This window comes from Carcharhinus amblyrhynchos, chromosome 5 (genome assembly GCF_965287045.1).
Source record: "Carcharhinus amblyrhynchos chromosome 5, sCarAmb.v2.hapA, whole genome shotgun sequence".
NCBI lineage: Eukaryota > Metazoa > Chordata > Chondrichthyes > Carcharhiniformes > Carcharhinidae > Carcharhinus > Carcharhinus amblyrhynchos.
Window position 1 is genome coordinate 25,762,692 of NC_137328.1, and position 72,089 is coordinate 25,834,780.

Consider the following 72,089-nt stretch of genomic DNA (forward strand, 5'->3'; position numbering starts at 1 on the left):
TGTCCTTGAAAGTCCAATTGCTGAAAGTAAGCATGAAGGCCAGGCAGGCAGTAAAAAGGGCAAATGGTATGTTGGCCTTCATAACAAGAAGATTCGATTATAAGAGCAAGGATGTCTTTCTGCAGTTGCACAGGACTTTGGTGAGACCACACCTGTAATATTGTGTGCAGTTTTTGTCTTTTTATCCGGCAGGACTGATGTATGAGGAGAGATTGAGTCAGCTGGGATTATATTTGCTGGAGTTTAGAAGGATGAGGGGCAATCTCATAGAATGCTATTATGTTCCAACAGGACAAGACAGGGTAGAAGCAGAAAGCATGTTCTAAATGGTGGAGGAGTCCAGACCCAAAGTCAAAGTCTGAGCATACAAAGTAAAACAGTTGGGACTGAGATGGGGACAAATACCTTCATCCAGACAGTGGTGAGCCTGTGGAATTCTCTACCACAGAAAACAGTTGAGCCCAAAAGAGAAAATTAAATATAGCTTTTGGGCTAAAGCTTTCAAAGGACATGAGGCAAAGCAGGAACAGTTGGATTATCAGCCATGATCATGGTGAATAGTGAAGCAGGCTCAAAGGGCTGAATGGCCTACTCCTGCCCCCATTTTCTATCTTTTTACGTTTCTATGAAATCATGACATTCTGATTCAAAGTTAGAATGCGCCATAACCAATATTTTCATATCAAAAAGTTTCCTCAACATTGCTTTGTGTGAAAATGTATGTTCTTTCCCATAAACCTGTTGATAGACATGCTTCAGTATTTATACTTTTAGATGGTCACAGCGTTTTATACAGGCATCAGAAAGTGGCACAGGATTTTTCAGTGCCTTAGAGGGCAGCTTTGGTCTCAACTTAATATCTCAAGAAGACAGCTTGCTGACAGCGCAGCATTAGCCCAGTAAAATGGAATGCTAGCCAAGATTACATGTTCCAGTACAATGATGGTGTGCTACACGCTCCACAATATTACAGCCAAGGGTGGCTTAGCACTTGGAAAACTAATGAGTTTAAGCTGTCAGGAGATGAGCAGAGCAAGACGGGGTCTCAATATCCCGATTGATGAGGACAAAGCTTTGTTACCAACCAGCTAACCGCAACAGTAAATAAATGTGACATTTTCAGCTGAGCGTTAGTACTGTCACTGCTTCTCTATTTGTCTGTCAGAAAGCTACAGGAACACCTTGAGAAACAGGACCATGCATTTGGAGAGAGCATCATATTAATGGAATTAAATCTTAAACATCTGGCAGTTTGCACCCTCTCACTCAACACTGCCCCCCCCCCCCCCCCCCCACAACCTTGCCACTCCAGCTCTTGGCCCCTACTCACCCTCTCAACAATCAATTAGGGTATATTCTGATTCAGATCTGGTTGCAGTTGATAGCTGGCAATGTTTCCTCACAAATAAAAAATCCTTGTGAATAGTTCTGGTTTTCTGGTACCTGGGCTAATCTTCTAACAGACTATCTATACTGCTGTGAGAACTAACACGTGTGTCTACATCTCAACCATGAAATCAGTGTGCAATGTTTACATGTGCTGACACCAGATCAGCGATAAAACCTGTCATGTATTTGCAGAAGTAGACAGCAACAAATATTTAAAGTGCAGCAACACAAATGACTGAAGTTCTCTTCTCGCATTACTTTCTAACACAGAGGGTACTGCAAACACTGGCATATTGCTACAGCCGAGATGAGGGAGGCCCTATTGCTTCAAAGTGCAAACAATGCACTCCACAATGAACTGCACAATGTACATGACCTTTGATTTGATTTATTATTGTCAGATGTATTTGTATATTGTCAAAAATATTGTTTCTTGCGTGCTGTACAATAAAAAGCATACCATTCATAGAGAAGAAAAGGAGAGAGTGAAGAATGTAGTATTACTGTCATATCTAGAGTGTAGAGAAATATTAACTTAATATGAGTTAGGTCCGTTCAAAGTCTGATGGCAGCAGGGAAGAAGCTGTTTTTAAGTCTGTTTGTATATGTCCTCAGGATTTTGTATCTTCTTCCCAGTGGAAGAAGGTATAAGACAATATGTCCTGGTGTGTGGCATCATTGGTTATGCTGGTTGCTTTTCTGAGGCAGTGGGAAGTGTAGACAGAGTCGATGGATGGGAGGCTGGTCTGCGTGATGGATGGGGCTTTGTTCCACAATGTACCGCACAATGTACTCGCCCCATGTACTGCACAATTTCAAAGGCTGGCAGAGAAACTTGTTGCTCCTCTGTGTATGAATTTGAAGCTTTGTAATCCAGCTGGTTGCTCACACATTAAGGGTGATTTTCAGCCCGCAGTCTCCGTTTGCAGGAATGGTGGCGTGCACTTAAAATCCTGAAAGCACTACCCCTGGATTCCCACCAGTGCCTTCACCATGCAGTCAAAGCCCTGTGCCATGGTGCAGATATCTCCTGCCATAGAGTGGACCAAGATTTTCACTGTGAAAGCAATCCTTGCAGTGTTGGCCTTGGTGCGCTGCAGGGATGGCGCCCTGTTCTCAGATAGAAAGCAATAGGACACCTCCAATCAGCTGTGTGCTCTGAGGGGGGCTGCCGTCATCCCTTCCTGATACTTGCAACTCTGTCTTTGCAACTTCAGCGGCTGTCAGATGACTGGGCCCTGGGGCACATCATCGGCAAGGGGTTCAGCAGAGTCCTGGGCTCCAACATCCCTTCAAGTGCTGGTTCCCTGGGACATCCATGCTTCTGCCTGCTCTGGATCTTCAGCTGTGAGGTGCGCACCAGTGAGTGATCCAGAGTGTCTCCTTAATGATGCCACCAAAGTCTGCGCTGATATTGGGTGCGGGTGACTGCTGTGATGGTTGGAGAAGACCCCCTCTGAGTTGTTGGAGTCTGATGAGTACAGGTTCCAACAACTCAGAGTGAAGGGCAAGGCTGGCAGAAGTAGGGAACCCTGGATGACTTGGGATATAGATGCCCTGGTCAAGAAGGAGAAAGAGGCACATGACATGCATTGGGAGCTGGGATCAAGTGAATCCCTTGAAGAGTATAGTGCGTATAGGAGTAGAGTTAAGAAAGAAATCAGTAGGGCAAAACGGGGACATGGGATTGTTTTGGCAGACAAGGCAAAGGAGGATCCAAAGAGCTTCTACAAATAAATAAAGGGCAAAAGACTAACAAGGGAGAGAGTAAGGCCTCTTGAGGATCAAAAAGGTCATCCATGTGCAGATCCACAACATAAGAACATAACAACATAAGAAATAGGAGCAGGAGTAGGCCATCTAGTGTGATCCTAAATGAATATTTCTCATCAGTATTTCCTGTTGAAAAAAGCATGCATGTTAGGGAACTTGGGAAAATAATTAGTGATGTCTCGAGGAATGTACATATTACAGAGGAGATGGTGCTGGAAGTCTTAAAGTGCATCAAGGTCGATAACTTCCTGGGATCTGACGAAGTGTATCCCAGGACATTGTGGGAGGCTGGGGAGGAAATTGCGGGTCCCCTGGTTAAAATATTTGAATCATCGATAGCCATGGGTGAGGTGCCTGAAGATTGGAGGGTGGCAAATGTTGTGCCTGTGTTTAAAAAGGGCTGCAGGGAAAAGCCTGGGAACTACAGGCCAGTGAGCCTCACATCTGTGGTGGGTAAATTGTTGGAAGGTATTTTGAGAGACAGGATCTATAGGCATTTAGAGACACAAATACTGATTAGAGACAGTCAGCATGGCTTTGTGAGTGGAAAATCATGTCTCACAAATTTGATTGAGTTTTTGAAGGGGTAATCAAGAAGGTAGATGAGGGCAGTGCAGTTGATGTTATCTACATGGACTTTAGCAAGGCCTTTGACAAGGTACCACATGGTAGGTGGTTGCATAATGTTAAATCTCACGGGATCCAGGGTGAGGTATCTAAATGGATACAAAATTGGTTTCTTGACAGAAGCCAGAGGGTGGTTGTAGGGAATTGTTTTTCAAACTGGAGGCCTGTGACCAGCAGTGTGCCTCAGGGATCAGTGCTGGGTCCACTGTTATTTGTCATTTATATTAATGATTTGAATGCGAATATAGGAGGCCTGGTTAATAAGTTTGCAGATGACACCAAGATTGGTGACATAGTGGACAGTGAAGAAAGTTATCTCCAATTGCAACGGGATCTTGATCAATTGGGCCAGTGGGCTGATGAATGGTAGATGGAGTTTAATTTAGACAAATACGAGGTGATGCATTTTAGTAGATTGAACCAGGGCAGGACTTACTCAGTTAATGGTAGGGCGTTGGAGGAAGATACAGAGCAAAGAAATCTCGGGGTATATGTTCATAGCTCCTTGAAAGTGGAGTCACAGGTAGACAGAGTGGTGAAGAAGGCATTTGGCATGCTTAGTTTCATCGGTCAGAACATTGAATATAGGAGTTGGAATGGCTTACTGAAGTTGTACAAGACATTGGTAAGACCGCACTTGAAATACTGTGCGCAATCCTGGTCACCCTATAATAGAAAGGATGTTATTAAACTAGAAAGAGTGCAGAAAAGATTTACTAGGATGCTACCAGGACTTGCTGGATTGAGTTATAAAGTAAGGGTGGATAGACTGGGACCTTTTTCTCTGAGAGGTGAGAGGTGATCTTATAGAGGTCTATAAAATAATGAGGGGCATAGGTCAGATAGATAGTCATTATCTTTTCTCAAAGGTAGGGGAGTCAAAAACTAGAGGGCGTAGATTTAAGGTGAGAGGGGAGAGATACAAAAGTGTCCAGAGGGGCAATTTTTTCACACAGAGGATGACAAGTGTCTGGAACAAACTGCCAAAGGAAGTAGTAGAGACGGGTACAATTTTATCTTTTAAAAAGCATTTATGTAGTTACATAGGTACGATGGGTATAGAGGGATATGGGCCAAATGCGGGCAATTGGGATTAGCTTAGGGGTTTTAAAAAAAAGGGCAGCATGGGCAAGTTGGGCCAAAGAGCTTGTTTCCATGTTGTAAATCTCTATGACTCTATGAATCTAGGATGTGAGGATGATCGTTCTGCTCCACTGACCTGCAAGTTGGGAGTTGGAATCAGTGCATTACAGGGGATACGGAAGGGACATTGATTACTCATTTGAGATTGAGGAATGACAGCAAATATGTTGAGGATTCTCACATTTCTCTGCTGCCCCTACTTCACTACCAGTGCAGCATGCTCTTCCTCCTCTGCGGCCAGGTTGAGGGCTCACTTTTCAAACTGTGTGAGGGCTCAGAGCTTGTGCTTGATGCCAGCTAACTGCAACTGCTGACACTTGTGTTCTAGTTTGTCCTGTACTGATATAGAGAGGAAGAATGTAGGTAAGAGTGTTGACATTTAAGGTGGTGATGCAGTGTGGCAGGCATGGGGCTTAATGCGAATTGGAGTATAGGGGGCATAGCAGCTATTGGGGATTGTGGGAGGGAGAGGGGAGTCTGGTGCTTGGTGTTGGCAAAGGCCAAAGTGGCTGAGTGAGAGAAAGGTTTAAGAGGGTAAGAGGTCTGAGGGGTGTCCACTGAGAGACTGGAGGTGGCTCAACAAAGAAGATCATTAATCTTTTTCCAAAACTGCTGCTCCATCTTTATCTGGAGTGTGTTTGCACTGACCAGGGCTGCCATTGCCCGGGCAGGGTTGGTGACCCTGCTGGAAGGCCTTCTCCTGGAGAAGAGTAGAGAATGCTCTGCCTCTGCTCCACTCCATCCAGCATCCTTATGAGGGGGCCCCAAAGTAATCCTTCTGGTCATAAAAATTATTTCTGAAGAGGCATAAGTTTTGGCCTAAAAGCACATCGGTGCCATCAGCAGGAATCACTCCATTTTTTGCACTGGACACAAGGCTCGTTTTGTGTTAAGAATTTTCCCATTGAGCCACAAAAGCCATGTCAGTCATGACATTCCATGCATGGACATTGCTCTGCACCCTATGATATAGAAGCTTATAGTTAACTTGGTTGACTTGGTGTTGAAGTGTTCTCATCTGAGGTACTATCTTCCCCAATTGTTTCCTGTATTGTCAAGTTCTAAGGAAAATGCAGGTCTTCACTTGACACAGCTTTATCTCCCTTTGTCAGAATGTGTGCAATTTTAAAGGATAGACTTGCAGACCGCAAGGATAGAACAAACAAACACTTTATTGGAAAGGTGTTTACTCTACAAGCTGTTAGGAAAGACTGCCAGTTTGCTCATGCACATGCCTGATAATGTCATTAATATGTCTCATAGTTGGAGATTAAATTGACCTTGTTTTAATTAGGAATGAACATGAATACAACACTTTCCTCCCCCTTTACGTCAAAGCTTCCTGCAATGAAACACAATATTACATTAATCAAAATTCACAATATGAACAGTTAATAAACTCAACAGTCAATAAGTTAGACATTTCGGGAGGCGTAAGTTTCTGAACGGTTGTTGGCAAATCTCAAGCATCTGCTTTTTCATGTTGACTGCAACCTCTGATGTTTTTGGTTTAGTTTGGACGTTGTCAGTAGTTCAGTTGTCTTTACCTGAATCAATGTAATGTTCAGAGGTTGACTTGGTGTTGAAATGTTCTCAACTGAGGTACTATCTTCCTCAGTTGTGTTCTGTATTGTCAAGTTCTAAGGAAAATGCAGGTCACTTGACACAGCTTGCTGTGGACTATCAGTTGACTCCATCTCTGTCAACCTCATCTTAGTTGGTAAAAGTTAATCAGCATGCCCTCTCCACATTTTGTTTCCCTGAGTTTGATTGGTGTAGGAGGCTGGTCCTCTTTATGCTATGACAATTGCTGGTACCCATTTCTCATTGGTGATGTAGTTACTTGACAATATTTCCTGATCTTTCTGAAAAACATGACATTTCATCTTGTTCTCACATCATAACACCTGTCTTTGCTATTTTAGAACATAGAGAAACTGCAGCACAAACAGGCCTTTCGGCCCACAAGTTGCGCCGATGATATCCATACCTACTAGGCTTACCTATAACCCTCAATTCTATTAAATTCCATTTACTCATACATAAGTCTCTTGAAAGACCCCATCGAATTTTCTCTTAACAATTTTTCTTGTCTTAAGCTGCAAATCAAACACCATGTGTATCATGTGTGATGCTAGAGAAGTTTGGGTTGTTGACTGTGCTGTTTCTGTGTATGTCATCAGGAATTTCTCAATCGCTTAGACAATTAACCTTGTTTAAGTGTTGCCTTCAGTGAATTCTTCGCTGTCTGAACAAACCTTTCAGTCAGCCTGTTTGTGACAGGAAGCTAAGGAGCAGATCAGATGTGTTAGATTCCATCCTCAGGTTTCAAACTGTTGCATCAGCTGAACACAGATGTGTCTTCCCCTCAATTTCTCTATCAAGACCCGGCCACCAAAAATAGTTTCTGGCTATCTCTTTCATCCTTACTCTACCACATTGACATTTGTGCAGTTAGTTTAACAAAAATGGAATGATGAGAATGCCAGCATGTACTATTAGTTTGAGTCTTCCGGTAACTTATAGCTTCAATTCCAAGTTTGTTCCTTCAGTCTTGCCATGAAGTACCACATCCATAGCTTCTGACAATAGTGGATCATTCCTGGTATACTTCTTGTCCTGCAGTTACAGAGTGTTATCGACTTCTTCAAAATAGGAAATATTACCACTCGTAGATGCAATGGCACACTTATTAATAATTTGATTGGGACAGGACATCTGGAGAGTCCATCAACATTCCCATGGAAATTTGATGGACAATATTTTACTGTGATGCATGTGTTGACAAGTGGAATGACCATCTCTACATCCGGCTCACTGCGAGAGATGGAATACCAGAATGTGGCCCAAGTGTTGTTGTCAATGTTTGATGATCCATTATTAGAGGAAATTTCCTTCCATGTAGGTATTGGTAAAAATGTTTGATTTCAAAGATGATATCTAGAGCTTCCTTTTCTATCTGTGCATAATTAATGTCTACTTTATTGAAGAACCTTGATGCAAACGCTATTGGCTTCTCTTCACCATTGGGCATTATGTAAGAAATCACTACTCCCACCTTATAAGGTGACACATCACAAGCCAATTGCAAGTGTTACTACAGATCAAGGTGTGTCAGTACTTCTGAATTTAATAATGCCTCCTTAGCCTGTGCAAGGGCCTTCTTGCACTGATCCACCCATTTCCATTTCTTGTTTTAACACAGTAGGTGATGTAAAGGCTTGAATATCTTTGCTAGATCAGGGACAAACCTTTTGTAATAGGTTAATAAGCCCAAAAGTGATCAAAATTGATTTACATTTTGAGGCGCAGGTGCCTCAGAAATGGCTTTTAATTTTGAAGATGATTTTTACAGCCCTTTTGCATCTATGATATACTCCAGATATTCAATAGAAGATTTGGAGAATTCACGTTTATTCTTCTATAGTCATAGTCTGTAATCTGCTAGTCTGGAGTGTAGCATCTAAATTGTGAAAATGTTCTTCATTCTTTTTTTTCCAGTCTAAAGTAGCGCTGAAACCCTTCTCGTCTGCTAAGAATTTCATCAATGGCATGTTAGAATAATGCAATGCAACGTGAGCTTAATTATTGGGCTTCCTTAGCTGCTAATTCCATAGAAACCATGACTTCTAAACCCTGCCTTAGATTTAAGTTGCTTTCTGCTAACAGCCTTTTCTGGATAGCTTTGCTTCTTAACCACACTAGACTGTCTCTAATGGTGTCATTCAAGACATCACTGGGTATTTTGCTAATTTCGTTAAAGTAGATACAAACTATGTGACTGATTCACAATCTTGTTGGTTATATTTATGGAGTCTGAACCTCTCGGTGATGACCAAAGGTTTAGATGAGAATTGTCCCTGCGATATTTCCACAATCTCATCATAAGTTTTTGAGCTAGGTTTTTCTGGCTGCATCGGACTTTGAATGAGGTTCGATGATTCCCCACCCATCCTCCTTGCTCTTATGATGCTTGGGGAAGTTGGAATCACTATATCCACTGCAATTTTGTTTGCTTAAACAAATTATTCAAATCTTTCAGTGCATGAGCTGTATTGCTCAGTATTCTCATCATATGATCCCACAATGCCAAAATCTCCCACCATTTTTACGTTGGGAAGGGCTTGTGTAAACACAGTTTGTTGTAACACTTCTAGAACTACTTTTTGGTAATGACATTATATTTCTAGGGGCTTTGTGTAGGGTAGGCTAGTACTTATGAACTTGTTAGCCACTGTTAAAATGGATAATGGAATTTCTGTTGGACAATTAACAGCCAAGGAAATAGGAAAGCAGATGTTTGTGAAGAAACAAACTTGTTTTATTGATTTATATGGAGCTCATTTGTGTTGAACTAAAGGTGTCTTAATGCCCAAAGAATGGAACATGGGCTTTACTGTCTGGCCAGCATTTATTGCCCATCAATAATTGCCCTTGAACTGAGTGGCTTTCCATTTTGGAGGGCAGTTGAGAATCACTGTCATGGGTCTGGAATCACGTGTAAGCCAGACCAGGCAAGTACAGCAGATTTCCTCCTCCTTAACTAAGTTTGAAGGAATGGTGAAAAGAGTGTGAAGTTTGGCTGACACTTATTAAATAAATCATGCACGTTTTACTTGATTTGTACCAGAAGGCTTGAGTTAGGGTATGTTGACAAGAGAATGTGACTTTATTTATGACTGTTCAGTATTGAGAGGAAACATGCCACTTGCCTGTCATGGAATGTTTTCTACTGGGTTCTGAGGAAGAATTGAAGGGATAGCAAAAGTGAGGTGACATGAGATGATTTCTATCCTATGGCCAATAGAAGGATTAAATTTGGACCATTCCCAAAAAAGGGATTGCAGGACAATTGCAGGAGTTGTGGGGACAAATGCAGAAGAATTAGTGCACTTGTTGGCAGTTTTACCATTGTTTCAATGATATATTTCTTCTGAGACATAGTTCACTATGCTTCAGAGACAGAACAAAACAGTCTTGGACCTATGCTGTCAGCATTCAAGGAATCCTGTGTCCTTGTGGATAGAGTATCCAGGCTGTCTTCCCTGCTTTTTGTTAAGTATATTTATATTTTATTTAATACATTCTATTTGATTCACAAATATTAATTATTCATATTTTGTATGTCAAACACAACTGAAGACTGTATTAGAATTTGCACCTTAAAGTTTGTTTAAATTGGAAGGGTGTAATACTTCACATCACTGCACCTTACACTACCTCAGATAAAAGCCAATGATGTGGAATCTAAAACAATGCTCTGATGAAGAATTATCCAGACAAGAAACATTAGCTCTATTCTCTCTCCACAGAGACTATCAGACCCTCTGAGATTTCCCAGTATTTTCTGTTTTTGTTTCTTATACAGAAATTTGCTTCTTTTTCCTTCAAATGCATCACAGTGGCACAGTGTTAGCACTGCTGCCTCACAGCACCAAGGACTTGGGTTTGATTCCTGGCTTGACTGCGTGGAGTCTGCATATTCTCCGTGTCTGTGTAGTTTTTCCCCATGTGCTCCTACCACAGTCCGGAAAATGTGCTGGCTAAGCGCATTGGCCATGCTAAATTATCCCTCGGTGCACCCGAACAGGCACTGGAGTGTGATGACACGGAAATTTTCACGGTAACTTCATTACAGTGTTAATGTAGGCCTATTTATAACTAACAAATAAACGTTTCTAACTTATTCAGGAACTCTCTGCTCAGTCTGTTTCCTTCTGAGTTTTACAAGATCCCTTGCTCTAAATTATTGTCGCAGGGTATTTTTTTTTCACTTTCAATGTTCCCTGTACTATTCCAGATCTTTATGGGCAGAGCACGTGAAAGGCTTCTTTTCGATGTCATTTATCGAAAATCCTCATTTCCGTTTTGTTTCCTTTGATGGCTGCTATCGATATTTGGCACCTTTCCCTCGTCAGCTTTGGTGCGGTGATGTTTCTTTCTTCTTAATCCTTTTCGGATGTCTGCAGCACGGATTGATGATTTTTATATTTTTTTAATTTCTCGAGGAGTCTGCCAATACGGTTCCAACCCCCTCATCGCCAGGTTTCTTTGTGGTATTTTTAGCAGATGACCTCATCAATATATCACATGATCAGACTCTCTATGCGGCTTGTTTCAGCCGGGAGCAACTTTGAATACACATGAGAATGGATGTGCCATAAGAACATAAGAAATAGGAGCAGGAATAGGCCATCTGGCCCCTTGAGCCTGCTCTGCCATTCAATAAGATCATGGCTGATCTTTTTGTGGACTCAGCTCCACTTACCCACCCACTCACCATAACCCTTAATTCCTTTACTGTTCAAAAATGTATCTATCCTTGCTTTAAAAACATTCAGTGTGGTAGCCTCAATTGCTTCACTGGGAAGGGAATTCCACAGATTCACAACCCTTTGTGTGACGATGTTCGTTCTCAACTCAGTCCTAAATTTGCTTCCCCTTATTTTGAGGCTATGCCCCCTCGTTTTAATTTCACCTGACCATGGAAACAACTTCTCTGCGTCTATCCTATCTATTCCCTTCATACTCCTATATGTTTCTATAAGATCTCCCCTCATTCTTCTGAATTCCAATGAGTAGAGCCCTCGTCTACTCAGTCTGTCCTCACAAGCCAACCCTCTCAACTCTGGAATCAACCCAGTGAATCTTCTCTGCATCCCCTCCAGTGCCAGTGTATCCTTTCTCAAGTAAGTAGACCAAAACTGTACACAGTACTCCAGGTGTGGCCCCACCAACACCTTATACAGCTGCAACATAACCTCAATTTTTTTTATCTCCATCCCTCTGGCAATGAAGGACCAAAATTCCATTTGCCTTCTTAATTACTTGCTGCACCTGCAAACCAACTCCTTGAGGTTCCTGCAAAAGGACAACCAGGTCCCTCCGCACAGCAGCACGCTGCAATTTTTTACCATTTAAATAATAATCCATTTTGCTGTTATTCCTACCAAAATGGATGACCTCACATTTATCAACATTGTACTCCATCTGCCAGACCCTTGCCCATTTACTTAGAATATCTATATCCTTTTGCAAACTTTCAGCGTCCTCTGCGCACTCTGCTCTGCCACCCATCTTAGTGTCATCTGCGAATTTTGATACACTACACTTGATCCACAACTCCAAATCATCTATGTAAATTGTAAACAATTGCTGTCCAACACTGATCCCTGAGGAACACCACTAGTCACTGTTCGCCAACCAGAAAAATGCCCGTTTACTCCCGCTCTTTGTTTTTTGTTAGTTAATCAATCCTCTATCCATGCTAATACATTACCCATAACAATTTTTTCTTATGCAGCAGTCTTTGGTGCGGCACCTTGTCAAATACCTCTGGAAATCCAGATACACCACATCTACAGGTTCCCCATTGTCCATCGCACATGTAACGTTCTCAAAGAATTCCACCAAATTAGTCAACCAATTTGTCAACCCATTCCTCTTCCCTGACTGCTTGTGATGTCCAAAGACAGGATCACAATTGATTTGTCCTGGTAAAGATCAACTGCCAAGCACATAATTCAGAAAGTCAGATTCCAGATCTGGAAATGCTTCCACTTTTCTGGTCAGCTGGTAAAATTCCCCAATGGTCTTTCCATTTAAGGTTCTGCCTACTCATCTGGTGTTAGAACCATAAAGTTTCTTAGTAAATTTGTCTGCACCACACTTCACTACACCATTGTATTTTTCTGTCCAGTTATTTGTACTTCCAGACTCTCATCACATATGTACAAGCTGAACAATTCTCAGTATTCTCAAATTAATACCCTTTTCTGCTGTTCTAGTGCATAATTAAAGTGGTTGGCCTCCTCTGCCACTTTACTTTGTCTAGTTTTCAATTCTCTTGTGTCTCCTTTGATGATTAACATCAGATGTGTATTTTTTATTCTTTTGAACACCAACGCATGCTGAAACTTTCAAACCTTGCTTTGCAACAATGGCCCACTTGTACTGCATCATGTAGAAAGAACAGTTATCATCAAAATTGAGGCTTATGACCTTTCTTGCTGGGTATCTTTGACTCTTCTGTCTGGAGAGTAAAACAAGATTTGCTTTCCTCAGCCATCCGAGTCTACATGCTTGGTTGGCTGAGGGAATATGCCTGCACGTATGAAACATTCTCCAGTTATGGTCTTTTAAGATATTTAAGATGTGTGCACAGGATTCCTTCTATCATTATTTTAAGGCATCCACAAATTTATTGCAAGATAAGTTAATACCCTCAAATAACAATGCAAGTAACCTGCATATGCACAATTAATTACCTATCTCTGTTCAGATACAGAACAGATATATCTCTATATATAAAGATATATTTCATTATCTCGGAAATATAACTCCAGAAACACATCACAGTTTGATTTTGAAGCACACTAAAAAAAAACAGAAAGTACTAGAAAATCTCAGCAGGTTTGACAGCATCTGTGGAGTGAAAATAGAGCCAATATTTTGAGATTGGATGACCTTCATCAGAGCCTTTTAAGGAGCCTTTCTCACATCACTTAGGATTAGTTCTATTTGAAGCATATCTCCAAAGTATAACTGTCATGTTTGTCTAAAATCCTGTGCACATCAATGGGGACAAAAAAGAGATGGTCGAGAGCTTCAAGTTTTTAGGTGTCCAAAAGAGCATCTCATCCAAGCCTTCCCCTCCATCCCCACAATTTTGTGAATGCACCATGGCCAATTCATTTAATTTACACATTTTGGGACCTTGGAAGGAAATTGAATACCTGGAGAAAACGTGCCCAGATGCAGGGAGAACGTACAAACTCCACACAGTCACCCAAGGCCAAAATTAAACCCGGGTTCCTGGCTCTGTGAGGCAACAGGGCTAACCATTGTGCCACTGTGCCACCCAGATACGTTTAGGCGAGATACTTTGGCCAGAACTCTCTAACACTTAATAACATTGATACAAGCTCGAGCCAGTTGCTGCCATTTTTGTGAGTAATACATTAGCATCGATTTACGGCATGAAATATTAGTACATCACCCAATGTTATCTGATAGTATTGTAACAGATTTCTGGAATTTAATTGCCTTTTTTTGTGACTTACATCTAGGTTGTCCTACTGAAGGAAGCAATATACTTAGCTAATGTGGTCTGAGCCTCAAGTATATAAAAAAAATCAACTCTCAAGAATTCCTTCCCTGTTCCTTCCCTCCCCATGAGAAGAATGAAGCACCCAATCTCAATGGCATACCCCTGTTCTACATAACAATAGAAGTATAACAGAGACAAATGATTCAGAGATTATGGCACAACTATCCCCATTATTAAGGTTGTGTTTGCACTAAAATGTAAGAAAACGTTCTCATCGGGAAATTTCTCCTCAAACTTCTTCCAACAAGATTGAAAGAGAAATTGATCCTTTTTTTGGCATCATTTTGTGTATGTGTGATCTGGACCTAGTTTGCTTCTTCATAACATATTAACAACAAAACATACTTCACAGGAGCATTGTAAAGTAAAATTTGACACTGAGACACATTGGGAGATATTACGTCAAAAGTCTCATCAAAGGGGGAGAATTTATGGCCTTGCTGCATCTGGCATAGATCATACCAAGTCTGGAAAATTGCATGCAGTCCTAAAAATGGGTTTTGCACCCAGTGTCTAACAGTTTGCAATCTTCCTGGTACTTTAGCTACTGCCGCAAACCGGATCTTGCCCAGAAAGCGCATGAGGTCTATGGTCAGTTATGTAGGGAAGGGTACTGACCTGTTACTTACTGGACATCTCTGCTAGTCTAGAAGCTGCTCAGTAGCTGTTAAAGCTTCAACAGATCTGCGACTTCTTGGCTTGATACAGGCCTTATAACACATGATCAAAGCACACTAGTAAAGTTAAGATATTCTCCATGGCTTTTCTTGCCTTCTTTCACATTTTTTTGGCATTGTTCCCATATTGTACTTTTCCAATTGTTTCTCTTGTTGTTTTAGAACAAAGAACAAAGAACAACCCAGCACGGGAAACAGGCCCTTCGGCCCAACAAGCCCGCGCCGCCGCATCACCGTACACCTATTCTACCCTGCGTATCTACAAATAGAACCCCTGACTTAGCCAGATTCAGGGGAGAATAGTGTCAATTTGGTAAAACCAATCAGCCTAAGAGCACATCTTTGGGGTGTGGGAGGAAACCGGAGCGCCCGGAGGAAACCCACGCATCCACAGGGAGAATGCGCAAACTCCCACAGACACAGGCCCAAATCCATGTATCTGCACAGCTAGCAGTGCTAGTCACCGAGCTGTTGCGGCGCCCGTCTACCGGTCCAGGATCAAGCACACACACCGACACGAAGTACTAGGCCACTCCCGGAACCTCCAAGAGCAGCCCACGCACGACCCACCGTGTGCATGCCCCTCGTTTGACAACGAGGTGGACCTCCACCTGCGGAATATAAAGACAAAAACGTTAATCACAAGCCTGCCTTTCCGGTGTCTCCCGAGGTTCTAACCTTATTTAATAGCCCCTACCATAACCCTCCATCCTCGTTTCACTCATGTGCCTATCTAACTGAACCTTAAACGAGTCCAACGTTCCTGCCTCCACCACCCTACTCGGTAGCGCGTTCCATACCCCCACAACTCTCTGCGTAAAGAATCTTCCTCTCACATCCAAATTATACCTCTCCCCCCTCACCCTTAAATCATGACCTCTCGTATTTGTAACCAATCTAGGGAGCAGTCTCTCACTATTGACTCTGTCTATTCCCTTCAGTATCTTATATACCTCTATCATGTCCCCCCTCAATCTCCGTCTTTCCAAGGAGAACAGTCCCAGTTTCTCCAACCTTTCCTCGTAACCCAGCCCCTCCATGCCAGGCAACATCCTGGTAAACCTCCTCTGCACCCCTTCCAGAGCCTCCACGTCCTTCCGGTAGTAAGGTGACCAGAACTGGACGCAGTACTCCAAATGCGGTCTAACCAACGTTCTATACAACTGAAGCATTAGACGGCAGCTTTTAAACTCTATACCCCTTCCTATAAAGGCTAGCATTCCATACGCCTTCCTGACAACATTCTCCACTTGTGTCGCAACCTTCATGGATTTGTGAACCTGCACTCCCAGGTCCCTCTGTGTTTCTATACTCCTAATTTGTCTACCTTTAATCACATAGCTCCTCTCTACATTATTCCTTCCAAAATGCATCACCTCACATTTGTCAGGATTAAATTCCATCTGCCACCTATCTGCCCAATGCACCAACCTATCTATATCCTGTTGTATCACCTCACAATCCACTTCGGTACCCGCCAACCCTGCCATCTTGGTGTCATCAGCAAACTTGCTGATCACACCACCTACGCTCTCTTCCAAGTCATTTATGTAGACTACAAAGAGGAGAGGTCCCAGTACTGAGCCCTGCGGCACACCACTGGTCACTGGCCTCCAGCCGGACAAAGTCCCCTCCACAACTACCCTCTGTCTCCTATTACCCAGCCAGTTCTCAATCCACCTAGCTACCTGACATCGTATCCCATGCGCCTTAACCTTTTCTACCAGCCTACCATGAGGGACTTTGTCAAACGCCTTACTGAAATCCATATAGATGACATCAACGGCTCTCCCATCATCAACCGTTTTTGTCACCTCCTCAAAGAATTCCACCAGATTCGTAAGGCAAGACCTCCCTCTAACAAAGCCATGTTGCGTATCCCCAATCAGACCGCAACGCTCCAAATGCTCATACATCCTACCCCTAAGTACTTTTTCCATTAATTTCCCTACCACCGATGTCAAATTCACCGGCCTATAATTTCCAGGGTTATCCCTACTACCTTTTTTGAACAGCGGTACCACATTTGCTACCCTCCAGTCTTCTGGGACCTCACCTGTGTCCAAAGAAGAGACAAAGATTTGCGCCAGAGGCCCAGCAATTTCATCTTTCACTTCCCTAAGCAGCCTGGGATAAATACCATCAGGCCCCGGAGCTTTATCCGTCCTTACGCTACCTAAAAGCCCTAGCACTTCATCCCTCGTAATAGATATTTCCTGCAGCTGATCCTCAGCTCCCTCTAACAGACCGCACGATTCCGAACCCCTCTCCTTCGTGAATACCGACGCAAAGTATTCATTCAGGAGCTCCCCCATTCCCTCCGACTCAATACATATCTCCCCACTTTTGTCCCTAAGAGGACCAATTTTCCCTCTAACTAGTCTCTTGCTCCTAATATAGGAATAAAATGCCTTCGGATTTTCCTTAATCCTACCAGCCAAAGCCATTTCATGCCCTCTCTTCGCCCTTCTAATTCCCCTTTTTAGCTCCCTCCTACTCTCTCTATATTCCTCCAGCACACTCTCCGTACCCAGTCGTTTTGACCTAACATACGCCTCCCTCTTCTTCCTGACCAAGTCTTCAATACCCCCTGTAATCCATGGCTCTCTAATCCTACCTTTCCCATCCTTCCGCTTTACTGGAACATACCTCCCCTGCAACCATTTCATTTTGCCCTTAAAAGCCTCCCACTTGCCAACCGTGGACTTGCCAGCTAACAGCCCCTCCCAATCAGTGTCCTGCAGCTCCCTCCTAATCCTGCTATAGCTCGCCTTTCCACAGTTCAGCACACTCCCGTTCGGCCGGCACTCGTCCCTTTCCATTTTTATCCTAAAGTAGACGGACTTGTGGTCACTATTAGCCACATGTTCGCCTACCTCTACAACTCCCACCTGCCCCGGCTCATTACCCAACACTAAATCCAGTATAGCCCCTCCCCTAGTCGGACTAGTTACATACTGCTCTAGAGACCCTTCCAAAACACATTTCACAAACTCCTCTCCCTCTGTACCCCCAGCTCTAGGCCCCCTCCAATTCACTCCAGGAAGATTAAAGTCACCTACTACCACCACCCTATTCTTCCTGCACCTATCCAAAATGCCCCTGCAAATGCCTTCCTCCACTGACCTTGGGCTGTTGGGTGGCCTATAATACACCCCTAGCAACGTAATCTCTCCCTTTTTATTCCTCAACTCCACCCACAGGCAAATGTTTTAGGCCACTGGCCTCTTTCACTATCACAATCTGTTATAATCCCTTTGCGATTTAGGTGGGGTTATCCTAAGCGAAGGCTTTTGGTAAACTTTACTTTTTATTGAACATTTGACTATATACATATAATATATACACAAGACTTAGCACAAGGCACAATGCACTGTTGATTTGGCACTGTTAGTTGGCACTACCAGGGATGGGCCCTCTGGGGAGTTCCATTGAAGAGATTCCCCTTATGTGTGGTGGGGGAGAATGGACAGCCCCAGTGCTTCTGGGGTGTGGAGGGAGCATGATGTTGATGTTGTGGTGGGGGAGAGAATTCCGTTTTCCTGAAGGAGGGAGGGGCCTTTTATTTAAGCCAGTGACCAGGAAACTCTTTAAAAATGCCACCCCGATCTTGGGATTCCTGGCCTTGCCAGTGTCTTTGGAAAGCCCCTCCTGCTTATTGTGTGAATCTCACTTCCCTTTTTAAAATGTACAAGTGTTCTTCAAGAAGTCACCTGTGAAGAATGCAAGCTTCATGTCAGTTTTCTCGCCAGAGCCAACACTGTGCATTTTTAGGAAGATTTTGCCCAGAGGAACATAAATTGAATGGGGGCAAAATCATTGTAAAATCAGATCAAGGAAGGGGAACAAAGAGAGGTGAAAAAGATTGAATTAACAGAGTAATAGAAACAGAAACAGAGTTTTAGGAAAAAAACATCTATTTTAAATTCAACACTTTTAAAAGATCCCAAGAGATAAAAAACCTGAAGGAATGAAGCTGAGCACTTCATCAATTCAACTTTTGAGTGGTTGATTGGCATTAATTAACAGAGATCATGTTGGTAAAAAAATACTTATGCTTATATGGGCAAATTTTAATTTTCTGGCTAAGTGTAATGGACAATTATTGATCAAATATAGAAAAAATACATAAATATAAAAGGAAGGCTAAATGCAAGATACATTTGGGAAGCTAATAGTAAAGCAATGTATTTTGGATAACAAATTTTGCTCTCCAATTTGAAATTTCTGTAGCATTTGCCCAAAAATAATAGAAAATGCTATCACTGTTTAACAGTAATTTCTGATCCAACATACTAACTCTGGCATTGAAACTGCACAGTTTCCATCATTCCTTTTCTGGAGTTTCATTCAAGACCATTAATTCAACATTAACAGAATTTTTTACACTTGTAAAATAGCAGTCCTAACTTTTTGCTTCAAATGTAATTCACATTTCCAGTATAAATTAGTAATATATTAACACTCATGCGGAAGTCATTGCCAAGATCTCAATTTTGCTCAGCTAATGACAAGTCATCCAGCTATTTGTGGTGATTTGCAATTCATGGTATATCTCTTCCTTGCCAAAAATCATTAGATTATTTTATGCACTAATAATGCTATGCATTGTGAATTCCTGATATTTTTGCAGCACATTCTGGGCCACTGAATACTTATAATCTGTGAAATAAAAATGTGTAGAGTTAAAATATCTTACATTGACATTAGCCTATCATTTAGTGCAATTTAAGAAAGTCATCTGTGTTTTCCAGTACCGTAGATTTTTTTTGTTCATAGCAACGTTAGAAACAGTAATAAGTTGCTTAGCACCTCAGGTCTTCTACACTATTCAATTATTGCACATTCTTCCGTAAAAGTTGAATTTATGAGGCCAGTGTTTTAGGCAAAACTTTAAGGGATCAGCTTTTACATGGGTAATTTTTTTTTTAGTTTTCTTTTAATTGCAACATACCCGCCTAACACAACCAACGAGGTTCCCAAACAAACAAAGAACAAAGAAAACTATAGCACAGGAACAGGCCCTTCGGCCCTCCAAGCCTGCACCGAACATGCTGCCCGACTTAACTAAAACCCCCTACCCTTCCAGGGACCATATCCTTTTATTCCCATTGACAAGTTAATCCACAAGTTAAAGGGGAAAGACACCCATGCCTCTGTTGTTCACAGTATATACAAATGACTTGGAAGGAAACATAACTGGTCTGATTAGCAAGTTTTCAGTTGATTCTAAGATTGCTGGAGTTGTGAGTGGCGATGAAGATTGTCAGAGAATACAGCAGGATATAGATAGGCTTGAAAATTTGGTGGAGAAATGGCAGATAGAATTTAATCTGGACAGACACGAGGTGATGCATTGTGGTAGATACGGTTCAGGTGGAACGTATAAAATAAATAGCAGCACCATTGGGAGCATAGATATACAGAGAGATCTGGGAATACAGGGTCCACAGATCCTTAAAAGTTGCAGCAGAGGTAGAAAAGGTGGTGAAGAAAGCACATGGCATGCTTTGCTTCATCGGCTGGAGTATCGAGTATAAAAGTTAGTGAATTATGTTGCAGTTATATAAAACGTTGGTTAGGCCACATTTAGAATACTGTGTCCAATTCTAGTGCCACACTATCAGAAAGACATGGCAGCTTCGGAGGGAGTACAGAAAAGGTTTATCAGGATGTTACCTGTATGGAAGGTATGAGGAGAGATTGAATAAACTGGGGTTGTTCTCCCTGGAAAGGCGGACGCTGAGGTGTGAACTGATAGATATTTATAAATTATGATGGGCATCGATAAGGTGAACAGTTGGAAGCATTTTCCCAGGGCAGAAATCATAGAATCATAGAATGACAATTACAAAGGGACACAAGTTCAAGGTAAGGGGGAAAAGTTCAGTAGAGATGTGTGGGGGCGTTCTTTACGCAAAGGATGGTGGGGGCCTGGAATGCACTGCCAAGTGAAGTGGTTAAGGCAGACGCGTTAGCAACATTACCTTACCTGGATAGTCACATGGATAGGTGGGGAATAGAGGGATACAGATGCTTGGTCTACACAGGACAACATGTTCAGCAAAGGCCTGGTAGGCTGAAAGTCCTTTCCTGTGCTGTACTGTTCTTTGTTCACACAAACTCTTCATTGTTGCTGTCTCACTTCCTCTTTCTGTTTTTGTTAAGAGTCTCCCCGCACACTGGGAAAGGAAAAGATAACAGCGGCAGAGCCTATGGTTTCACTCCTGCTTAGGGATCAGGGAATGGAAAGGAAAGGGAAGCAACAGAATGTGGGAAAGTCTTGCTGATGGCTCCCAGCCCTTGACCTATGCCTTGGCGCAAGGTATAATGTGTTGAATCAGCATTTGCAATGACCTGATTGGCAAGGCCTCTGCCTCCTCTCTTGTGCCCAGGGAGGTTAAGGTAATGGCTGAGTAAACATGAGGTTGGCATTCGTTTATTTAAAGTTCACTCTGGAACTTGGCCTGTGCACTCTGTTTCCAAATGCACTGTTCATCTGATCTGCTAGACACTCCCCACAAAAAATCAAACTTGATCTTCTTCCCTTAGTTGATAAGCAGGAGTGAAACCATAGGCTCTGCCGCTGTTATCTTTTCCTTTCCCAGTGTGCGGGGAGACTCTTAACAAAAACAGAAAGAAGGAGAGAGACAGCAACAATGAAGAGTTTGTGTGAACAAAGAACAGTATAGCACAAGGAAAGGCCTTTCAGCCCACCAGGCCTGTGTTGAACATGTTGTCCTGTGTAGACCAAGCATCTGTATCCCTCTATTCCCCACCTATCCATGTGTCTATCCCGATAAGTCTTAAATGTTGCTAGCATGTCTGCCTCAACCACCTCACTTGGCAGTGCATTCCAGGCCCCCACCATCCTTTGTGTAAAGAACGCCCCCACACATCTCTACTGAACCTTTCCCCCCGACCTTGAACTTGTGTCCCTTTGTAATTGTCATTCTATGATTCTATGATTTCTGCCCTGGGAAAATGCTTCCCTTATCGATGTTCACCTTATCGATGCCCATCATAATTTTTAAATATCAATCAGTTCACACCTCAGCGTCCACCTTTCCAGGGAGAACAATCCCAGTTTATTCAATCTCTCCTCATAGTTAATACCTTGGAAGAAATATCGTAAGTATGATTTTAAATGAATAATGAATTGAGCTTTCAGATGTGATTGTAGAGATTATGCTTTGATTATGAAATTAGCGGTTTTGGCTCCCTGAAAAAAAGACTTTTACATGAGGTACATGAAAAATGATTTTTTTAGGCCAAAAGTCATGGGGTTGACTTTTACATAAGTACATATGTAGATCATGGCTGATTTGCATGTCAACTTCATTTGCCTCACCTTTACATCATAGGTCTTTGGTACCTGAACTAACAAACAAAATGATTAATTTCAATTTTCAAACCTTCAATTGTATGAGCAGCCTCAGACTTCTGAGAGTGTTCCAAATTTCTATTACTCTATAATATCCAACAATGTAGTAATAAATCTTAGGTTTACTATCAACCAAATATTACATATCTGGGGTACAGATTAAAAAATATTAAAATACACCCTGGTGGCTGGCTTGTAGTCTCAGGTGGGGTCCTACTAATCGGATATCCTTCACCACATGGAGGGCCTTACAAGCGGCAAGGGCTTCCTGCTAAAAGTGCCCCCTCTTCCCATACTCCCACATTCCTACCAATCCTTCCTCCACCTTACTGGGTCCTGCCTGACTGATCCCAGTGATCCTGCACCACTCACCTCATTCTTAAACCTCCAATACTGCTTCTGGTCCAGTGTCTGCTGCTGTGCTGGCAGTGGCCATCACTCCAGTGACAGTGCTGTGTCTGAAGAGTCATTAGCCATCCAATTGACTGGCAACTCTTGAAAGTGGCATCCTTTCCTTCAAAGGCTTGGAAGCTTGGTGGCAAACTGTTAACTTTCTGATCGGCATTTAATCCCATCAGAGGATGGTTGTGTCTTTCTGGTTCGTGAACAGCCATTAAATTCAGCCCCATGTTTTAGAATATGGCAATGCAAATACAACACAATGACACAAAATTTCAGCAACAACACAATAAAACATCCAGATATCACAGAATAACACACAATTGCTTACATAATGCCATGACCTTATGCATTCTGTTAAGAAACAAACTGTGTAGAAGTTACAAGTGAAATCATTTTTTTTTATTTCTCATTGGCTGTGTGTAGGAGAGAAAATGAGTGAGGAATAAAGGTGCCTGAGGGAGAGAGATCAACATTGAGAGTAGCAGACAAGCAACAAGAGATAAATTTTCTTCTTTCCACTTGTGGCCCAAACCACAAGGAGCAGCCTGTATCATTTCATCTAGTCTATTTCTTGACAACGTGCAGAGTGATGGACGGATAAGGGGTATGTGAATGATCTTTTTGATCAACGGTAAGCAGAAAATATCCCATAGTGATGATGTGTTCCCCAATGACTAGAAAGCAGCTTCACAGGAACAAGCTAAAAGATTTGGTTGTCACAAATTGACGATGTAACATATGATAATAAAATTCCAATACATTTTGTTTTATTCAATTTTCAATAAATTACTATTTGAATAGTTTTTAATGAGCAATAGGCAGGTCACAGATTCAAAATTGCCCACAGCTACTCAAATGCAATTAAAATTTGAACTAAATTAATTTAATTTCATTGTCCATGTCTATTATAAATCCTACAGGAACATGTTTTCTGAGTTACATTATTTAAAAGAAAATTGTGCTAACAATACGCCTGACATTAATTTCCCTGACAGTGAGTATAAATAGTAAATGGAAAGTATTTATCTGTGCTACCTGTCTTTAAATCTTCTTTCAGGAAATATTGCATTGATTACATTGAAGTATTCGAGGTATGGCTAAAAATATTTTTTTCCTCTTGTGTATAGTGTACAGTAAAAATAAAGTCAGCAATACAAGAATTTGAATCAAACTTGAAATTTTAATTGCGCAATCTCAAGTAAAATCATGAGAATCTGAACACAGTCTGTTGGGGACCATGGTGGCACACTGGTTAGCACTGTTGCCTCACAGCGCCAGGGACCTGGTTCGATTCCTGACTTGCGTCATTGTCTGTGCAGAGTTTGTATGTTTCTCCTGTGTCTGCATGGATTTCCTCCAGGTACTCTGGTTTCCTCCCACAGTCTGAAATATGTGCTGGTTAGGTGCATCAGCCATGCTAAATGTTCCCTCAGTGTACCCAGCAGATGCTGGAGTTTGGTAACTCGGGAATTTTCACAGCAATTTCATTGCAGTTTTAATGTAAGCCTACTTGTGAGACTAATAAATAAACTTAAATTTTGTAGTTTTGTGTTGGTCTGTCTATTTACAGACATATAGCCTGTGCACACTCAGAAGCAAATGACTCTCTGCAAATGAATTTTCTCCCATTATGTACTTGAATGTGGATGTTGTGCATGTAACAGTAATAAGGCTAGAGTGCTCTTTATATGAACATGGGAACCTTGGGAAAGCAATGGGCAATAAAGTCCTTCAAACTATTCAAACTAATCTGTGACCTAACTCGTCAGACCTGTTTTTACTTAATATCTTCAGTTAAATAAAAATCTATCACTGTCAAATTTAAAATGATGTGGGAATGCCGGCGTTGGACTGGCGTAAACACAGTAAAAAGTCTGACAACACCAGGTTTTAGTCCAACCGATCTATTTGATAATACTCACAAGCTTTCGAGGGGACTGCCTCTTCGTCACCTGACGAAGAGGCAGTCCCCTCGAAAGCTTGTGAGTATTATCAAATAAATCGGTTGGACTAAAACCTGGTGTTGTCAAATTTAAAATGAACAATGGAATACCACCCTTTGCACGTTTTCTCATTTCACCTCCAAAACTTCTGATTCTACTTTTTAGTAAGAAGTCTCACAATACCAGTCCATCAGGTTTATTTGGTAACAAGCACCACTAGCTTTTGGAGTGCTGTTCCTTCGTCAGGTGAGTGGGGAGTTCTGATCACAAACGTCATGTCTAATTTTTAGTCCAGACTCTTTGGTCTCCTAAAACAGAAAAATAGTATTCCTCCCTTCATCCAATCTGAATATCTTAAAAAAAACTTCAATCCAACCACATTCTAACCTTCTAAATTCTAAGAAATACAACCCTGGTTGATGTAATCTCTTCCTGTAATTATAACTTTGAATCCAGTTATTATTTTGGTACTCTGACCTCTCTTAAAAAGCAATGTATTTTTCCTAAGCTGCAGTGCCCAGAACATTGTAGCACTTCCAAGTCTAATCAAGGCTTTGTATAGCTAACATAAGGCTTCTATTGCTTTATATTCTAGATATAAAAGTAAGCATTTCATTATTGTTTGTGATTATATTCTGGAACTGTCCATGACATCTTAATAATCTATGGGCCAAAGTGTCTTTGGAGGCTAAAAAGTTGGTGCAATTCCTGCTGGTCCCAGGATCTGGATCATGAAATTGAACCACTTTGAAAATGTTGTTTTCACCCATGTGAAGAACACTGCGCCTGAGGTGCCAGGTATCTGATTCAGTCACCCCAGGGGTCAGCTGAGCACTGCAGTCAAGGAAGCCTTGCATATTAACAGTTCCTCAGTATTCACTCTCAGTCAAGCCAGGAGCACGGCTGCTCACAGATCTACATCAGGATTCTCGAAGAGAATCCTGACAGGACTGTTGGATACAGTGGAGGAGAGATGGGCAACCACCTGCCCAGCTGTTGGCATGAAGCAATGTGACAAATCCTGCCTGGGAGGCAACAGCAGCAGTGGTTAGTGCCAGCAGCATGATCAGGAGGAGGTGGGATCAATGTCACAAAAAGATGAACTGCCTCCTACAATCTGAAAGGGTGAGTGCCCATATCTCCCTTTGGCATTTGGCCGTCTGTTACCTTGGAATGTCACCACTAACCCACAAGCTGCCTCCTCACAGCCTCCCAGCACCCGACTTCCCTGCATCATCCTCAAACCCCCACACTTCTCATCACAACTCCTTCTTGCCTAGGCACAGTGCCCACACATGCCAGTTGCCCACCACCTGTGATCCAGCAGGCATCCAGCTCACAATGTCCCCTTTGGTTTCCTGCAGCAGAAGATAGCCCATAGCGGGTGAGAAAGGGAGGAGACGGAGGGTTGGGGGGGGGGGGTGCGGGAGGAGCATGCCTGAGCTGTGAATTCTGACTCTCTTTGAGGTAATGGCAATGGAGCTCAGAGCAGAGGGTCAGGAATGTCCCTGCATTGACAATGAGGCTGTCAATGCAGGGACATTCCTTGCCCTCTGCTCTGAGCTCCATTGCCATTACCTCTGCCTGTGGCAGGGAAATGAAGAGCTACTGCATCTTCAGACTCAAGTGAGTTAATATGTGCCCAAACACTTCTCTTTGCCATATACTAAAATCCATGTTCTTTGCCTTGTAGGAGCATCAACCATTAAACCAGGGCCTTCAACGAGCAGATTTTACACCGCCCCCCCACCCTCGACAGCACATCAGAGCAGATCTTCAAGGAGGACATCAAAGATGCATCATACCTATCACCATCCACCATCAGAGCTCAGTAGATGACCTTAGCAGACAGGTTTCAGGGTCACTTTCTGGTGGGCACTATGTTGCTTCTGATGTGCATCAGACTGAGACAGGCACATCCCAGGGATCGGGCAGTTGGAGCTCTGCTGGATCTCAGGATTCAGCTATGTCCCAGCCTGGTGCTGTGCCTATGGAGTTACACATTCCTCAGATTCATGAGCTGCAAAGGCAGAGCCAGGAATACCACATTTCCAGCATCGGCTGTATTCTGCTTTCCTATCAGGTTCAAATCACCCTCTTAAGGATAATTAGAGATGGGCAAAAAATTGGGACCCTTTGCCAGCAATGCTCACATTCTATGAATGAATTTTTAAACAGTGTCTTATTATTTCAGAAACATGCCCTAGGCATTGAGATCAAATTTTCAGATCTAATTTTACAATGATCCAATTTTAAAACCTCAAAACTAAGATATTCTAAAATTAACAATCACATTTTTCTTTGGTTTCAATTACATTATGATCAAATGACAAAATAGTACATAAAATTCATTACCATCATGTAAACATTTATTTTACTATTGCGCCTTTATACAAATTTGATTCCAGTTATAGGGCAGCATTGCGATACAGGAATATTTATTGGGCATCCACTGTGGGAAGATTAAAAATACATTAATCATGTATTCGACTTTTAATATCAGAATAAATTCTTCCGAATGCCAATAGAAAGGGAAAACATTGACAATTAAAATTCAACACTCAAGGGAAAAGTATGCTGCTAGTATGCTCAATACATCTCTTTGACTTGCGCATATTGAATTGTATCATTCAACTGAGTAAGTGCAGTGAAGAAATGCAAAACATTTAAAAGTCATGTTTGTAATCCAAAGTGCTTGAATTGTATTCAGTTTCATTCTCCAAGGATTGTCGAATGCTACAAGAGAATCATTTTTAAAAAATATATCATTTTTACTGCAGGGAAATAAAGCATTAGGTTGCTAAGCAACCCAGTCCAACAATTGTTTGTGCATGTAAATGGAAGATTATGGAATGAAAATGTACTCAAAAAATAATTGAAATAGGATGAACTGAAACCAAAAAGTGCACATTTTCAAAATGAAAACAAGAGATCTGAGAAATATGTACACCATATCTTTCTCATGGATAGAAAATAGTTATTCCATTGCAAGCAGCTTGCAATAAAACAGAATTTAATCAGCGCACAGCTGGGTTAACCGATTTGGAGATTAATTTTCATCACTTTTCCTCACATTTGAATTGGGATTGAATCTATCTACTTACATCAATTTTCATACCATAGGTTCATTCGGATATGTCAGTCTGCTCAGACAGAACACATACTAGGAGCAGCAAACTGTTCAGTCATAAACTGCACATCTAATTCTTAAAAAGAGCAGGAAAAAGTTTTGTGTTTCTCAGCATTGTCACAGTTCTCTGTGCAAAATGAATAGATCTTCTACAGGTCGGAATCAGAGAAGTTGCTTTGGAAAAACTTCCAACTTTCACCAATAGGAACTTCATCTATTATAAATGGTGTTTAATAAAAGTTTTAAAAAAATCTTTGGGGCCCTTTCTCTTAAAACATATTAACTGTAACTTTGTTGAAATGGCTATACCTGCATTTGAAAATTGTAGTTCATTACCCATCAACAAGTGCTCTCCCATGGCTCTTTGGCAGAAATATTTCTAGCCAGGTAACTTTAAGTGAAATAGTTCAACAGACAGAGAAATGCTGGCAAGTTTCCCATATATTGAGAATGTAGTATTGTAAATGCTGTCTGAAATATGGACGGAATTTTTCTGAAATCAGATTATGTAGCTGAATACGTGCAAAGAAGAAATTCAAGATATTTAAAAGTCATGCTTGTATTGTATTCAGTTTCATTCTCCAAGTATTGTTCTGACTGCAAACCAGCATGTATCTCTCTAGAAATGGAGATCTCTCCAGAAGTGGGAAACCATGCAGAGGCTACACCATTTGACAATCACCAGGCAAGAGTTTTCTCTTTCTGTTAGAGAACACTTCAGCAGTCATGGGCATTCGGCCTCTGATCTTCGGGTAAGCGTTCTCCAAGGCGGCCTTCAGGACACACAACAGCGCAGATATGCTGAGCAGAGATTGATAGTCAAGTTCCGCAAACATGAGGATGGCCTCAACCAGGATCTTGGGTTCACGTCACACTATCTGTAACCCCCATGACTTGCCTGGGCTTGCAAAATCTCACTAACTATCCTGGCTGGGTACAATACACATCTCTTTAACCTGTGCTTAACCCTCTCTCCACTCACATTGCCCTTACCTTTAAGACTTGATTACTTGTAAAGACTCGCATTCCAACCATTATTTTGTAAATTGAATTTGTGTCTTTATATGCCCAGTTTGCGAACAGAACTCCCACTTGCCTGATGAAGGAGTAGCGCTTCAAAAGCTAGTGGCTTGTGCTACCAAATAAACCTGTTGGACTTTAACCTGGTGTTGTGAGACTTCTTGCTGTGTTCCCTACAGAAACACAGCCGTGTTTTCAGACCAGATTTTCTGGCACTTAGTACCACAGAAACCTGGGCATGGTTTGCACCATCAATCTGGCAGGGCGGGGCCTGATAGAGTCAGCCAGGCCGTCTGCACATACATCAAGATGCCCTGTTCTTATTGAATATACACTTACCTCCAGCCCCCAAAGAGGGAGGACCATCCCTAGAATAACTGGGGTAACACCCCCATCATCTCGGCAGTATTGGGGGCACTCATCCCCCCAGCCTCTACACCACCCTCTGTCCACATCACTTGAAAATCTTCAAGATACGTCAACACCCTGTTTTTCATTAGAGACACTAGTAATTTCCCAATAAAAGGTGACAAGCTCTACGTTCTCCTGTCTATACTTTTTGAAATAGTGGAGTGACATATTGAGCACTGCCTCAGGACAAGCAAGAGCAGAGGAGCTTCTCCTCCAACCCCTCAAGTTAACCTGCTTCCTTCCCTGCAGACTGCCCATGTTTAGATCCTTGCAAATGGAACTTCCCTGCAATCAAACACCTCCATCTGTGATCAGACTTGTCACTCCCAATAAATTCAACGCTCTCCATGATGTTCCCAGAATCTACAAACTATTTCTGTGCCTTGGCAGTGACCTGAAGCCACAGACCCTTCCATCCAGCACACAGCCAATCTCTCAATCTAACTGGTTAAAACTAACAAACTACTAAAAACAGATGTGGTATTTAATAGGTTCATATGGCATAACAGGCAAGCATTCAGCCTATCATAGTTGTGTCAGCTCTTTGAGGAACTCTCCAATTAATTCCACATCCCTTGTACTTTATTCAAATTCCCTTCCTCAAAGTCCACCTCTTTTTGTTGCATCATTTTAGCCACATAAATTCCAGGGAATCCGGGAGGAGACAGCGTAACGGGCAGGGAAATTGGAAATGCATGTTTCCTGGAGTTGCTGCCAAATTAACTGGATGGACCAAATGTTTTTTTTATTCTTGTTTCCAGTCAGCAGCCCATTAGATTGAGAGATTGGCTGTGTGTTGGATGGAAGGGTCTGTGGCTTCAGGACACTGCCAAGGAGCAGAAATAGTTTGTAGATTGCGGAAACATCATGGAGAGTCTTGAATCTATTGGGAGTGACAAGTCTGATCACAGATGGATATGATCTGGAGGTGTTTGATTGCATTGAAGTTCCATTTGCAAGGATCTAAACATGGGCAGTTTGCAGGGAAGGAAGCAGGTTAACTTGAGGGGCTGGAGGAGAAGCACCTCTGCTCCTACTTGCCCTGAGACAGTGCTCAATATCACGTCACTTCACTATTAAATTTACTTCAGCAGCCCTATCAGGCAGTACATACCAGATCATAATAACTCACTGCATAAAAACATTTTTCTTCAGTCCCCCTCCGGTTATTTTGTCAATTATTTTAAATCTGTGTCCTCTGATTACCAAACACCCTGCCAATAAATCTGTTTCTCCTCATTTATTTTATCAAAACATGTCATCATTTTGAACAACTCTACTAACTCTTCCCCTGGCATCGCCTATTCTAAGCAAACTAGCACCACCCCTCTATGCTTACCAGATAACAGATGGTTCCTCATCTCCGAAAGCATTCTAGTAACTCTTTGCATCTTCTCAAAGGCATTGACAACATACCTAATGTGTGGGCCTCAGAATTAGACACCGAGGGATGAATTTTGACTAAAAACTGGGTGAATTGTGTGTTGGGCGGATATTATAATTCTAACACCTAGAACTGGAACCCAACTCATCTGGAACGAAACCAATTCTGGATTCTGGAAATTGGATGAAGTTTCGGTTACCAATGCATTAAAGTTATTAGTTATTTAAATGTTATAATGAGACAGCCTGCATTTGCTTCAATAGTCAATTTTAATTCATGTTGTTTAGGTTACCCAGGTCTCAGGAAGTCCAGCAGGTGAAAAGAGGAGAGAAATGCTGAATCCATGAGGTAAGTGCCTTTACAGCACTGCTTGTGGGTCAGGAGGAATTGTAGCGTGGTCCCTCCAAGTGCAGCAGGTTGCCCAATAAAGCATCTCCTCGTGATGTATTTTCTGCCCCTATCGTTAGATCCCACTGACAGTACCATTGGATCTCTTGATCGCAATGATAATCTAATCTCTCTAGGGTGCAACAGACCCTCCCTAACTGCCCTTTCATATACCATTACATCTGTTTACTTGATGAACCATTATTAGAAACCCTCAGAACAACTGGGACCATTTCTTCAATCAGGCCAGCCCCTTTCAATGCATTGTCACCCATTTCCCCTCTCCTGAAATATAGCGCACATCTCAGTCAGGGCAACCCACCTGCATGTGCACTAAGTTTGCCTGACCCCCTAAACTGTGCCCTGATGAAGGATTCTTCCAATTTTAAAGACCTCAGATGGAATTTTATGAGATTTATTTCTCAGTGTCCTGCTAGTCTGAAAATGGGAGAGTTCCAGATCTAATTTTTGGGTGAGTTCTTATGCCCAATCTTATGTACTCTGTCTCTAAAAAAATGGGCAAGTCAGTTTCTGGCCAGAGAGGCTGTGGGCGGAGCTTAACGTGCCAGACGGCCTATAGAGGGAGGTATTGCACATTTTATTTTATTCATTCGTGGGACATGGATGTCGCTGGCTGGCCAGTATTTATTGGTCATTCCCAATTGTCCTTGAGAAGTGGTAGTGAGCTGCCTTCTTGAATCTCTGCAGTCCATGTTCTATGGGTTGACCTACAATGCAGTTCAGGAGGAAATTCCCGGATTTTGACCCAGTGACTGCGAAAGAACGGCGATATATTTCCAAGTCAGGATGGTGAGTGACTTGGAGGGGAACTTGCAGATGGTGGTTTCCCATTTATCTGCTGGCCTTGTCCTTCTGGATGGAAGTAGTCATGGGTTTGGAAGGTGCTGTCTAAGGATCTTTGGTGAATTGCTGCAGTGCATCTTGTAGATAGTACACACTGCTGCTACTGAGCGTCGGTGTTGGAAGGATTGAATGTTTGTAGATGTGGTGTCAATCAAGCGGGCTGATTTGTCCTGGATGGTGTCAAGCTTCTTGAGTGTTATTGGAGTGCACCCACCCAAGCAGATGGGAAGTATTCCATCACACTCCTGACTTGTGCTTTGCAGATGCTGGATAGGCTTTGAGGAGTCAGGAGGTGAATTCTCGCCTCAGTATTCCTAGCCTCTCACCTGCCCTTGTGGTCATTGTGTTTATGTGGTGAGTCCAATTTAGTTTCTGGATGTTAACAGCGAGGGATTCAGTGCTGGTTACACCATTGAATGTCAAGGCGTGGTGGTTAGGATGTCTCTTATTGGTGATGGTCATTGCCTGGCATTTGTGTGGCATGAATGTTACTTGTCAGCCCAAACCTGGATATTGTCCAGACCTTGTTGCATTTGAACATGGACTTCTTCAGTATCTGAGGAGTCACGAATGGTGCTGAACATTGTGCAATCATCAACAAATATCCCCACATCTGACCTTATGATGGAGGGGAAGTCATTGATGGAGCAGCTGAAGATCGTCGGGCCTAGGTCACTACTCTGAGGGACACCTGCAGAGATGTTATGGAGCTGAAACGACTGACCCTCCACAACCACAACCATCTTCTTATATACCAGGTACAGCTCCAACCAATGGAGTGTTTACCCCTGATACCAATTGATCGCAGTTTCACTAAGGGTCCTTGATGCCACACTCAGTTGAATGCGGCCTTAATGTCAAGGGCTGTCATTCTCCCCTCAGCTCTAGAATTTAACGCTTCTGCCCATGTTTGAACCAAGACTGTAATGAGGTCAGGAGCTGAGTGACCCTGGTGAAATCCAAACTGGACGTCATTGAGCAGGTTATTTCTGAAAAAGTGCTGATTGACGGCACTTGCTAACTTCATAGCACGTGCAGATATCTGATGCTGCACATGTGCATTAATAGCAGAAGGGGTCTGACAGATAGAGAGAGAGAGCTCCTATGCTCCTGCTATTGCAACTAGCTCTCCCCTTCCCCGCAATCGCAGGGACCCGCAGACCGAGGTGCAGCCCCTGCCACCCAGACCGACACCCTCCCCCACCGATCATATGCTTCATGGTAGTAGATCCCCCTCCCCCATTGGCACCACACCTAACCTACGCCCATTGTCCCCTCCCCAGCCCGCATCTATTGGCCCTGCCCCGGCCCACCCCATTGCCAAGATGCCAGGGTGGCACTGCCAATCTGGCACTGTGCTAGAGGCACCCCCACCTTGCATTCGACCTCCCTGGGCGTCTTCAAAGGGTTCTGGTTCCACCAGCGAGGCCAACACAACTGTTCACCGTTCATGTGGAGCGGGTGTTTTCCTCACTGGAGAGAACCTCTTCTGTCAAGGCCGTAAAGACAAGTGAGTCCGGACGATTGAGTGCCGGGCTTGCTAAACACATTGAAATGAGCATATACATAAATTTAAATAAATGAATCAGCCCATCATCCATTTCTGTTGAGAAGCTGACCATGCTGGAAATCTGGATGCCGTAAAGTTGCATCAGGCATAAAAATTGGTGCAATTCACACAAGTCCCAATCTGACAACATTTTCCTGCTGCAAAGTGACCAACAAATTTTGCCCCTCTTGTCTGTCAGGCTGCCTGTGAGCAGGAAACTAAATGTTAAAAATTTAAAGGACTCTGCAGATAAGAACTGCAAAACATTCAGAAAACCTATTCTTCCAGATATCCTGGCTTCAAGACATTGTTCCCGTGCAGAGAACAGCTCTGAGCTGAAGTCCAGTCCCATATTCCTACCAAAGCTAAGTCAGGAGGCTTTGCAGTGGTCATTTCAGACATTCTGCAATCTTGTTGGATTTGAAACAGTTTTGGAAGGTGAGGTGATTCACACCAACATAGAGATATTGTAAACCATGGGGAAACAATGGTTTGTTGTTAACTCTATGAAAGTAAGTACAAAAGATTTTGCCTACTTTGTACATCATAATGAAATATGTTTATTATATATGTTTTAATATAGTGAGTGATGATAGGGCTTTGTTTTGAAAAGGTAACTGACCATTGATTATTGTGTTTACCAGGTTATTACTTCTAACACCTGGAAATCTGTCAAGGGAATTGATAGCATTTTGAACGATAAAATATTTTCAGATTCATTGGAGTGTATTATCCATTGGATAAAGTGCTATTCTGCATTGCACAATAGAGATATCCAGACCTGTGTTGTGATACATGCCGCGATGTTGTTTTTCTCCTTGAAGTTCAGCTTACTCATCTGTTAGCTGTTTTGAAGAACTGACAAATGACTGAGATTTTGGTTGCATTCAAAGCTTTAATGGATTCAGTTCATTAGGGTTTTTTTGGCACAATTGTTCAATGGCATCTCTTTATGAATGTTTGACTGACTTCCAAATGCAGTAATGGATTCTTCTGAACTTGATTTGGTGACACAACTGTCAAGGGGAGGGGAACTTATTCTTTTTATGAGCTGTTAAAAGGATGGTATGTTTTAAGTGGATATCAAGTAATATTTATTTATTTTGAATGACTCATTAGCTGTTGAGAGGATAATACTTTTCATTGGTTTTCAAGTACACTTTAACAGATTTATGAAATAGCAGAAGGATAATTGTTGTTTTAGTGGATTTCAAGTAATATTGATTTATTTTGTCAGATTTATGAACCTCTTGAAGACCTCCTAATAGTATTATAGGGATCTTGTTTGATTCATAGTGGATATTAGGTGAGTAGTTTGGAAGTATGATGGATAAAGAGAGGTGAGGGAAGTATGGGGTTGAGGGGGCATATGGAGTGTGAGGGGGGTAAGGAATGAGGGCTCGGAGACCTCAGACTCCTCGCTAGAACTGGACTGATGTCTCAGTGAATGGTTGTGGATCTTTTAACCTAATTGCTACAGTACCCGCCTGCCTCCGTCTTCAACTTCAGCCTCTCCACCACAAAAATAGAGTAGGCTGGCAGAACCAATTAAAAGAAGGGATCGTGGCATTGGAAAAGCTCTCACCTCCCAATTCCTATCTCCAAATGTAAATTAGGTCTTACTTAACATGGTAATGAAGCTAAATACTTAGTAAAGCACAGGGTGATTCAGGTACGCAAAGCCTATGGCTTCAAACTGGATCACAATGCATAAATAGAAACATAGAAACATAGAAGAGAAGAGCAGGCAGAAGCCATTTGGCTCTTCGAGCCTACCCTGCCATTCATTACAATCATGGCTGATCATCCAACTCAACACCCTTATCCTGCATTCACCCGTAACCTTATATCCCTTATATCCCTTATACACATCCAATGTTTTGGCATCAGTTACTTACTTTGGGAATGAATTCCACAGTTTCACCACACTTTGGTTGAAGAAATTTCTCCTCACCTCCGTCCTAAATGGTCTACCCCGTGTAGCTGTGCCCATGCATTGCGCTGCAGGAAGGGTGCCTTTTTTTGTGGCCTGCTGATTTTTATGATTCGATTATCATTATGTGTGCTGGAATTGATGTTCGAAAGTTAATTGCCTTTGAAGATTTTTTTCAGGACAACTAAACCATAGAAAGAACACAGAGCAGGATCTCTGAATGAAAGACATGCCAGTAGTGGTGCTGATGGGGGTGCTGACTTGCCAACCCTCAGATTAGTTATCTTGCAGGCAACAATTACAATACATTGTCTTTTCCTATCTTTGTATAGAAGTCCCAGAGTTTCAAAAGAATTTCCTCGCACCTTGTCACTCGCCACTTCTGCTTATAAAATCTGAAACTTAGCAAAGTCATAGCTGGGGCCTGATTTGCCATTATAAATATTACAATGTCAGAAACACAGAAACCTGGAGGCAGGATTTGGAACGTAGAGCCCTACAGTGCAGAAAGAGGCCCTTCAGCCCATCAAGTCTGCACCAAACACAATCCCACCCAGGCCCCACCCCCATATTCCTACACATTGTACCCACTAATCCCTCTAACCTACACATCCCTGGACACTAAGGGGCAATTTCTTAGCTTGGTCAATCAACCTAACCCACACATCTTTGGACTGTGGGTGGAAACTGGAGTACCCAGAGGAAACCCATGCAAACACGAGGAGAATGTGTAATCTCCACACAGACAGTGACCCGGGCCGGGAATCAAACCCAGAACCCTGGAGCTGTGAAGCAGTAGCGCTAACCACTGTGCTACTGTGCCGCCCAACCAGTGGCGTGATTACTTGTGTCCCACTACGAGAGTTTAAAATTGAGATTATCAACTTGTTTCCATCTTTTCAGGTGCTGACTGACTTCCTGTGTGTTTCTGATATTTTCTGTTTTCGTCAGATGCCCAGCAACTCCAGTCTTTTGCAAACAGCAATCTCTATCGGCATTATAACTGAAGTTCACAAACTGAAAAAAAAGTCTTATATGCTGCTTCAGTTAAATAGCTTCTTATAGGACAAAAGACTGAAAGGTTATCAAAGTTTGACAAGAAAGTAAAGTTGAGGCCACAATCAGATTTGCCATGATCTTGTTAAATGATGAAGCAAGTTGAAAAGTCAAAGAAAATAAAACATTTGTTCAATTCATCAGAGTAATACGGTTCATACAAAGTAGGTGTATGTTAACATTGCAAAATTTACAAGTAAACAATGACATTACTTTTATTTTAGCTTTTTGCTACTTCACATGCTCAATTCCAAGCTCTAAGTTAATCTAGTTACAAATGTCACTTTTTAAAAAGAAGCAAGACATATAGTCAGTCATATGTGCTGTTCCATACCATAGAGAGCAATTAATGATGTACTTTATTTATTCTGTAATACTGCCAATTAATGTGTAACTGAATGTTGAATCAACTATCTGTCACTAAATTCTTATGAAGGTAAATTATAAAAAGGTTAGGTTGCCATATTATTTCTTCATTTTTGTCTCAAAGCTGAATCTGCCAGAGAAAATTAATAAGGATTCAACCTTCCATATTGTCACTTAACTGGTTTCCCAATTATAAGTCAGCCACCATCCTCATTAGTTACTCGCATTCCTCATCAATGTCATTCCCATAGCAATGCACTCTGTACCGTTGAACTGTCATTTCGACATCTGTTGGTGGTATATTGGAGCAGGAAAATAGAATGTATGACACCATCTAAGTGTCTGCTCCATTATATGTGTACAGGATTTCTATTCTACATTTATGCACTCCAGCTTTACAAAGCTAAACTCTCAGTGTTCCAGTAGCTTTTAACTGAGGCGCATACACAAATTCATATAGACATAAAGGAGCTGCCAGGCAGCCACACTTTCAACTCTGGCTGAGATCCTCCACTCTTGTTTGTAGTGGGCATCAAGGGTGGGAGAGTGAGGGTGGGATGTGGAGAGCGGAAAATCTCCCCAGTTGCAAACACTGGCTTTACATTGTCATTAAACCAGTTTGCCATTGTCCGACCCTCCTGTTAATGGTGGTCACTTTTCTCGCCACTGCATGTCGGGAATGTCACTTCCATAGATATGCATCTCAACATAAGCCATGCTAGCCAGAGTCAACCCCTACATTAGATCATGAGGACACATTGACACGATGTGTTTCACAATGATACAATAGCTATGGTGCATCTGGTGACCTGCACTTCGCTTATGACTTTGAAGTTCATTCACCTACCTTGTTTTCCACAAGCTCAGAGTATTCAGTGCCTGGTTTTGCTGGCAATGTCATTTTGTTTTCTGAGGGGGGGGGCTCAAGGCAAGTCCCACCCCACCAGACCAGTGGTAAGAAGGGGCTGTCTTTTTTAACAATTACAAGGCAAGGGTTTGCTTCGGGAAAGATGGAAGTGGCCTCATGCAAATTCAGAGGCTGCACAGTGAGGGCTGGCTTATGGAAAGAGAAAGTGGTCATAGGCATAGCAATCATTTTCTTGGGAAAGTGGGTGGGGGGGGGGGTAGTGGGATGGGGGAAAAGTGGGTGGGGAAGTGGGGGGAAGTGGGATGGGGAGGCAAGTGGAGAGGGGTGGGAGGTGGAAGTAGCCTCAGGCAAGAGAAGAGGCTGCAGGGATAAGGGCTTGCTGGAAAAAGGGTATGTTGGAAGCAAGGGCATGGGGGGATATGTTTATCTGTATAAATTGCCTGAAGCAGGTAAGGATTGTGGTGGACATGAACTATAGGCAGCTCCACCACAGAATGGATAATCCGCTATGAATATAATGTGATTAAAGGAATACAATGAGAGGATTAAGAGATCCTTGAGAGAGAACCGTCTTAACATTCACTTCCTTGGCAATGGTGGTGAGGAAGTTCCATGTTTGCACAGGGACGGTCCAAGCAGTGAGGGCTCATGACCACCACCTTCTCTCTGCAGCAATTGTGCAGACAGAAGGAATAATGAGAAGAAATCCAATGGGGGGTGCAGGTGTGGTGGGTTCAGCAGTGCCTTTGATGCAAGCTGATAGGACTGGGGAAGATGGCAATTAATGGGGCATCACACTGAACTGTGCCTTCCCATGGAAGCAGATAAGCGCAGCTGAGAGATGGTAGTAAAATGTATTGCAGTTGCAGCACTCAACTGTTACCAGAAGATAAGCCTCAGGCTGCCCTCAACATATTTCACAGCCTGATTAAACATTGATTCTCATGTATATTACAAAGGCTGTAGTATTACAATGCTGTGTGTGAGGCTGTCAGAGCCTGGGCTAAAAACAGCACATTCAGATCCCTGGTCAAAACAGACTCATAACAGTTACTTAGGAATACGCCACATTGTAGATCATTTCTGGGTAGTTTACAAAACAGGAATTAGGGCCAGGAACCCAAAATCACTAATGAGTCATTGACAAAAAGGTTAAGTTTGAAGACATGTCACAACCCTCCTCAATTTCTCATTGATACTTTAGAGAGGAGACCACAAGAAAGATGGACTCTGATTCATTGCTGCCGGATTAATTACGTACAAGGATGAAAAGAAAGAAAAGTTTGCAACAAAGGAACTTGGCTCACCAAAGGAAGGAGCAGAAACCCCAAGACTAGGGCCTAGCAAGGCCTCCTCTGGATGCAGAGAATGTGGAGAACAGAACTGTTGTCTGTAGGTGTCTCGCTAGGCCCAAGGTGTACAGATGTCAACTGTTTTATCTGCAGTTGAATGAGAACCACTGTTACTGACGCATGTCCAGGGATTTGATAACACACATTTTCCACATTCTCCAGGTATTGGAGACAGTAGTTGCAAAAATAACAGCAGCACTCAACTAGTCATTGACTCCTTTCAAGGCTCGACTGGTGACCTCTGTGAGATCTCTCAAGCATCCACACGTAAATGCATTGATGAGGTGACAGATGCCATTTTTGCCAAGTCCTACAATTATGTCAATTTCAACAAAAGATCATGCAAACTAGCACATTCGAGTAATGGGTTCCACTGTGATTTCTGGCTTTCTAGGTGCAGGGTACCATTGACTGCACTCATGTGGCTATCAAGGCTCCCTGGCAACAGGCAACACAATACATAAATGGCATATACAGGAAATTCTTCAACTTGTATAAAATTGGGCAGTAACCAAAACAAACAAATGCTGAAGATTTGCGCCAGGTAAGCAGGAAGTGTCCATAACTCACATATTTTGAGTAGATCACAGATCTTGGACATCTTGGAGGGAGCATTCAGGATCCTCGATGACAAAGAGTTCCTGGAAAGACATAGTTGTTGAAGGCTTTGCAGTTGGTCCTAGACTCCTGATGAAAGAAGCTACAAGGATGTTCATGCTGCCACCTGGACATTGGTGGAGCACTCCATAATGATGCCAAAGATGTGATTCTGATGCCTGGACAGATCTGGTGAAACATTCCAGTAAAGTCCCCAGAGGGTCTCATGGATCAGCATTGCTTTCTGCAAGCTGGACAACCTGACGCTGCAAAGTGGCAAAAACTTGCCAGACGAAGATATAGAAGCATGTCTCTCTGATGACGAGGACCTTGAAAGAGATGAAAACGCTGAAGTCAAGGCTGAAGGTATCATAGCACAGGATAGTTCAGACAGAATTGCATGCCAGGGCCTCAGACACCATACTCCAGGGAGATGATGATGAGTTAAACCGAGAATCCATTTGGGCAAGTGTCTAGACGAGGAGCTATCATGAACAACAACTTTCCCATTCCAATCTTTTCAAACAATGCATTTCAAAATGAGAGTGAGTCATTCCATATAGACTCACATTGCTGCCATCCTTTGGAGGTTGATGAAGCCTTTGGAGAATGCATCCTTGCTGAAGTGAGATGTTTTCTGGAAGAGGGTATGCTACTATCACAGATCTGAAGGGGTTGACCATTAAAGTACGTGTGCAGCATCCCAACAACTGATGTGAAGCAGCAGCTGATCCATTATCATGAATAGGCTCTTAGGTGGCAACTTTCGGTCGGACAATGCTCCTCGGGGGAATCCATCTCCTGCAATGGGACGATGCATCCTGTGTAACCTCAATGGTGCAATTGATAGGTGAGATTGGGTCAAGGCAATTCATGAAACAGGGCTTACTCCACGTATAGATGAGTCAGTCCTCCTTGTCACTTTCGGCTCAATCTCGTTGACACCAGTGCTTTCACACAGGCATGATGGCCATCATTTTTCCACACCTTGCTATAGATGTGGATCCTTGTTGGTGGGTTCACTGAGACCACACACACTTGAAAGGATTATAAAATTGGTTCCAGTCCCCAGGAAACAACCTGCAAGGGATTGTTATCTCCCTGACAGTTTGATAATGTCTATGTAAGGTTGATGTAAGGGTGGGGATATATGCTGTAGATTCTATACCAAGTCCCTGTATGATGCAAATAGAGAAAAATGTGTATTTGTATGTAAATAGTTTAATATGCTGTTGCTATATGGGGTGGTCTCTTATTTAGAGGCAGGAGTGTTATGTATGTTGGGGCATAATCCCTTTAAGGGAATGTGTCATGTGACCTTGGGTGTAGGGTGAGCTGTTGGGATATGCCCACAGCGGGCAATCAATGTTTGGAGTGTGGAGCGAATAGACTGTATAAAGAGCTACTGACTGGAGTAATAATTGAACAGAAGCCACAGTACCACTGAATTTAGCACTGGCGACAAGGATGGGATGTTTTGATGGCCTATAAAGTGAAAGACAGGAATCTTCAACATAGGGTGTTTGGAGATTCACAGTACACAATAAAGAAGGAAACCCTCGGAGGACAGGTAAGGCCATAAGGTAAAAGGGTGTTGTGGGAGACAGTGAGTGGACAAATGTAGGAGCCATCAAACATTTAAAGTCGGTTTCCATGATCGTCAGTGGTATCAGGTTGAGTGTATTTGAAGGGACTTAGTCATCGGATTGGCAATACAGAGTGCTCGGACAGAAGTGAGACAGCAGCCAGTATGGGTAAACGGGCTTTGGGTCTAGTCCAGGCATGGGAAAATCCCTGCAGTCAATACAGAAAAATGATACGAAAATTCAGGTCGATTGGGACATTCGATGAAGAGATGGTGGACGGCCTACATCAATCGGTTCAGTATTTTTGTCACCATGAATAAGGTGGCAGATGACCTTGTAGTTCCACTCTTTTTGAACACAATAGGAAGAAAAACATTTGGTTTTTTGAAAAGCCTGCTGCAGCCAGAAAAAAAAATGGAGAGTGGCTTTTAAGAGTAGTGTACAGGATTAGAGGGCACTTTGCACCTAAACCACTGCTGACTGGAGAGCAGTTCAGGTTTTACAAGTGGGACCAGATAGAGGGCAAGGCCATTGCCAAATTATGGTGTCCTTGAAGAGCCTAGTGGAGCACTGTGACTTTGGGGCTTTGTCACAGGATGCATTATGGGACAAGATTATGGCCTCCAGCAGGGAGACTGTTAGCTGAACAGCAGTTGGATTTTAAGAAGGTATTGGAGATTGCAGTCTCCATTGATGGGATTGATAGGGAGGCAACGCATTTAGGTAGTAGTGCCAGGGATGCACAAGGTGGCAGAGGCACTGAGGAGCCAACCAGTGACTAACAAATGTCACCTTTGTGGCTGAGGGGGTCACATGGGGTCTAGTTGTTAGACAAGAGTAGCTCAGTGTAGGAACTGTTGGAAGACGGGCCACATTGCCCGAAACTGCAGGTTAGGAAAGACAAGTGCAGTTTTTTTAAAGACTCAGTCAAGAACTTAGGCCATGTATTTGATGGAAAAGGGCTGCATAAGGCATTGAAGAAATTCGGAGCCATTATGAAGGTGCCAAGACCAGAAAACATGTCCCAGCTGAGGTCTTTCTGGGACTCACAAACTATTATGCAAGTTTGTGTCTGATTTGGTGACAGTTTTGAAACCTCTGCATCAAGCATGGGTGGCACAGTGGCACAGAGGTTAGCACTGCTGCCTCACAGCACCAATTCCGGCCTAGTGCAGGATAGGTTGATTGGCCATGCTAAATTGACCCTAGTGTCAGGGGGATTAGCAGGATAAATATGTGTGGCTACAGGAATAGGGCCTACGTAGAATTGTGGTCAGTGCAGACACAATAGGCTAAATGGTTTCCTTCTGCACTGTAGGGATCCTATGATTGTACCATCAGTTGTTGACGAAAAGTCAAGTGTGGCTGTGGGCGCCAGAGTGTGACAAGATGTACCAAGGAGCAAAGAAGACATTGAAGGAGTCCAGGTTCTTCGTTTATTTAACCGCAAAAGTACCTGTGCAGCTGGCGTGTGATGTGTCGCCTTGTGGCACAGGCGTGGTTATCTCCCAGAGATTTGTATTTGTATCAAGATCCCACTTGAAAGTGGAAGAGAATTATGCACAGATAGAAGAGGAGGCATAAGATATCATTTTCAGTGTTTCTAAGTTTCACCACTACCTGAATGACAGGAGGTTTGTTTTGCTGATGGACCATAGACCACCATAGATTTTGGGACCTCACTGAGTAGTCCCATCAATGGCCGCAGTTCAGTTGCAAAGCTGGGCATTGATATTGTCAGGCTATTCACATGAGATCGACTGTCAGAACTGCATGCAGAAGTAGACGCGTTATCCAGACTCCTGTTAAAGGGAGCGCCCAGACAAGGATATTCAGATCATGTATTTCACTGAAGAGCATAATGTTTCATTGACACCTGCTTAGGTGAAACAAGCTACAGGAAAGGATCAAGTAGTGATTCCAGCAGTTGACCTGATCAGCAAGGCATGAGCAAGCTGACTGAAGTGTCCAGACTAACACCATATGTAGGTCAACAGTGAGAATTGTCGGAGCAAGATAATTGGTTGTTGGAGGGCACGTGGGTCATCATTCACCAGTCTTTGAGATGGAAAGAGTAGGAACAATTGCCCAAAAGCACCTAGGGGTGGTGAGGTGGCCTGCACAATGTATGGTGGCCTAAAATAGACACCTGCATTGAGGAGAAAGCAGGCTCGTGCGACTTGTGTGCCAAGATTAGAAAAGCATCATCTGTGTCGCCATTGCACCCATGGGAATGGCTGAAGGGGCCTTGGGAGTGGGTCCACATAGACTTTGCGGGTGCAGTTGGTGGCCAGATGCTGCTGGTGGTCGTCGAAGCACACTTAAAGTGGCCAGAAATGATTTGAATGAAATCGACAACCTCGGAAGTGACCTTGGTCGAGTTCGATGACATGTTTGCTAAATTTGGATCCCCAAACCAGCTGCAAGTGACTACAGACCACAGTTCATGTCCCGGGACTTTGAGGAGCGCATGGGAGCTGCATGGCCCCTGCCATGTAAAATATGTGCCCTACCACCCAGCAACAAATGGGCTAGCAGAGCAATTCATGCAGTCCTCCTTGGAGGCTTCACAGCGGAGGGATCATTGATGTGAAGATTAAATCAATCTTGAGCGTGTACAGGAACAGCCCCCCATGCAACAACTAAATGCTCCCCGATGATGTTACTGTTCGGGAGACAGTTGGTATAATGCTTGACCTCTTGAGGCCTAATGAGATGAGACGAGTGGTGGAGAGGAACCAAGAGGTACAGGTGGATCATCGAGCTGAATGTGCCAAACTGAGGGTGTTTCGAAAGGATGATTTGCTACTGGCCAGAAATTATGCTTCGGGGAGAAGTGGGTCCTGGCTGCGACCGTAGCCAACACAGGGCCATTGTCTTACATGGTGAAAATTCAGGACGTTGGCGGCCTCACACCAAGAGGTAGGGACCACCTGTAAGTTTGGAGACATTCTGAATAGTGTCAGTGGAGGCATTAGGAGAGGAAGGCCTGGAATCGACAGTTCCGCCAGCCATGGAAGGGACGTGGAACTCAACATTGGTGACTAACGATGTGCAGGAAGAGGAGGCACCATTGATGGATTCATTGAGAGCGCACTCACTAGAGAGGATCATAAAACTGGTTCTAGTCTCCAGGAACCAACCATTCCCTGACAAGTTGATCATATTTATGTAAGATGTCAGGATGGGGAAGGAATTATGTATTATATTGTAAATATGATGTGGATTCTGCACCAAGTAATATAAGTAGAAAAAATGTATAATTGTATGAAAATAGCTTAATATACTGTAGCAATATGGGGGGTTATTGTTCAGAGGGGAGGAGTGTTATGTATATTGGAACATAGTCCCTTTAAGGGAAGGAGCCATGAAGGTATGGGGTGAGCTGAGATCTGCCCTGACTGGGCAGTCAATGTTTGGAGTGTGGAGCGAGTAGATTGAATAAAGAACTGCGTTTGCTGACACGTGACTGTGAAGTAGTTATTGAGCAGAAGCTTCAATGCATCAGGATTTAACAATCCCTATCTCCATCTGCATTGGACCAGTATGTGTGCTGTGCTCACCAAATTATGTTCCTGAGCCTACTCTAGATCAAGGTTCCACCTTTCTCTAAAGAGAATAGGTCCAGCTGCTCCAATCTAGCCACGTAACTGGTGCCCCTCATTCCTGGAAACATTCTGGGAAATCCTTTCTTCACGTCTCTAATGCCTTCACATCCTTCCTAAAGTGTGGTGCCAGAATTGGACACAATATACGAGCTGACCATATAAGATGGGGGGGGCACAGTGGCACACTGGTTAATACGGCTGCCTCACAGCGCCAGGGACGCAGATTCAATTCCCATCTCAGGTAACAGTCTGAGTGGATTTTGCACATTCTCCTTTTGTCCGTGTGGGTTTCCTCCCGGTTCTACAGTTTCCTCCAACAGTCCAAGATGTGTGTGTTAGGTGGATTTGCCATGCCAAATTGCCCCTTATTGTCAGGAAGACTAGCAGGTTAAATATGTGGTGTTATGGGGATAGGGCCTGGGTGGGATTGTTGCTGGTGTTGGCTTAATGGGCAAACAACCTATTTCTGCACTGTAGGAATTCTGTGATTCTGTAAGGACAACACCAGTGTTTTTTAACTGTTCATCATCGTTTTGTTGCTTTTGTACTTTATGCCATTCTTTACGAAACTCAGGGTAATTTATGCCATTCTAATTGCTTTCTCAATCTGCCCTAGTATGGTACTAGGGCATGATACAATTACCCCCGATGTACTCCTGTACAATTTTTAAATTTCATCCTTTATCTTATTGTCTGTCCTCATTCTATCAATTAAATTGCATCACTTTGCACTTCACTACGTTAAATTTCATCAGAAAAATATCTCCTCTTTCAATCAATCTACCTGTGCCCCCTTAAATTGTGTTATTATCTTCCTCACTGTTCAATTATAAACTTTGTGTTTTCTGATACTTTTTTAAATTGTCCCACATACTCCCAAGTATAGGTCATTAATATTTATTTTAAAATGTAATGGATCCTTGGGGAATTCCACTATATACCTACCTTCAGACTGAAAAGCAGCCATTGACGTGTATTCTGCTTCCACAGCCAACATTGTTGCCAATTTTCCTTTTATTCCGTGAGCTTTGCTTTTTTTGTGAAGTAATGTGGCATGTAACACTTTATCAAACACCTTTCAGAAGTCCATATGCACCATGCATTCTTCTCTCCTATCTGTCTTTACTCACTTGTGCACAGCAAACAGAGTAATCCAGAGGTTTCTACCTTTGAGCTCCTTTTTGCTTCTATCTATAAGATCTCATCTCTCTTTCTATCTGTGCTGTTAGCACTGAAAAGGATCAAAAATTCAGGCTGTTTGCCTTTTCTGTCAAAGTGCTTAGTGACATCCTTGGCTTTGGTTCCAAGGTGGAATGGAACCTGCAGCTTAGAAATGCCTCTCTGTTCCCCTAACTACAGAATCCTGTTTTCCCAGTTTTTTTCTCCCCCAGTGTAAAGCTGAGCATCTGTCACAGTTGTGACTGCACTTCCCAGAGGAACCCAACATTGGGAGTTCAAGTGGTGGCTACTGAATGCCACCCTTCTGCCCTTGCCACCAACTCCCCCAACTCCTTTTCCTTCTGACGCCCCCTCTCCCGCCCCTCCTCATTACTTTCACCTCCCTGACTTGAGTCCAAGGATTCCACAACAATCTCCGGTGAAGACCTTGGAATATTATCAGAAGCAAATACTGTTCCTTGCTCGCTCCTGAAAATGGAAAGCCTTCGGATTCTGATTGGCTGGCAGCTCTTGTTGGGTAGGGTTTCCAGTGCCATAATTTGAAATCCTAGCAAAAGCCTGGCAATGACCATTTCTGTGCCTGACAGGCAATTAATTCGGTTGAACCTCTCCCTCAGAAGTGATATGGATTTCCCCAGCCATTGGGCTGGATCTGCATCACTTATATTAGATACCTTTCATTGTGTGGAAAATCCAGGAGAGTAGGATAACTGCAATTATAGCAGTGTCATTCTGTTATGTTGTAAAACATTGAGATAGGGAATTTTTGTCCCTACAAATTATTTAAAATTCAATTTCACAAGGCAATGCACACCATGAATGAAAACGATGTTATGCTTGGCCTCCTATCTTCCCCCGGTGTCATTTTCCATCATGCTGTCTCCAAACTCATTTTAGCTGTAAAGTGTTTTGGGACTTCCAGGGGCAGTGACACACTTCCGTAGCCATGTGTAGATACCCACCAAAAGATGAGTATCTGTGCTGTGGTGTGTGGCAGCCTTTCTTCTCTTTCTTGCAGTTAGGATGCTACTGGGAGGGAGAAGGTCACCATGGATCGACATGTGCACCTGTGACGTGCAAGGAACGGTCATGGAAGCTAGTCTCAGAGAGCAGAAGTATCTGAATTGCTGAGGCTCCCCGATGCACCTTACCAGGGTTCAGCATGCTGTCAGATGTGATGAAACGCTCTTGATGAGCTCCTTTCCTCCTGTAATCATTATCTCCAACGTGGATACCCATTTCTCTGGGGCCTATGTCCCCTTGGTCAGAGGGACATTGCCCCAGAGAAATGTCAACTAAACAAAGGGAATTGTAATCGATTTCATGAAGTGTAAAGGAGAACATGTCCTAATGGGGATGAAGTAGAAAGGGTCGAGAGCTTTGGGTTTTTAGGTGTCCAGATGACCAATAACCAGTACTGGTCTCCCCATGCTCACTCTCTAGTTAAGAAAGCCCACTGATGCCTCTACTTTCTCAGAAGATGAAGGAAATTTGGCTTGTCAACTCCAACTCTCACCAACCTTTACAGATACACCATAGAAAGCATTCTTTCTGGTTATATCCACAGCTTGGTACGGATCTTGCCCTGCCCAAGACCACAAGGAAATACAAAAAGGTCGTGAATGTAGCCCAATCCATCATGCAAACCACCCTCCCATCTAGTGACTGTGTCTACACTTCCCGTTGCCTCGGCAAAGCAGTCAGCATAATTTGGGACCCCACGCATCCCGGACATTCTCTATTCCACCTTCTTCCTTAGGTAAGAAGATACAAAAGTCTGAGGCCACGTATCAACTGACTCAAAAACAGCTTCTTCACTGCTGCTATTAGACTTTTGAATGGGCTCTAAGTTGCCCTTTCTCTACACCCTAGCTATGATTGTAACACTACATTCTGCACATTCTTGTTTTCTTCTCTGAGAATGGTATGTTTTGTCTGTAAAAGGGCAAGAAATAATATTTTTAACTGTATGTTAATACCTGTGTCAATAATAAATCAAATCCAATCAAATCAGGTATCCTGGTTATTTCCATCACTCTATCTCCCACTGTGGGGGACTGGAGTGAGGGGATAGGATAAGAGAGGTGGGATGAGTGGGCAGTGGAATGTGGCAAATAGGGAGATGGGTCGGAACGAATGGGTGAGAGGGTGGAAAATGTGATGGGATGGGGAATTTGGGGATGGGGAATGCAGGGGTGTGGGACAGTGGGAAATATGGGGGGTGGAGAATGTGGTGAGGTGGGCTTGGGGAATATTTTGGCATGGGAACGTGGCAGAGTGAGGGAGTGCGGGAATATGGGGAGGTGAGGGTGTTCGGGAATGTGGTAGGTGGGGAATAAGGGGAGATAAGAGTGTTGGGGAATGTGGTAGTGTGGGAGAATATGGGGTGGTGAGGGTGTTGGGGAATGTGGCAGTGTCGGGATCTGAGGAGGTTGCAGGATGGTAATGTGAGAACATAAAAACTAGGAGCAGGAGTAGGCCATCTGGCCCCTCGAGCCTACTCCACCATTCAATAAGATCATGGCTGATCTTTTCATGGACTCAGCTCCACTTATCTGCCCACTCACCATACCCCTTAATTCCTTTACTGTTCAAAAATGTATTTATCCTTGACTTAAAAACATTCAATAAGATAGCCTCAACTCCTTCACTGGTCAGGGAATTCCACAGATTCACAACCCTTTGTGTGAAGAAGTTCCTCCGTAACTCAGTCCTAAGTCTGCTCCCCCTTATTTTGAGGCCATATGTCCTAGTCCTGGTTTCACCCACTCGTGGAAACAATTTTCCTGCTTCTATGTTTTCTATTCCCTCCATAATCTTATATGTTTCTATAAGATCTTCCCTCATTCTTCTGAATTCCAATGAGTATAGCCCCAGTCTACTCAGTCTTTCCTCATAAGCCAACCCTCTCAACTATAGAATCAACCTCGTAAATCTTCTCTGCACCCCACTTCAGTGCCAGTATACCCTTTCTCAAGTAAGGAGACCAAAAGTGTACTTAGTACTTCAGGAGTGGCCTCACCAGTACCTTACACAGCTGCAACATTGCCTGGCTGTTTTTAAACTCCATCCCTCTAGCAATGAAGGACAAAATTCTGTTTGTCTTCTTAATTGCTTGCTGCACCTACAAATCAACATTTTGTGATTCCCGCACAAGGACACCCAGGTTCCTTTACATAGCAGTATGCTTGAGTATGAACTCTCTGGTTGGGCCAGGACCCAATCGGGAAGCATCATGTTAGAAACATAGAAAAATACAGCACAATACAGGCCCTTGACAGAATATAGTAAGAAATCTCACAACACTAGGTTAAAATCCAACAGGTTTATTTGGTTGCAAACACCACTAGCATTCGGAGCGCTGCTCCTTTGTCAGGTTAGTGTTAGATATCCTGGCTATGGAGGTAGTGCAGCAAAAGTTGACCACACTGATTCCAGAACTGGTGTACGAAGAGAGATTGAGTCAATTAGAAGTATATTCACTGATGCTGAGAAGAACAAGGGAAGATCTCATAGAAACCTGTAAAATTCTATCAGGACTAGACAGGGTAGGTACAGGAAGGATGTTCCCGATGATGGGAGGTCCAGAACCAGATGTCAAGAATAGAGTAAGCCATTTATGACTGAGATCAGGAGACATTTCTTCACCCAGGGAGTAGTGAACCTGTGGAATTCTCTATCACAGGAAGTAGTTGTGGCCAAGATATAGCTCAAAGAATATAGGGTGAAAGTGGGAATAAGTTATAGAGTTGGATGAACACACATAATCATAATGAGTGGCGGAGAAGGCTAGAAGGACTGAATAGCTTACTTCTGCTCTTACTTTCCATCTTTTTATGTTTCTCCCATGATCAGGGGCAGCATGTCACCTCGGACATTTCAGCAGAGGTGAGTTCTTTAGGTGAATAGCCAGAGGCCTGCCTGAGGGTTCAGGATGGCACTCAGAGTCTGCATTGGAGAAATGTGGGGCTGTCTACCCTGGGATCCAGGCTTTCAGCTATCTGAGGACGTATCAGAAATGACAGCAGAGTGAAGGAAACAATAGGCTCAGCAGTGGCTGCTTTTTCAAGTTGGTCCACACTTGAACAAATTCACCTCAATTCCCATTGCTTGTCATTTATTGAGAAGCAAACTTGATTCCAAATCTGTCAAAGATATTCCCCTCACCCAAAATTTCATGCATAATTTCCATCAATTCCCCTCTAACTCTGCCCCTGGGATGGGGATGTTGGTGGTGGTGGAATGGGGGGGTGGGGGGGTGGGGGGGGGGAGGGGTGGTGATGGTTCTTGTGCCAGAAATCATCACATTTGATGGAAATTATTTTTCCAGTTCTAAAGTGAAAATTCTGCCCTTTGTATCCTCACTACCTATTTTGTATCATCAACAAATTTGGTTACATACACTTGGTTCATGAAACAAATTCATTAACATACATTTTAAGTAAATAAATGGAGACTCAGCAGTGATGTCTGTGGAATATCTCTAGGTACAGTTTGTTAACATGCAACACGAGCCCCAAGCCAGTGCTGACCCCTGCCCTGAGGACTATGAGACCAGAACGGGCCCTCCCAAACTCTTACACCATTGCAAGCCCCCGGCACCATCCCATTCCCTGGCTGTGCCTGACACCTTGTCCCTCTGCACCCTGGAGGTTGGTGCTGGGTGGTACTCACTCCTCGCTTTCCTTTGCTACTGCTGCTTCTGTGCCACACATTTATAGAGGAGTGGTGACTCATAGAGTCATAGAGGTTTACAGCATGGAAACAGGCCCTTCGGCCCAAATTGTCCATGACACCCTTTTTTTAAACCCCAAAGCCGGTACCAATTGCCCACATTTGGCCCATATGCCTCTAAACCCATCTTACCCATGTAACTGTCTAAACGCTTTTTAGAAGACAAAATTGTACCCGCCTCTACTACTACATCTGGCAGTTTCTTTTCACCCTCTGTGTGAGAAAATTGCCCTTCTAGACTCTTTTGTATCTCTCCCCCCTCGCTTTAAATCTATGCCCTCTATTTTTAATCTCCCCTACCTTTAGGAAAGGATACAGAATATCTAGCTGATCAATGCCCCTCATTATTTTATAGACCTCTGTGAGTTCACCCCTCAGCCTCCTACACTACAGAGAAAAAAGACTAGTGCTGGCATGGCATCATGCCAGGAGGTGGGAAGCACCCAGGAAGGGGGAAATATGCATGTTGAACTTATTAATGATATTGAAATCCAGACAGTTTCAGGCTATTAAGCTTAGTGCCTTTCTGGGTGTAAAACAGTTAGCCCCATTAAAAAGGGGCTAGGGAGATAGCAAACTGTTTTGCTTTAGGCATGGAATTGGAATTTTAGCAACACAAACTATTTTCCCAGCTCGCCACACTGATTGTCGGAGTGATGGGATGGTAAGATTGTGCCCACTATATCTATTACTTCCTCTTTATCCATCCTGTTCTTCACATTCTCAAAAAAATCTAATAAATTTGACAGACACAATTTTCATAAAATCATATTGACTCTGCTTATTTGTAACACAATTTTCTAAATGTCATCTAAATGCTTCCTTCATTATAGAATCCCGTGTTTTCCCATTAGACTAACTGATTTATAGTTTTCCTCTTCTTCCGAACAAAAGAATGAGGAAAAATATAAACTATGAGGGTAAACTAACAAGTAATATGAAGACGGATAGCAAGAGCTTCTTAAAGTATGTAAAGAGGATGAGGGAAGCCAAAGTGAACATAAACACCTTGGAGAACGAGACTGGGGCAATAATAATTGGGAATGAGGAAGTAGCAGTGGAGTGAAATAAATACTTTGCGTTAATCTTCACATTGGAAGAAACTAATAACATTCCAAAAGTATTAAATAATCAATGGGAAACGGAGGGGGAAATAAATGCAGTAACTATAACGAGAGAAAAATTGCTAGGAAAATCAATGGGACTAAAGGCTAATAAGTTCTTTGAACTTAATTTTTGTATCCAAGAAGTAGCTACAAAGATGGATGCATGGGTAGTAATCTTCAAGAATCCTTAAATTCTGGAAAAATCCCAGAGGATTGGAGAACTGCCAATGTAACACCCTTATTGAGATCTTTATTGACACAATGATACCAAGATTGGTGGCATAACGGACAGTGAAGAAAATTATCTCCAATTGCAATGCAATCTTGATCAATTGGGCCAGTGAGTTGATGAATGGTAGATGGAGTTTAATTTTGACAAATGCAAGGTGATGCATTTTGGTCGATTGAACCAGGGCAGGACTTACTCAGTTAATGGTAGGCCGTTGGGGTGAGTTATAGAACAAAGAAATCTAGGAGTATATGTTCATAGATCCTTGAAAGTAGAATCACAGGTGGACAGAATGGTGAAGGAGGCATTCGGCATGCTTTGTTTCGTCGGTCAGAACATTGAATACAAGAGTTGGGACATCTTGTTTAAGTTGTACAAAACATTGGTAAGGCCACACTTGGAATATTGTGTGCAGTTCTGGTCCCCCTGTTCTAGAAAGGATATTATTAAACTAGAAAGAGCGCAGAAAAGATTTACTAGGATGTTACCAGGACTTGATAGTTTGAGTTATAAGGAGAGACTGGATAGATTGGGACTTTTTTCTCTGGAGCGTAGGAGGCTGAGGGGTGATCTTATAGAGGTCTATAAAGTAATGAGGGGCACAGATCAGCCAGATAGTCAGTATCTTTTTCCAAAGGTAGGGGAGTCTAAAGCTAGAGGACATAGGGTTAAGGTGAGAAGGGAGAGATACAATAGTGTCCAGAGGGGTTTTTTTCTTTTCCACACAGAGGGTGGTGAGTGTCTGGAATAAGTTGCCAGAGGTACAACTTTGTCTTTTAAAAAGCATTTTAAAAAACATGGGTACGATGGGTATAGACCAAATGCGGGCAATTGGGATTAGCTTAAGTGTTTAAAAAAAAGGACAAGTTGGGCTGAAGGGCCTGTTTCCAAGCTATAAACCTCTATGACTCTGACTCTATTATTCAAAAGGGAGTGGAAAAGCAAAACAGATTATTATTGGCCAGTTAGCTTCACACTTGTCATTGGGAAAATGTTAGAGGATATAATAACAGAACATTTGGCAATGCCTAATATAACCAAGCAGAGTCAGTATTACTTTGTGAAAGGGAACTCATGCCTAACAAATTTCTTAGAATTCTTTGAACTAGTAATGAGTAGGGTGGTTAAGGGTAACCAGTAGTTGTAAAGTACTTGGATTTCCAAAAATTACTTGATGAGGCACTGCATAAAAGACTACTGAATACAATGCCATCGTGTTGAGGGTAATATATGACCATGGATAGAGGATTGGCTAACTGATAGAAGACAGAGTGTTGGGAAAGGAGGGGCATTTTCAAGATAGCAACCTGTAACTTGTGGAGCACCACAGAGATCACTGCTGGGGCCACAAATATTTCATAAGAACATAAGAAATAGGAGCAGGAGTAGGCCATCTAGCCCTTCGAGCCTGCCCCGCCATTCAATAAGATCATGGCTGATCTGTTGTGGCTCAGTTCCACTTTCCCGCCCTCTCCCCATAACCCTTAATCCCCTCTCTTATCAAGAACCCATCAACCCGCTTCTTAAAAATATTTAGCGAGGCAGCCTCCACCACTTCAACGGGCAGAGAATTCCAGAGATTCACCACCCTTTGAGTGAAGAAGTTCCTCCTCAACTCCGTTCTAAACCGCCTCCCCTTTATCTTGAGGCTGTGCCCCCTAGTCCTACTGTCTTTTTTGAGCGGGAAGAGTCTCTCCACCTCTATCCTATCCATCCCATTCATCATCTTATACGTCTCAATGAGATCTCCTCTCATTCTTCTAAACTCTAACGAGTACAAGCCTAGTTTATTCAGCCTCTCCTCATAGCTCAATCCCCTCAACTCCGGTATCAGCCTAGTAAACCTCCTCTGCACTCCCTCCAGGGCCAAAATATCCTTGCGCAGGTGCGGCGCCCAAAACTGCACACAGTACTCCAGCTGCGGCCTCACCAATGCCTTATACAGCTGCAGCAAGACCTCCCTACTTTTATATTCAATCCCCCTCGCTATGAAGGCCAGCATCCAAATGTATTAATGCCTTGTACAAAAAAAGTGAATGTATTATTGCCAAGTTTATGGAAGATACAAAAATAGGTGGGAAGGCAAGTGGTGAGGATGACACAGAAGCTGCAGAGGGATATAAGCAAGGTAAGTGAGTGGGCAAAATCAAGGCAAATGGAATATAATGTTGGGAAATGTGAAGTTATGCACTTTGGAAGGAAGAATAAAGTTGCTGAATATTTTTTTAAATGGAAAAAGACTGCAGAAAACTGCAGCACAGAGGGGTTTGAGGGCTTCTTGTGCATAAAGCACAAAATGTTAGCACACAAGTTTAGCAGGTAAGAGGGAAGCCAAATGGAAGTTGGCCTTTAATTCAGAGGAAGTGCATTACAAAAATAAGGAACTCTTGCTAAAACTATGCAAGGTATTAGTTAGATTACACCTCGAATACTATGAACAATTTTGATTCCCTTAACTGAAGGAAGATATACTGGCATTGGAGGCAGACCAAAGAAGGCTCACTAGGTTGATGCTGGGTATGGAGGAATTTTCTGATGAGAAGAGGTTGAGTGGGCTGGGCCTATACTCATTGGACATTGGAAGAATTAGACATGACCTTGTTGTATATTATACAGGATTCTCATGGGGCTTGACAAAGTAAGTGCTTTGAGGTTGTTTCCTTTTGTGTGAGAATCTAGGACCAGAGGGCATAATCTCAAAATAAGGCAACATCCATTGAAGACAAAGATGAGGAGGAATAAATAAAACCTTGGTTAGGTTGCATTTGGAATACTGCTTGCATTACCAGAAGGATGTGGAAGCTTGGGAGAGAGTGCAAAGAAGGTTCACCAGGATGTTGCCTAGTCTCGAGGGTGTTGGCTCTGAGGAGAGGTTGAAAAAACTAGGATTGTTTTCACTGGAAAGACAGAGATGAGGGGAGACCTGATAGAAGTCTACAAAATTATGAGAGGCATAAACAGGATGAATAGTCAGTAGTTTTTTACAAGGATGGAAATGCCAGATACAAGGGGACACAGATTCAAGGTGAGAGGGGGAAAGTTTAAGGGAGATGTGCGGGGTGGGTTTTTCATGCAGCGAATGGTGAGTGCCTGGAACCACTGCCAGAGGAACCAGTGGAAGCAGGCACATTAGCAACATTTAAAAGCCATTTGAATAGGGAGGGAATGAGGGATATGGACTGAATAATGGCAGAAGATTTTTCTTTTGTTTAGTTAGGGCATCATGTTCGGCACAGGCTTGTAGGGCCAAAGGGCCTGTTCTTGTGCTGTACTTTGCTTTGTTCTTTGTTTGTTCTTTGAATTTTTTCTCTCAAGTGACCCTGTGGAATTTTTTAATGCAGAGGGCTGAGAAGGTCATTCACTGAATATATTTGAGAAGAAATAAAGAGATTTCTGGACTCTAAAGTTGTCAAGGGGTATGAGGAGAATGTGGGAGCGAGGTGTTGATATCAAATTGAATGGCAGAACAGGCACAAATGTCCAAATGGCCTAATCCTGCTCACATTTTCTATGTTTCAATGTTTCAAAGGTACGTCTGGGTGTTGGAGAATTTCCACCAGCCAGAGGTTCCACCATTTTATGGTAACAAAATGTCAACAGTGTATTCAAGTTAAGTGAGAAGACAGGTTTTCTCTGGGCGTCAGGCGTTCTCATAATTTAATAGTTGCTGGGCTCTCAGCCAAGTCACATTGTGTACTCTGGTTATTGTTTCTAAAACTATACCACCATTGAACGTATACTGACTGGCCTGTAGTTCCGAAGGATGTTCCTACGTCCTTGCTTCAACAACTGTGTTGCATTTGCCACTTTCCAATCCTCTGGCAATTTTCTTAAATCTAGGGCAGTTTGGAAGATTATGGTAAGCCCTCCTACTATCTTTATCCCAACTTCCATGGTTAACTGGAAAGAAAACCATTTGGATTAGATGACTAGCATCTCTAAGCACAGCCAACCTTTCCAGTGTTTCCTACTTATATGTTTTCACCCCATCTATTACCCCTATTATCTTAGCTTCTGCTGACATTTTATTACCATCCTTGTCCTTAGTGAATATTGATAGAAAATATTCATTAAGCATAAGACTTGCCCTCTTCCTCTGTATTACTTCTCTTCCTGAATTGGCCCCATCCCATATCTTGGGAATGATTCTCCCATCCTGTTGTGGTAATCCAATGGTGCCCGATGCACGGAATCCGTTCTGGGTTTCCCGGTCTGCTGGTGTCTCCCAGCATCGGATTTCTGACGTTGTGCCAGAAATCAGCGTATAGATGCATAAATTATGTTAATATTTATTACCATATATTTTAAGTCCTATTAGCAGGCTCGGAACTTAAGCTTCCGGGCCCGCTAGCCTCTCAAACCCTGCTGGGAGTATTTCACTCCAGCAGGGTTTACAATAGCTCCTCACTTTCAGGGAAATAGCAGCCCGCTGGAGTGAAGAGGGGGCAATCAAGCACCCCCCAGAGGGTCAGGCGCAGAGTGGTGGTGTGTCCCCTGGGCATTGGCACCCTGGCAATGCCAAGGGACAAGGTGCCAATGCCATGGGGACACCTTGGCCCTGCCCATTGAACATGGGGCAGTGCCAAGGGGGCAGTGCATATGGGGAATGGCAGGACCTGTTGGGCTCAGGGCCTTGGGACGACTTGTGGGTGCCCCACTGCCACTCTGCATAAGGATCAGTGGGGGAAGGAGGGAGGCCAACGATTGGGGCAGACTTGGGGAAAGATGTCAGCCGGGGGTGGTGGGGGGGAGGTCAGGTCTGGGCCCAGGAATGATCGGAGGACCAACTATTGGGCCATGGGTGTTGGAGGACTGGCAACATGGGAATCGCAGGACTGGCCAGCAATCAAGCTGGCCAGCAATCAGGAGGCTGTCAGTGCAGGGCCACTGCGCACGTGCCAATCTCGGCATTGACAGATCGGCGCGTGCACGTAGCTGCCCGATGCAACGATTTCAGCCTCTCCAGTGGAAATATGTGCACATTTTTAATGATATTCATGCTGGTGACTTTTGCAGTACACAGAATGTGGGAGATTCTTCTCTGAACTCCCGCTGAAAAAAAGCATAATCTAATCCAGTTTTCATGCGAATTCAACACTTCGAATTTTTTGGACAAGAATTCTGACTCTTATATCCCTTTACCATTTACATGCTGGTGGAAGATTATTGACTTCCCTTTTGTTCTATTGTTATATTCCCTCTTTGCTAGTCATATTTTACTTTTCACTTTAACTTATTGTATGTGGTCTGTTTATTGCCTGAAGAATTTGTCTAACATGCATCTTAGATTCTCTCTTTCATTATATTATCAATCTCACTCATGCAAGGAGGCCTGACTTTGGTTTCCTCTTCTTTCATCTCCTTTTAGGAATGTACATAGGTTGTACCTGAAAAATCCCTGCTTTAAAACAGTCTATTTTTGTGTTATAGTTTTTCATGTCAGACTTTGGTGTGCAAGTGCTCATCCTCTTTCCAATGTCTCCCATCAATGTCAGTAAAATGAAGAAGATAGTCATCGACTTAGGGAAACATAATGGAAAGACATGATCCTCTCTACATCGACAGGGATGAAGTGGAGATGTTCGAAAGCTTCAAGTTTATAGGAGTTCAGATCACCAACAACCTGTCCTGACCCTTCCGTGCTGATGTTATAATTAAGAAAGCTCTCCAATGCCTCTACTTTCTCAGAATGCTATGGCATGTCCACTACAACTTTCATTAATCATTACAGATGAACCATAGAAAGCATTCTTTCCAGAAGTATCACTGTTTGGTAAGGCTTTAGCCCTGACCAAAACCACAAGAAATTACAAAATGTTGTAAATGCAGCCCAGTCCATCACGCAAAGCAGCCTCCCATCCATTGACTCCATCTACACTTCCCACTGCCTTAGGAAAGCAGCCAAAGTAATCAAGGACCACACACACCTAAAATGTTTCTCTTCCATCTTCTTCCTTTGGGAAAAAAATACAAAAGTCTGAAAACACGTACCAACCAACTCAAGAACAGTTCCTTCTCTGCTGCCATCAGACTTCTGAATGGTCCTAACACATAATAAACTGATCATTCTCTCCACCCTATTTATAGCTATTTATATTCTGTACCCTCTCCTGTCCTTCTCCACTATGTACTTGATGAACAGTGTGTGTTGTCTGTATTTGGCACTAGAAACAATAATTTTCATTGTAGCCCATTACACGTGACAATAATAAATCTATAAAATAATGAGGGACATTGATAAGGTAGATAGTGAACATCTTTTCCCAAAGGTAGGGGAGTCTAAAACTAGACTGCACAAGGTTAAGGTGAGAGGGGAGAGATACAAATGGGTCCAGAGGGTGGTTAGTGTCTGGAATGAGCTGACAGAGACAGTGGTAGAGGAAGGTACAATTTTGTTGCTAAAAAGCGTTTAGACAGTTTCATGGGCAAGATGCGTATAGAGGGATGTGGGCCAAATGAGGAAAATTGGGACTAGCTTAGTGGTAAAAACTGGGCAGCATGGACAAGTTAGGCTGAAGGACCTGTTTCCATGCTGTAAATTTCTATGATAATTCAATTCAATCACATTGGTGAACATCCATGGTTGGACAATGATTACAGTCCTCCAACCTTAACAAAAAATATATATGTTTATATGAGCTACAGTAAGACTCATTAGTAGAAGAAAACGCAAACAAAAAAGTATCACCAATAAAATAAAATCTTTAATGCATGATCTATTTTTGAAGTGAGTGAAAAGTTAGTCATATTAAACCAGTTACAATGAATTATATAAAAGTTCTTAGACAGTTGGCAATCTGAAGACAACAAATTTGTCAAAGGTTCAGCAGTTCAGTCATTAATTGCCATTATCATGAAATTTGTTCTTCAGTTCCAAGATATTATATGACATTCTTACTGCTTTAATTGGTCTCAAAAGAATGATTGAGATTTATTTCCTTTTTCAATGTGAATGAAACATTACCCTAGTCTATGTCATAAAGTTAATACAACACTTTTATGTTTAACGTCACTAGTTTTATATCTATCTGCCTTACTTTTCCTCTTCAAAATCTTCAATCAATTATTTTCTTTAAATTGAACGCAGCACCTTCAGAAGTTTTCTTCAAAGTATTAAAATTATGTGAATTCATTTTGGGCAAATGCTTTCAATCAAAAAATTCCACACAAGGACACATTTGGGTTAATATTTCAGGTTCCTACATGTAGCTCAAAGAGCAAACATTGAAGATCTAAATAGAAATAAAATATTACAGATACTGGAAATCTGAAATAAAAACAGATAATGCTGAATAAACTCAGCAGGTCTGGCAGCATCTGTGGAGAAAGAAACAGAGGTAATGTTTTGAGTCTATATGACTCTTCTATGGAACAGTAGGAGAAGTGCAGGAGGTTGTGGTGCTAAGTGAATTTTTCTTAAACAATAGAAAATGGAACCCCAACACAGCTCTATTACAGGCTTTAATAAAATCTAAAGTTTATTTTGAATGTTTATTAGTGTCACAAGTAGGCTGACATCTGCAATGAAGTTACAGTGAAAATCCTCGAATCTCCACACTCCGGCACCTGTTCGGGTACACTGAGGGAGAATTTAACATGCCAATGCACCTAACCTGTACATCTTTCAGTCTATGGGAGGAAACCAAAGCAGTTACGGGGAGAATGTGCACACTCAGCACAGATAGTGACCCAGTTAGTGAAGCAGCAGTGCTAACCATTATGCCACCGTGCTGCCCCATACCCATGCTGCTTTAATGAGTAGAGGTATTTTGACAAGGTTCAGATTTTCATATTAAACTCTCCTTGGTCTTAATGTCTCTTCAAGAGAAGGAACAGATATAAATGAGTGTAATGACATGGCTTGCATAATAGATGGAGTGCATTAAGTGAGGGTGGCTATGAGGGAGAGGAATGACATTTGTAAGGAAAAGAATGGGAATGATAGATTTGAAGAAATATGCAGAAATGAAATGAATGGTCATGGGTAGAGGAGGGGACTCGTAATGTTAAAATGGCGGCGTGGGCTCGTTGGGCTGAAGGGCCTGTTTCCCATGCTGTGTTGTTCTTTGTTCTTTGTTCTTTGCATCTGCGAAGGAGGTGCGTGTGAAGACTGACGCAGTAGAATAGGCTTCAGAAGGCGAAGTGAGGGAGTTGCGGTGATGTACACAAGATATAGATAAATGTGATACTGCCATCACGTTTCCTGATCTGTTTAGCTTGCTAACTACTTTAACACTGGAGATAGGAATGTGGCATTATGTTGCTGCCCCCTCAACATCTAACCATGTCTTCTTGGTTGCACCAGTATTTATTTCCTTTCCTCGCTAGAAAAGTGTATCTGCCTTTACTCCTCACAGCCCCAGCAACATGTCATTGACGGTGCATTGAAACAAGACCTGTCTGGACTCCATCCTGACAGTCAATTCTCTGTAGGACAAAGCAGACCAATTTATTTCACCATCTTAAGCATTCACTCCGTCCACTACCACTTGCAGCAGTATCTGTTATTTAAAGAATGCTCTGCAGAAACTTATCCAGGTTGCTTTCACAGCACTTTCCATAGTACCGTTCAGATGTATGTGAATTCATTTGCAAAGTTCCGTCTGAATATAATTCTCAATTAGAAATGCAACTCTCGTCCTTCACTGCCACTGGATCAGAATCCTGGAACTCCCTCCCTAACAATGCTCCGTCCACCATATGGATTGCAACATTTCAAAAAGGCAGCACACCATCACCTCCTCAAAGAAAGTTAGGAACATGCAATAAATGTTGGCCTTACCAGTGATACCCACATTCCACGAATGAATACATGAAATAAGCTTGCAGTCTAGTGAAGGGTCTCCAACATTAAAACTAAGTTTATACTTTAGGATTATGAGGTTAAAGTTTTTTTTTAAACACAAAGACCGTCACTATCTTCAGTTTAAGTGAAAACTCATTTCCTACAGTCTGTGGGTCATCTTTGGAGTTGCTGTGCACAACTTGCTGATTTGAACAAAATCACAAGAAGAACACATTTGGGAATGAACATCAGAGGAAATGAAAAGGAACAGTTGCCAAAAAAAGCAATCAGAGGGAAGAAATAACTAGAGTACCACTGGGAAGAGCTTAGAAAATATGATCATTAAAGGTATGGATCAATAGAGTTAGTCAAGCTGAATGTTCAATGGAAGTATACAGCATGACTGTAGGGCAAAAAGCTGATGGGAAAACCAAAACTAAATAAATGAATGTTAAATAAAGGAAATGATTGAATTTAACAGAAAAGACGAGGGCTAGAGTTTTCCAACCAGTCTTCCAGTGGGATTTTCCCATCCCGCTGCAGTGAATAGAAATTTCACTTATCGTCAAAATATCTGTCTTTGCTGCATTGGGAACTGAATGGACAGCAAGATCACGCCCGAGGATTTTTTAACTTTCATTTATTCATGGGGAGGCAATGGAATGGTGGTATTGTCACAGGACTAGTAATCCAAAGAGCCAGGGTAATATTCTGAGTACCTGGGTTTGAATCCCACCCGGCAGATGGTGGAATTTAACCTCAATTAAAATTCTAATGTTGAGTATGAAATCATTGGTGTATCTATGGTTCACCAGGGAAGACTGTCCTTACCTGATCTGGTCTTCATGTGATTTACCTGAAAAGTCCTCTGAAATTACCTAACAAGTCACTCAGTTGGAGCCAACCACATTAATGAAATCACAAAAAAATGAAACTGGACAGACCACTGAGCATCGACCTCGGCACCTGAAATAAAAACGTCAGACCCAGTCATGTCAACCCCCTTATTAGCATCAGGGGGCTCCTGTCAAAATTGGCAAAGCTGTCTCACAGACTAGTCAAACAACAGCCTGAAATAGACATACTCACAATATCACAGAATTAAAGATAATGCAGAAGTGGGGGGAAATTGTCTGGACCCGCTACTCCCAACCATTAATCATGACAGCCCAGAGAATCAGAAGTCCATGAGAAAGTAGGTTTTACGCCGGGTACTGAACCTACTGCGACCCTCCCAGCCTGCGTTTCTGGCCTCAATCAGATTCCTACCTGCATATTCAAATCCACACGTTTCAATACAATTACTTGCAGCCTGAATCAAACGGCCCTCGCTATTCACTTGCCTCCCCAATGAGATCTGCACCAGGCAGCCTTTGACACGTTGAGGAAACAGCACCAACCCCTCAGCAATAAGTAGTATCCTCCCTCCTGGCCCCCGGCCCTCACCGCTACGCAGTGCAGGCAAGAAATTAGAGTCAGATAGGCTTACAGCATGGAACAGGCCCTTCAGCCCAATGTGCCTGTGTAGTTCAGTTTTTACCATTAAGCTAGCCTCAATTGCTTGTGCCTGGTCTGTAATTCTCTATCTTTCTTACCCTAAATGCTTCTTAAAATACAAATTTGAACCCACCTCTACTACTACCTCTGGCAGCTCATTCCAGCCACGCGTCGCCCTCTGCATGAAAAAATTGCCCCTCTGGTCCCTTTTGTATCTCCTCCTCTCACCTTAAACCTATGCCCTGTAGTTTTAGATTGCCAGAACTTGGGGAAAAGAAGTTAACTATCTAACTTATCTATGCCCCTCATTATTTTATAGATCTCTGTAAAATCACCCCTAAGCTTCCTACACCTCAGGGAAAAAAGTCCCAGTCTATCTAGCCTACCCTTATAACTCAAACCATCACATCCCAGTAGCATCCTAGTAACTATTTTCTGCACTCTTTCTAGTTTAATAATATCCTTTCTATAATAGGGTGACCAGAACTCTACACAGGATTCCAAGTGTGGCCTTACCAATGTCCTGTACAACTTCAACAAGACGCCCCAACTCTTGTATTCAGTGTTCTGACCAATGAAACCAAGCATGCCAAATCCCTTCTTCACCACTCTGTCCACCTGTGACTCCACGTTCAAGGAGCTATGAACTTGTACCTGTAGACACCTTTGTTCTATAACTCTCCCCAATGTCTTATCATTAATTGAGTAAGTCCTGCCCTGGTTTGATCTACCAAAATGCATTACCCTGCATTTATCTAAAATAACTCCATCTGCCATTCATCAGCCTAGTGGCCCAATTGATCAAGATACCATTGCAATTCTAAATAACCTATTTCACTGTCCAGCATGACACCTATCTTCATGTTATCTGCAAACGTATTGACCATACCTCCTAAATTCTCATCCAAATCATTAATATAAATAACAAATAACAGTGGAATCAGCACCAATCCCTAAGGCACACACCTGGTCACAACATCCAGTTTGAAAAACAATCCTCTACAAGGACCCTCTGCCTTCTCTTATCAAGCCAATTTTGTATCCAATCAGCTACCTCACCCTGAATCCCATGAGATTTAACGTTATGCAACAACACGCCATGTGGTACCTTGTTAAAGGCCTTGCATTTAGACAAGTTTGACTACACTGCCTTCATCTACCTTCTTGGTTATCCCTTCAAAAATCTCAATCAAATTCGTGAGACATGATTTTGCACTCATAAAGCCATGCTGACTCTCCGTAATCAGTCCTTGACTCTAAATACCTGGAGGTCCTGTTTCTCAGAATATCTTCTAACAACTTACCCACTACAGATGTGATGCTCACCAGCCTATATTTGCAGGTTTTTCCCTGCAGCTCTTCTTAAACAAAGGCACAACATTTGTCACATTTAAATCTTCAGGCACCTCACATGTGGCTGTCAGTGATTCAAATATCTCTGCGAGGGGGCCCACAATTTCCTCCCTCGCCTCCCACAACATCCTAGGATACACTTGATCAGGTACCAGGGATTTATCTATCTTGATGCACTTTGAGACTTCCAGCACCTCATTCTCTGTAATATGTACACTTCTCAAAACATCACGAAAGTTTAAACTTTATTTATTAGTGTCACAAGTAGGCTTACATTAACAGCGGTGAAGTTGCCACACTCTGGGGCCTGTTTGGCTACACCGCATGAGAATTCAGAATGGCCAATGTACCTAACCAGCACGTCTTTTGGACTGTGGGAGGAAGCCAGAGCACCCGGAGGAAACCCATACAGACATGAAGAGAACATACAAACTCCACACAGACAGTGACCCAAGCCAGGAATTGTACCCCAGTCCCTGGCACTGTGAGGCAGCATTGCTGACTACTGTACCACCATGCCACCTTATATCCCCAAGTTCTTTAACATCCATGCTTTTCCTAGCAATATATACTGATGAGAAATTTTCATTTAGGATCTCACTCATCTCCTGTGGCTCCACACATACATGACCTAGTTGATCCTTAAGAGGCCAATGTTGTCTACCTGATACACTGCAGGAAAGGATGTCCCGAGTCATGGTACACCGGGGAGACCATGCAGATGATATGACAATGGATGAATGAACACCACTCGACAATCATCAGGCAAGACTGTTCTCTTCCTGTTAGGAAACGCTTCAGTGGTCATGAACATTCGGCCTCTGATCTTCAGGTAATGGCTAACGCACAAGTCTCCCAAATGGATCCACCAGAAAATTTGCAGGTTGTATTGGGAGAATTATTACAGGCTTTAATAAAATCTAAAGTTTATTTTGAATGTTTATTAGTGTCACAAGTAGGCTGACATCTGCAATGAAGTTACAGTGAAAATCCTCGAATCTCCACACTCCGGCACCTGTTCAGGTACACTGAGGGAGAATTTAACATGCCAATGCACCTAACCTGTACATCTTTCAGTCTATGGGAGGAAACCAAAGCAGTTACGGGGAGAATGTGCACACTCAGCACAGATAGTGACCCAGTTAGTGAAGCAGCAGTGCTAACCATTATGCCATAGTGCTGCCCCATACCCATGCTGCTTTAATGAGTAGAGGTATTTTGACAAGGTTCAGATTTTCATATTAAACTCTCCTTGGTCTTAATGTCTCTTCAAGAGAAGGAACAGATATAAATGAGTGTAATGACATGGCTTGCATAATAGATGGAGTGCATTAAGTGAGGGTGGCTATGAGGGAGAGGAATGACATTTGTAAGGAAAAGAATGGGAATGATAGATTTGAAGAAATATGCAGAAATGAAATGAATGGTCATGGGTAGAGGAGGGGACTCGTAATGTTAAAATGGCGGCGTGGGCTCGTTGGGCTGAAGGGCCTGTTTCCCATGCTGTGTTGTTCTTTGTTCTTTGTTCTTTGCATCTGCGAAGGAGGTGCGTGTGAAGACTGACGCAGTAGAATAGGCTTCAGAAGGCGAAGTGAGGGAGTTGCGGTGATGTACACAAGATATAGATAAATGTGATACTGCCATCACGTTTCCTGATCTGTTTAGCTTGCTAACTACTTTAACACTGGAGATAGGAATGTGGCATTATGTTGCTGCCCCCTCAACATCTAACCATGTCTTCTTGGTTGCACCAGTATTTATTTCCTTTCCTCGCTAGAAAAGTGTATCTGCCTTTACTCCTCACAGCCCCAGCAACATGTCATTGACGGTGCATTGAAACAAGACCTGTCTGGACTCCATCCTGACAGTCAATTCTCTGTAGGACAAAGCAGGCCAATTTATTTCACCATCTTAAGCATTCACTCCGTCCACTACCACTTGCAGCAGTATCTGTTATTTAAAGAATGCTCTGCAGAAACTTGTCCAGGTTGCTTTCACAGCACTTTCCATAGTACCGTTCAGATATATGTGAATTCATTTGCAAAGTTCCGTCTGAATATAATTCTCAATTAGAAATGCAACTCTCGTCCTTCACTGCCACTGGATCAGAATCCTGGAACTCCCTCCCTAACAATGCTCCGTCCACCATATGGATTGCAACATTTCAAAAAGGCAGCACACCATCACCTCCTCAAAGAAAGTTAGGAACTGGCAATAAATGTTGGCCTTACCGGTGATACCCACATTCCACGAATGAATACATGAAATAAGCTTGCAGTCTAGTGAAGGGTCTCCAACATTAAAACTAAGTTTATACTTTAGGATTATGAGGTTAAAGTTTTTTTTTAAACACAAAGACCGTCACTATCTTCAGTTTAAGTGAAAACTCATTTCCTACAGTCTGTGGGTCATCTTTGGAGTTGCTGTGCACAACTTGCTGATTTGAACAAAATCACAAGAAGAACACATTTGGGAATGAACATCGGAGGAAATGAAAAGGAACAGTTGCCAAAAAAAGCAATCAGAGGGAAGAAATAACTAGAGTACCACTGGGAAGAGCTTAGAAAATATGATCATTAAAGGTATGGATCAATAGAGTTAGTCAAGCTGAATGTTCAATGGAAGTATACAGCATGACTGTAGGGCAAAAAGCTGATGGGAAAACCAAAACTAAATAAATGAATGTTAAATAAAGGAAATGATTGAATTTAACAGAAAAGACGAGGGCTAGAGTTTTCCAACCAGTCTTCCAGTGGGATTTTCCCATCCCGCTGCAGTGAATAGAAATTTCACTTATCGTCAAAATATCTGTCTTTGCTGCATTGGGAACTGAATGGACAGCAAGATCACGCCCGAGGATTTTTTAACTTTCATTTATTCATGGGGAGGCAATGGAATGGTGGTATTGTCACAGGACTAGTAATCCAAAGAGCCAGGGTAATATTCTGAGTACCTGGGTTTGAATCCCACCCGGCAGATGGTGGAATTTAACCTCAATTAAAATTCTAATGTTGAGTATGAAATCATTGGTGTATCTATGGTTCACCAGGGAAGACTGTCCTTACCTGATCTGGTCTTCATGTGATTTACCTGAAAAGTCCTCTGAAATTACCTAACAAGTCACTCAGTTGGAGCCAACCACATTAATGAAATCACAAAAAAATGAAACTGGACAGACCACTGAGCATCGACCTCAGCACCTGAAATAAAAACGTCAGACCCAGTCATGTCAACCCCCTTATTAGCATCAGGGGGCTCCTGTCAAAATTGGCAAAGCTGTCTCACAGACTAGTCAAACAACAGCCTGAAATAGACATACTCACAATATCACAGAATTAAAGATAATGCAGAAGTGGGGGGAAATTGTCTGGACCCGCTACTCCCAACCATTAATCATGACAGCCCAGAGAATCAGAAGTCCATGAGAAAGTAGGTTTTACGCCGGGTACTGAACCTACTGCGACCCTCCCAGCCTGCGTTTCTGGCCTCAATCAGATTCCTACCTGCATATTCAAATCCACACGTTTCAATACAATTACTTGCAGCCTGAATCAAACGGCCCTCGCTATTCACTTGCCTCCCCAATGAGATCTGCACCAGGCAGCCTTTGACACGTTGAGGAAACAGCACCAACCCCTCAGCAATAAGTAGTATCCTCCCTCCTGGCCCCCGGCCCTCACCGCTACGCAGTGCAGGCAAGAAATTAGAGTCAGATAGGCTTACAGCATGGAACAGGCCCTTCAGCCCAATGTGCCTGTGTAGTTCAGTTTTTACCATTAAGCTAGCCTCAATTGCTTGTGCCTGGTCTGTAATTCTCTATCTTTCTTACCCTAAACGCTTCTTAAAATACAAATTTGAACCCACCTCTACTACTACCTCTGGCAGCTCATTCCAGCCACGCGTCGCCCTCTGCATGAAAAAATTGCCCCTCTGGTCCCTTTTGTATCTCCTCCTCTCACCTTAAACCTATGCCCTGTAGTTTTAGATTGCCAGAACTTGGGGAAAAGAAGTTAACTATCTAACTTATCTATGCCCCTCATTATTTTATAGATCTCTGTAAAATCACCCCTAAGCTTCCTACACCTCAGGGAAAAAAGTCCCAGTCTATCTAGCCTACCCTTATAACTCAAACCATCACATCCCAGTAGCATCCTAGTAACTATTTTCTGCACTCTTTCTAGTTTAATAATATCCTTTCTATAATAGGGTGACCAGAACTCTACACAGGATTCCAAGTGTGGCCTTACCAATGTCCTGTACAACTTCAACAAGACGCCCCAACTCTTGTATTCAGTGTTCTGACCAATGAAACCAAGCATGCCAAATCCCTTCTTCACCACTCTGTCCACCTGTGACTCCACGTTCAAGGAGCTATGAACTTGTACCTGTAGACACCTTTGTTCTATAACTCTCCCCAATGTCTTATCATTAATTGAGTAAGTCCTGCCCTGGTTTGATCTACCAAAATGCATTACCCTGCATTTATCTAAAATAACTCCATCTGCCATTCATCAGCCTAGTGGCCCAATTGATCAAGATACCATTGCAATTCTAAATAACCTATTTCACTGTCCAGCATGACACCTATCTTCATGTTATCTGCAAACGTATTGACCATACCTCCTAAATTCTCATCCAAATCATTAATATAAATAACAAATAACAGTGGAATCAGCACCAATCCCTAAGGCACACACCTGGTCACAACATCCAGTTTGAAAAACAATCCTCTACAAGGACCCTCTGCCTTCTCTTATCAAGCCAATTTTGTATCCAATCAGCTACCTCACCCTGAATCCCATGAGATTTAACGTTATGCAACAACACGCCATGTGGTACCTTGTTAAAGGCCTTGCATTTAGACAAGTTTGACTACACTGCCTTCATCTACCTTCTTGGTTATCCCTTCAAAAATCTCAATCAAATTCGTGAGACATGATTTTGCACTCATAAAGCCATGCTGACTCTCCGTAATCAGTCCTTGACTCTAAATACCTGGAGGTCCTGTTTCTCAGAATATCTTCTAACAACTTACCCACTACAGATGTGATGCTCACCAGCCTATATTTGCAGGTTTTTCCCTGCAGCTCTTCTTAAACAAAGGCACAACATTTGTCACATTTAAATCTTCAGGCACCTCACATGTGGCTGTCAGTGATTCAAATATCTCTGCGAGGGGGCCCACAATTTCCTCCCTCGCCTCCCACAACATCCTAGGATACACTTGATCAGGTACCAGGGATTTATCTATCTTGATGCACTTTGAGACTTCCAGCACCTCATTCTCTGTAATATGTACACTTCTCAAAACATCACGAAAGTTTAAACTTTATTTATTAGTGTCACAAGTAGGCTTACATTAACAGCGGTGAAGTTGCCACACTCTGGGGCCTGTTTGGCTACACCGCATGAGAATTCAGAATGGCCAATGTACCTAACCAGCACGTCTTTTGGACTGTGGGAGGAAGCCAGAGCACCCGGAGGAAACCCATACAGACATGAAGAGAACATACAAACTCCACACAGACAGTGACCCAAGCCAGGAATTGTACCCCGGTCCCTGGCACTGTGAGGCAGCATTGCTGACTACTGTACCACCATGCCACCTTATATCCCCAAGTTCTTTAACATCCATGCTTTTCCCAGCAATATATACTGATGAGAAATTTTCATTTAGGATCTCACTCATCTCCTGTGGCTCCTCACATACATGACCTAGTTGATCCTTAAGAGGCCAATGTTGTCTACCTGATACACTGCAGGAAAGGATGTCCCGAGTCATGGTACACCGGGGAGACCATGCAGATGCTATGACAATGGATGAATGAACACCACTCGACAATCATCAGGCAAGACTGTTCTCTTCCTGTTAGGAAACGCTTCAGTGATCATGAACATTCGGCCTCTGATCTTCAGGTAATGGCTAACGCACAAGTCTCCCAAATGGATCCACCAGAAAATTTGCAGGTTGTATTGGGAAAATTGCCCCCCCACCCACCCCCACCCCATGTGTAAAGAAATGTTCCCATTTCCCTTAGATGAGCTTCCAGTTCCTGTATATGAGTGGTTAGCACTGCTGCCTCACAGTGGTGGGGACCGAAGTTCAATTTCAGCCTTCGGTCACTGTCTGTGTATAGTTTGCACATTCTCTCCGTGCCTGTATGGGCTTTCTCTGGGTGCCCCGGTTTCCTGCCAAAGGCCAAAGATGTGCAGGTGAGGTAGATTGGCCATGCTAAGATTGCCCATTAGTGTCCTGTAGTGTGTAGGTTAGTGGGATTAGTACATATGGTTATGGGAACATACCCTGAGCTCTGTTGGAGAGACGCGAAAGGGCAAATGGCCTCCTTCAGCATTGTAGGGATTCTATGACCGTACATCGATGTAATACCTCATTCCATTTCACATACAGAAAAATGCAGTAGAAATAAAATAGTTATGATTTTGGAGTAAATTTACAAATATATATTCCATGTTTTTAGTTGTAAGCAGTTTGTTTCAATGTGCAAAAGACACAGGGGCAGTGAAAAAATTCACCCCTGAAAGCCCCAAAAATCCTTGGCAAATTCAATGGCTGGAACAAAGAGACAAAGGAAAGTCACTCTCCCTCACCTGCAACTCCCATCCAGTACTTGAAAACAATAGAATGAGCGAGGAATTCTCCTTAATCATAGGCTGTCTCCCTCCAGGACTTACCGCTGAGTGAGGCTATCAACAACTGCAGGAGAGAAATAGACTATGATTGGAGGAGCAGTCAGACGGAAAAGTGAATATGTTCAGTTTGGTCACACAATTTCAGGATAAATAACCTGCTTCACCCAACAATTGTGGCCTTCAGGCATCCATAGATGATACTTGAATTTTGCAGGGCAAAGTCACAGTTTGTTGTGTTATTGGTGAAAGAAATTGGTATGGAAAGAATTGTACTTAATTGTGTAGCTGGGTAACATTGTTTCTGCTTGATTACCCTTAGGAGAAGGCTGACAATGACAGAAGTGAGCTGAGGCATCCTTGAACTGCAACCTCACTCTAAAGTCAGTGAAAAGCTTGTCCAGAAAGATGAAGGACTATTAGGTGAAAAGCAAGGCCTGAGGACAGGAGTAGCAATGGTGAGAGATGCTACTGGGCCAGAAGAAGGAAGATGTTAGGGGCATGGTGAGTTCCGGTGTGAGATCAGGCCAGGCCGGAAAGAGAGGAGGGAGAAAGGCTGTAAAAAAGACAGAGGGGCAGAAAAGGAGGTGGGATGAACCACATAAGGGGGAGAGATGGGCTGCAAAGAGTGAGCTTTGTGCTGCAAAATGGGAGAGGGCTGGGTACAACGCAACATAGGGGCTGAAAGGTAAAGAAAGGGGCCAGGGTGGCTGCAAAGGGGGCATGGTGTGCCTCAAAAGGACAAGAAGTTAGAAAGGGGTAGGGAGAGTCTGCAAAAGGTTGGAGGGGCTTGCAAATGATGGGGTGGGGTGAGGTGGGAGAATGCTGCAAATCGGGGGAAAGATGGGGAAAATAGGCAGAGAGGATGCAAGCCTAACAAATACTTTTCATCACTAATGAATGCTTTTGAACATAAATGAATGCTTCTGAAGACTAATGATCTCTTCTGAACCCAGATGATTGCTTCTGAAAGTTAGCGCTCACTTCACAAATTGAACAAAGCTGTGATGGCTTTTGAACATTTCTGAGCTTTCCCTAAAGTAATCAGGAGTGATCGGAAAGGATCTTGCTGGTATTAAAATGCGATAATGGAGTATTTTTCATTGCAAATGATAACTATTTCAATCATTCCAAATTAAACAGTTTGATATCAAATTATGCCAGATCGTGTTACTGAATGTTATTTCAATGCAAAAAGATATCAACATTTTCTGATAGGGATGGTATTTTGTAGATGTGTAATTGGATAATTTATGAATATCTGCATGAATCAATTTAAATAGTTTTCACACAGGTGGTGTAATAAATTATATTGACAGAAAATATTAAATTCCAACATTACTTGAAAATGAGCAACTAAAAATACACCGTGCAAATTTCACACTGATTTAAAAGCCCTTTGGAAAGGAAAGAGACCAGTGGAAGATTATGGGCTAAGGACAAACCAAAGAAATGAGAAAATAAATGAGAAGAAAAGCCAAACAACATTTTAGAATGAACAACCCAAACTAGATAAATAAAATCAGCCAATGTAAAGAAATTACATTGTTCCAATATGAAATGTTTTTCCTTCCTTAAAGTTGCAGCATGACATAGATAGAATGCAAGACTGGGCGGAGAAGTGGCAGATGGGCTTCAGCCAGGATAAATGTGTAGTGGTCCATTTTGGCAGGTCAAATTGGATGAAAGAGTATAATATCAAGGGTGAGACTCTTAGCAGTGTAGAGGATCAGAAGGACCTTGGGGTCTGGGTCCATAGGACTCTTAAAGCGGCCTCGCAGGTAGAGGATGTGGTCAAGAAGGTGTATGGTGTACTGGCCTTCATCAATCGAGGGACTGAGTTTAGGAGTTGGGAGGTAATGCTGCAACTTTATAAGTCCCTTGTCAGACCCCATTTGGAGTACTGTGCGCAGTTCTGGTTGAATCATTACAAGAAAGATGTGAAAGCTATTGAAAGGGTGCAGAGGAGATTTACAAGGATGTTGCCTGGATTGGGTAGC